This window comes from Prosopis cineraria, unplaced genomic scaffold, assembly GCF_029017545.1.
Source record: "Prosopis cineraria cultivar Desert tree isolate PC_DT_omini unplaced genomic scaffold, ASM2901754v1 PC4, whole genome shotgun sequence".
In the NCBI taxonomy this organism is placed as follows: Eukaryota; Viridiplantae; Streptophyta; class Magnoliopsida; order Fabales; family Fabaceae; genus Prosopis; species Prosopis cineraria.
In genome coordinates, this window is record NW_026555335.1 from 30106760 (window position 1) to 30178848 (window position 72089).

General features: G+C 31.7%; 1 protein-coding gene across 1 annotated transcript; it reads right to left on the reverse strand.

The window, feature by feature from the left end:
• Positions 1 to 20484: 20484 nt before the first annotated feature.
• On the reverse strand, positions 20485 to 29196 carry LOC129309276 (pyruvate dehydrogenase E1 component subunit beta-1, mitochondrial). The gene is made up of 16 exons (XM_054950780.1): positions 29040 to 29196; positions 28762 to 28844; positions 28624 to 28677; positions 28410 to 28490; positions 28306 to 28332; positions 28142 to 28204; positions 27486 to 27572; positions 22788 to 22913; positions 22512 to 22645; positions 22331 to 22403; positions 22146 to 22211; positions 21881 to 21919; positions 21668 to 21792; positions 21463 to 21577; positions 21043 to 21147; positions 20485 to 20882 (listed from the first exon to the last, which is right to left on the reverse strand). The coding sequence occupies exons 2-15, from the start codon at positions 28810 to 28812 to the stop codon at positions 21079 to 21081; spliced, it is 1110 nt and encodes a 369-aa protein (XP_054806755.1). The 5' UTR covers positions 28813 to 28844; positions 29040 to 29196; the 3' UTR covers positions 20485 to 20882; positions 21043 to 21078.
• Positions 29197 to 72089: the final 42893 nt, after the last annotated feature.

Consider the following 72089-nt stretch of genomic DNA (forward strand, 5'->3'; position numbering starts at 1 on the left):
ACACCATTAGCTTAAAAAGTCACCTATTTTAACCAAATTACCCTTCTTAAACACTTAAAGTCCTAAGTTGAAAACTTAATATGTTACATTAGACACTTAGGGCTATATGCATCCATATCCATAGATAACTATGCTAAGACTCCACATGCATTAATGATTCAATCATCAACCATAAGCCACATTCTTTCATGATTGGCTCCCATTATAAAATCATAGGAAAATCATATCAAGGATTTCCCAAATCAACATTAGGCTCATACAAATGCAATAGACTTTCTAACAAATACAACCCATAATATTGGTAATAATAAGTATTCAAATACATAAACTAAATAACTAGAAACTTTACTTAAGAAGCTATATGTCTCTAGTCTCTAGTGCTTCCTTCTTAGCCTTATACTTATTGTTTCCTAGAAAAGTATTAACAAATGGGAGTGAAATTATACAATCACAATAACCAAAGCATATAAATCACAATTTAAATTGTGGCATTGACAAATACATAGGGAAAAGATTCACATTTTACATATCAGTACTCAATATGCATCACAAAACTATTAATCAATAACATGGTATATAATTCAATGTATGACAATTGTGCATGATCATACGCAATCCATTCTTATTCCCCTCCTTATATCTTTTGACTGAATTCATGGGCTATCAAATCATATAGAACTAACTTGTGTGACCAGATTAGGTTTATTATTCAATTGTGAGGGATTACCTAACCAAGGCACTCACTCCTCACTCTCAGATCATGAATTCTCCTTTCTCGAATACCAAGGTGTTAAAGTTGCCATAACCTAACCATCTCCTATAGGAAACCAGTGATCCCACAAATTCATGCTCATATATGCTGTCCCGAGGGACAAAAGGGGCATAAATGCATTATAATCAATTATACCAACCACCATATGCATATCTCAATGGAGACTACACCACATGAAATTTTTATATCGCCCTTACTCATTTAAGTAAACTCTCATCCATCCATGATCATGCAATATACTTATATTATTCAATGATGTGTCATAATGCAAAATTGGTCAACTTAACTCATAATTAAGCATATGTCATCAAGTCAAGAATACAAAAATCAATATTTAATCGCATGCCAAAATTTTCTCTTAGATAATACTGAGAGAAATATTCTTTCAAAAAAGTCGAGAGAATTCAAGATAAATGTTTTTCTTAGAATAAGTCAAGAAAAAAATGTTTCTTGAAATACTTAGATTTTTCTTTTAGAACAATCTAATAGAAATTTTAAAAATTTTCTCAGATCTTTCTGAGAGAAACTTTTTCTCAAAATTTACTATGAGAAAATTTCAAATTTCTCATAGATTTTTCCAAGAGAAACTATAAAATACATGCATATATATATATATATATATATTATTACTTGTTCAATACTCATTATGTTATATTATTGAATGATATGGTCCGAAATGTGACAAAAGTGATTGTAAAACAAGAGGGGGTAAATATTAATAGGAGTTAGGTGTAGTGTCATAATGTGACAAACCAAAGTTTAAATCCTTGCTAAAAAAGTTGCTCCAATTTAGTCTTTGACCATGTGTCAAGCAAGATTATCTCCAATAGAAAGACACTTGTCTGCAATTAAAAAAATAAGAAGGAGTAGACATGAGAAGCATAAAATAATGTTAATAAACTAATAATTATTTATATAGAGAGGGGGACCTATGTTAGAGTATTAGATAATATATGATTGTCATGCATTTGTTGGCATCTATAGCATATAAGAAAGTTTGATAGAAAAATTATCTTGCATTATATTTCACTTTTTTAGTTGAGAAAAATTATTTATATAATTGAATATATATATATATATATATTATAACTTATTTAGTTTTAAAATATATAAAATCAAGCGACTCTAAAAAATAACATTAAGTCGTAATCTTATTAATTGCAAGAATAATGTACAAACATATTGCTTTTGTTCACATTTTTTATCGGCTTGCAAGACAATCTTTTTCCTTGTTTATGCAAAACATTTTGGCTACTTATTGAGTACAAAAGTTTTTGTCAAAATTTAACAAAGTTTTTGTCAAAATTTCTCTTTAATGATGATAAATTTGTCAAGCTCCAAATTTAGGCATGACCAACATAGAATATATGCACAAGAGCACATCCTTAATGCCTCAATTAAAGAAGATTCCAAATTAATTCATTAACATACTATTAGCATAATTAAATATATATTTTTAACTTTTCACATAAATCAAAATATTAAACTTTTTGTAGAAATTTCTATAACACCTACCCCATAAATAAGACCTCCTAAAATCTTTACAACAAGAATTTTTATAAAATATCAATTACAATATAAAGCTCTGCTCCTTAATAGCAAACAAATAATATAATAAAAGGTCAGGACCCTAGTTATAGTTAATGTAGAGCACTAAAACATATTCTCAAAATATAGAATAAAAAATTACATAATTGCATCAAAAAATAATCAACACAAAATAAGTCTCCTGATCAATATTGCAATAAGCCCCTCAAATATCAATAGGAGGTACAAAGTTAGCTACACTATTTGAGACTAAAATATTTATGATGAATAACATCCTAATAATAAAATTTACAAAATCAAAATGGGTAAACTGCAATAATTATGTATAATAAAGAGGAAACATTTTTTTATATAACAAAATCATTAAACTTGGAATTAAGAGTTCTATATGACTTCAAAATCAACAATTTTTAGATTTATAATGACAAAGAAATTATAATACTTGATCCTGAAAAGTCAAATAAATTAAATAAGTAAATAAATAAAAATAGAAACATTTTCTAATTAAAATCAATGAAATATATATTCCACAACTTCATTAAAAGTTAATAATATGAGGATTTTACAAAACAAATAACAAAGATTGACATATAATCCATAAGGGTAACCAAGAGCCACAAAACAGATGTAAGTATATGATTCACTAATAACAAACATGAGAATAAAGCTTATGAAAATTGAATTAGATAGTTATTAACCGTACCATTATGGGCTAACAAAAATTTTGTTAATAACCAGTGTTTTGTATATAATCCTCTTTTAAAAAAATCAACTTTCAAACATGTAAGGAAATTTTCATAACATTTTATGATTTCATTAACAAATTTCATTCATGACTTTATCAAATAAAAATTCATTTAAACTTGTGTAAATACTTTATTGACTTAACATCATATAATTTTACATAACAAATTGATCCATTAAATCAAAATTACCCAATAAAGGAAACATTCTTTGATAAATATGGTCTACTAACAATTAAAAAAATAAAAATGGCATTAAAAGTTTTTATTGGTAAATTAATTATGACACTATCCACTTACTTAAAGTGTTCCTAAAATTTAAGATTCTCCTCATATGACTTCAATTGAATTTATCTTCTCCCTAACAAATCTCTTTCTATCTCAACTTCTTTGACATCTCAAACCCAATAAGGAATGCCTCATATTTAGCCTGATTGTTCATGCAAGGGAAGTCCAGTTTTATTAATAGTATCATATGCAACCCTTTTAGGAAGATGATGATCATGCCTACCCCCACTGAGTCCTTAGTACTTGAGCCATTGAACTTGAGTACCCAGGATCATGGCTATTTAGGTTATATTATGAAAATGCATAAATCTAGCTTGACCACTTTCCAAGGATCTAATAAGGGTGATCTATAAGGAAGTCAACCAATGCTTTCCATTTAACTAATTCTTTTTTATGGTAAACTTGACAAGGGCAAGGTTCCACTTGACAATTCTCCCAAACATGATGGGTTTGATTAGCATATATTTTATGAGATCCATCTAAGATACTATGTAAATCATCTTTTTTAGCATATAATGGCATAATTTAACACAAGAAAAATAAAGAGCCAAACATAATTTTCCTATTGTCGAGTATTTAGTTTTAGTTATAGTCAAACATTAGCTAAGATAGTATATAGCCTACTCATGGCTTGAGGAGTTAGTTTGGGCTAACAAACTCCATATAGACTCATTTGCAGTGAAGATATACAAAAGTAACATCTCTTCCTCTCTCAACATAGCCAGCATTGAGGGCCAAAAAAGATATTCTTTAATCTTTTTTAAGGCAAGCTTATGGCGCTCCTCCCACTTGAAGTCTTGGCTTTGCTTGAGTTTTAACAAATTTGAGAACTCCTTGGTTTTCCCATCCAGATTGGAGATGAACCTCTTAAGGTAGTTTATTTATCTTAGGAAATGCTAAAGCTTCATTTTGTTAAAGGGAGCTTGTGCTTGTAGCATGACTCTTTCTTTGTTCTTGTCCACCTGAATTTCTCTTTAGTGTACCAAGAAACCTAATAAATTTCTAGCTTGTACCTCGAAGGACCATTTTAGTGGATTTAGTTTAAGTTCAAGGTCTTTGGCTCTCTATAAGCAAGCTTTAACGTGCTTGATATAGAGCTCTTTCTTTTTAGATTTCACCATAATGTCATTTATATCAAGCTCTATGAATTTGCCTATCATGTCATGAAAGATGGTGTTTATGGCTTTGTGGTAGGTAGCTCCAGTATTCTTTAAGCCAAAAAGGCATGACTACCCACTCAAAGTCAATAGAGCTCGAATACCTGAAGGTTGTTTTATAAACGTCCTCTTGTGTAATGAAGATTTGATTATAGCTAGAAAAATAGTCTAGGGAAGAGAAGATTTCATTACCTACCTAAAAGTCTTTAAAGAGATATGCTATTGGCATAGAGTGAATGTCTTTAAGAGTGGCTGTATTAAGATTTTTGAAATCCACGCATACTATATCTTCTTGTTCTTCTTTATAATAAGGACTATACTGGATAACCATGGGGAGTAATAGCATGGGTTGATGAAATCAACCTTTAAAAGGTTCTTGATTTTCTCATTTACCTAGAGCTTTATCTATATGGACATCCACCTAAATGTTTGCTAGAAAGGCTTGAAGTTAGTGTTAGTTGGTAGATGGTACTCCACCAATTTCCTATCTAAACTAGGCATCTACTTGTATTCCCAGGAAAGAAAATCTTTTTACTCTTGGAGTATCTTTGCTAGTTTGCTTTTCAATTTGGCTTCAAAGAGTTTCTTACATAAACTATTTAAGGCACTTTAGTTGTTCCCAAATCTATTTCTTCTAGGGGATCCTATTCTTCCAAATGGATATCTTCTATATGCTATAGGGTGGCTTACAGGTCTTCCCATTGTATGGGCTCTAGGTCTTCCTGTAAGTCTCCATAAACCAACTCGACCCCACATACTTGTAATTCCTCTTGTTAGGTCAACTTGTCTAGGGTTTACTGCACCTTATATTTTTGTATGGATATGGTAGCTACACTTAGAGCACTATGGGCACTATCACTCTACCAATTTAATAATAGTTTTCATAGGTGACACCCTCTTTACAACTATTACCTTACTTGTGATTTCTCTGTGTTTGTAAGGGTGATCCTATCTTAAAATTGCTGAGGTTGTTAAGTTATGATATCTTAGCCAAACCACTAAACTTAAATGGCCTCATATCTGAATCATAGTACTTAGAGTCTACCATAGCATGAAAAGGTCTATTGTCTGCCTATACTACCTCCACTTCATTTTTTGCTTCCATATAATTTAGTGCTAGTATAGTGATGAGGGGATACACTTACTGCTATGGATCTAATCTTGTCCTAAGAGGCTTTAATACTAAGTTGTGAAGTTAATCACAAAGAAGGCAACTCAGGCACTCTTAGTGCCTACAGTGATCTCAATAAAATGAGCTCCCACTACTTATGACTCATCTCAGTTGAAGGATGCCACCATCATGTTGATAAGAATCAAGTCATACTTGGTTTTCCCTACCTTCCACAATGACTTCATAGGTAACATGTTTATAGCAAAACCATTGTCCACTAGAATATGTGAGAAAATAAGTCCATCCAAGTGTGCCCTTTTGTTAAGAGGTTTCAAATGTTGCATCATATGAATGGTAGGTTTCTCTATCATAATCTTTTATGGTTCTCTCAACTAATGGATAATTAAAACATAGGAAGCATGTTCAGTCAGAGATACAATAAGATTTTTTTGGCTCTAAACCAGTTGCTATCTCTTTAGCAAAAGCTTCTACTTTCATATTAGCTAGTTCCAGATCTTCTTTCAGATCCATAGAGACCTTCTCCACAAGAGCACTCCAATCATCAGTCTCTTTATCACTCTCCCAATCCTCCACCATCACTTAATCCTCTATAACTTTCTCCTTCATAACAAGGTTCTTTGTTGTGTCAGATTGACAAGAAGTAGGAATAAATAAAGTAATAGTGGAACATAGAGGTAGGGAAAATTATTTATGTTGATGGTCAGTGATGCAAGATGATTATTTAGGAAGGCTCCTAGGTCATTGCTCCCTATAGATTGTGTGTGCCATATAATTTAGATAGTGGGTGACATTGGCTTATTGAGCTCCCTAAATGTAGAGTTTCACTTGGTTTTTGCAAAGCTGGTTAGCTATTGAACCTATATTCTTTTCAAAATGTATTGGGCCTTGGTAATTCCTCCTTTAAGCCTAGCGCGCCAAATCTGGTCCAAACAATTATACAAAAAATAGCTAAACATTTTCTACCGAACAAAAAAAGAAATAATTATTTTATCTTATAATATATCTGTGTGATATCACTTCAATAAACAAATAAGAAAATAATACTATATACATTTCTATAATTTTGTGTTAACAACACATTTTAATTTCGATTTCACAAATTGCAACATTTCAAGCATATGAAGACGTAAATGAGAGAGGGGCAAAACGACAAACGTTTTGTGGCCTACAAGACGTTCAACTAAATAGGTTGTAATTTCTCAAAAGGCGGTGCCTTTAAGCTATAATTTTCTTGGTAGTTTACAAAATATGTGCGACCGACTCCTTTTTCCTGAAATATTTGACCGTTTACTAAGGAAAATGGCGTGACATTTCAAAGAACCTGTGTCAACGGAAGACTGTGACTTTAATCTCAAATCTGGAATTTTACATTATTTATTATGTTTGGATTAAAGAGTGTTTGAATTCAGATTTAAGACAAATAAATTATTTAAATTCAAGAATATTATTATAATTCTTTAAAATTCTATGAAAAATTTAATCTGCTAGTCTTTATAATTTTTCTTGATTTTAAATTAGGTTCATATTATTAATTTTGTTTTAATCAAGAACTTCTAGTTTAATTGATTAAAATATACTAATCCTTGAATGTTAAAATACTTGAATTTTTTATTTTTAAAAATTATATTAAGTAATTTTATATTTTATTAAAAGGTTATATAACTTTAGAATTAATTAAAAAATTTCTACGACTCAAAATTTATATAATTAGGTTATGCCTTCAAGATAACTTTTATGCATGTAGAATTTTTTTATAAAAAAATGAATAAAAATGTAAAGATTGTACTCAATCATTTTTTATCTTTAATTTTTCCCAAAAATATTAAATCAAAGTTTCTATAAATTTGAAAAGTATGTTTGTTTTGTAAAAGTTAATGGTTCATTAATAATTTTAATTTTAAATAATTAACTAGTTAACCAACCGTGCATTGTAGCAGATATTATTTTTGCAAATTCTTCTAAGTGTTAAATAGCAACTATTAATATATATTAAGTATTTACATGAGTAAAATAATAAAATGATATAACTACTATATCAATGGTTAATATTTAAAACGAGATAAAAAGATATGGTGATAGCACTATAAATAAATTTTAAACATAGATAGAGGATGGATGCAACAATTTGTTTCTTTCATTAAATAAAGACACATAAAAGAAAATAATAAAATAACAGTATCTCATCAGATAGGTGGTTATATATTAGTTAAATTGTTTGAAAGTCTCCTTATACCCTACTTTTGCAGCGACATTTGTGGGCTTACTTTTATCGGAGACTTAATTAAAATAAAATAAATTATAAAGACTTAATTTAAAATTAATGAAAGCTATAAAAACATGAAAATTAATTTTCTCAAAATTCTAATAATCACTCTAATGTAATTATTTTCAAATGTAAACCCTACATTTTTTCCTTTCTTGTGCAGACCAAAATGCCCTCCCTCAGTCCCTTTGGCCTTTTTCTCTCGGTCACATGAATGCTCAACTTGCTTAGCAATTTGCATTGTCGCCTATCATTTGAATTAAATGTGATATATATACATATGTTAGCATCTGAAACTTTTTTATACTTACAAATAATTTGAATACATATATTTTAAATGCAAGATTGCCATGAATTTTTAAATTTAACATACAAATTTATCTATCCAAACCAATAATTTAAAAACCAGATTAAACTGGATAGTTGAACCGTCAATTGGAGTCAATAACGGCTCGATTTAGACTAAAAAATTGTTTTTATGATTGAGTTAGATTGAAGCAGAGTTGAGCCGCTATTGAGTTAGAAATCAAATTTGAACCAAGAACTGGATGGTTTTAAACCTATAATATTAAAAAAAGTTTAAAAAATTAAAAAAATTCAAAAATTCAAAAATTATATCTTATTAAAAGCCAACTTTATTTTTGAAAAATTTACATGTCTAAAATATAATTTGAGACTTTTTTTTTATAAGGATGTTGACAATTATAGATGCAAATACAAATACTTTTAAGTCTATTCATATCTAATTTAACAAACATCTACCTATATTTGATAAGTTATAAAATTATAATTTATAATATTATTTATTTAAAGTCATGTTATGTCATTTTATTAACATATTATATATTTTTTCTTGTATTTATTTTATATATATGTTTAACATTATTTTTATTTAATTATTATATCACCGGTTCAACTATTAGTCCAACCCAGTTAGACCATATGAACTGTGAACTGCTGGCCTTTTTTGGTTAATATCTAGTCCGATTTTGAAATCATTAATCCAAACACATTCTATAATTCATTTTAAATTTCAAATTGAACATGAGCTTATAGTTTAGATAGAAGAAATAAAACAACTACATGATTAAGCTAGATGGAATCCACCTGATCCTAGATGGGCTTGATTGGACGTTGATGACTTGGTCAACCTTAATGATGTCGCTACTTGTGAAAGGCTTATCAAATATGATAAGAGTAAATAGATCAAGGACTTCTCCAAAAATCTTGGTTATCTTTTTTTTTTGGACAGAAAAATCATGGTTATCAACTAAGTACAACAGCGGAGCTCGTAGGAATATTAGAAGGACTTAACCTCTGTTGGAATATTAAGATTTCTAGAGTTAACGTTTACTCTAATTCTATAAAGGCTCTTTTCCTCATTAACAACAAGTTCTCCAATTGCCACCCTTTCTCTGCAATTATCAGGAACATCAAGGATCTCACCATAAGAGACTAAAAAATTACCTTGAATCATGTTTATAGAAAAGCCAATCGATACACTGATCTTTTGGCCCACAAAGATTCAAGTGAAAATTTCAATATCACCTTTTTTGGCAGTTCGCCAATAGATTGTAAAAGTTTTATGGCTTTAGATATGACCTGATCTTGATCTCTTTATACGTGACCTATAGTCCAAAAATAAAAAAATAGCCACATAATTCTTCCCCCTTGGTTCAAAAAAATGCTACAATGAATGATTGAGAAAGGAGAGCGAAGCTTCCAATTTTGTAGGATTGAACCCATGACCATTCTAATACTTGGGGATTTCTTTGCTACTAGGGCAAACAATATGCCAAGTACACACATTTATTTGCTTCTCAAACACGTAATTAATGAAAAACCTCCACATTTCACTGAAGATTCTCAATGGTTGGTTCAGTTATGTGTTAGGGTTTTGCCTGTCTCAAAACACTCTTGATATGGTTGAAAACTTTAACCCCTCAATAATTTTGAAATATTTATTGAATACAAAGATCTAATAAAAGGCCGTGGAAGATTATGAAACAAGTTCACTTCTTCATGACAAGCTTGGGAAATGGTAATTCCTCTTTTTCATGCTCCTTATGTTGTGACCTTGGTAACCAAAACCTAATCTTAAGTCCATGTTATGAAAGATTAAAACAATTGCTCTTATTTATTTGTTTTTTTAGTAACCATGGTAAAAAAAATAGTTAAACTTAATTTCAACATTTACCATGGTTATAAAAAATTTTGCCTCATAAATAATTACTTAAAAACTAACCTTGATAGGAAGGGATCAAGCTAGTTAAAATACTACCAAAATTATAAACATTTAACCTTACTATTTAATTAAAACTATAAACAACACCCTACCATGACAAAAAAAAATCTACCATGATATATAGAAAAGAACCAATAAATAAATATTTAATTTTACAAAGTCTAGTCTTACTAAAGACTAAATACACACGTGTCAAATCTCATCACAAAGACCCAAATTTTTATTTTAATAAAAGTCTCAACACTAAAGTTCTATAATAAAATATTTACTCTAAATAAATCAATTATGCAATTCTTACGGCCTCAAGCCTCAATTAACCACTCTTAGTAGTCATCAATAAATAATACACAATTTAACTAAACATAAATGAGAAATGAGCCCAAAACTTAAACCCCATATAGGAGAAAATTTAGAGAACGAGAGCTCCTAAACGATGTCGATTGGTTTTATGGATGACTTATAGAGGAAGTCTTCTCATAAACTATGTGAGGAAGAGGAAAGGTATAACCTCAGATGATTATTACCTATTGTGTTATAGAGTACACATGAGGAAATTTTGCATGTGCTCCTGGATTGTGAAGATACAAAACAAATGTCAAAAAAGCTAGTCCCACCTGCACTTTGGCATAGCTTTAATAACACAGATTTGCAAGATTGGTTATTGAAGAATTTGTCAAGGAAGGCAAGCAACTCTATGATTGATTAGGGAGAATTATTCATGACAATTCATTGGGGCTTATGGTAATGTCAAAATTCACATATATTTGAACAAAAGTTTATAAGACAAGAGGAGGTTACTTCTCAAGCAATTGTTATGGTTGATTCTTCTTATGAAACGTAAAAGAAGCTGAATAAACATAATAATGTTTTTGCTTGTCGTTAGGGAGAGCAGGAGGTCGGTGTAACATCCTAAGTTTTCAACTTGAAACTTTGGGTGTTTAAGAAGGGTAAATTAATCAAACTATGTGATTTATAAACCAATGGTATTTTTGGGACACTAAGAAAGTTATTTGACCTTTGAATAGCCTTGAAAATAAGCTAAGATAGTGTACAGGTTAACCAAGCTTGAGAGGTTGGCCAAAAAGCATGTGGCAATTTCTATGTCATGTGCCGTGGTGCACGCATAACGCACTATGGCACACAGCCAATTTCAAACATAAATTAGACGTGAAATGTGTCTGATTTAGAAGAGGCAAAGTGAGAAACAAGGAAGAAATGGAAGAAGTTGAACTTAGGGCAGCTAGAGAAAATCCCTAACGTGATTTTAGAAGTGTTTGGAGCTTGATACACATTAGGTAAGCTTCTTTCACATCTCCCTCTTCATATATATGCAAAATTTCTGAATTTTGAGCAAAATGTCATGGATTTTGTGTTCTCCTTAGGTTTAGACTAAACCCATTGCCTTTATTAAGGTCTTGGAGAGTTAAATCAAGTTTCTCAATCTAAGTTTATGAGTTTTGTATTGATTTGAAATTTTTGGTTAGGGTTTGAACAAGTCCTATGTGAAATTTAGAGTTTTGGGAAAATGTGAGTAAATGGTTGTTGATATTAGTGTGTTTGGATACTAAATAAGATTAACAGAATGTATTGAAATAGTTAAGGTTGATAAGTAAAATCTTTAGGTATAGTGGGTACCTGAAATTTAGTGATTTAGGGGTGTAATTAAAGTGACAATTGACAATTATCTCTTAACCATGTAGATTAAGCATTTCTCATGTAATGACCCTCAATTTTAAATTAAAAAATTTATATCCTATTTAAATTATTTTTATGGCAAATGAAAAGTAGTGACTTGATGAAATTGATGTTGATAGTTTGCCTGAAGGTCTAAGGTTTGAATTTTTTTTTTTAGCAATGGATTAATTTTAGTTAGTTTACAATTATGAGAAAATTACTAAAAGTGCTTGTGTCTTTTATGTCATTGGAGGAAAAATGTTGTGTCCTCTCTCTCTCTCGTAATCTTTGCATTTCTCTAATGTTCAGATTTTTATCCTCACTCTCGATCAGAAGCACGCACTAGAAGAAAATAATTCTGGACCCTTCAACCCAATTCGCATTGTCGTGGTTGTCTCCCTTCATTCCTCTTCAATTTTTCCAGTGGTCTCTCGTTGTTGTGCCTTCGGTCAAGTCTTTCCTTTCTCTCTTCCTCCTTCTATCAATGTTCTCCATCACTAGTTCGGTCTTCTCTTCTTACTCTGTAATTTCTGTTGCTGTAGAGAGTGTGGCTGTGCGTCATGAGGGTTCGAGCTCAGGTAGGCATTGTGAGAGGTAGAAGGTCAGTATATGTGTACAGTCTTCATCTTCTCTCCCTTATCAATTACTGAATTTTGTATATGTGCATATGATCTGTGAGGAGAGAGAAGATCTGATTCAGACATTTCTCCATCTTTCCTCTATGCTTCATCTCTTCCCTCCCATTTCTGGTGATCACCAACGGAAGTGGAACCTCGTTGCAGCTGTGCAAAGCTCAGGTTCTCCATCGTGTTTCCCATCCCTGTTTGCCTTCTTTAGTTGCTGTTCTGTTCTTAATGTTCGTGTTCATGTCGCTAATGGGTGTGAGAAACGAAATCGCAAGAGCTGGCGGTGCTGTCACAAACTTGGACGTGTGCTGCTAATTTGGTTTCTTTCCTTTCTTGTGAGCTGTGTTTAGTTTTCTATTTCCTCTGTTCAGCTGTCGAATTTATCTCTTCCTTCCTTGCTTTCGCCATGGAGATCTAAGTTATGGTTTCACTTCCTTCTCTACTCCTAACTGCAATGAATAGAGGTAAGGGATTCGGGTCCCTTCTTTTTGATTATTTCTGTCCTCATAAATATGGTATACTATTGCTGTGTGTGAGAGTGTGGTTTGCTCTGTGTGCATGAAATTACAGAATTTGTGTGTGTTTTGTGCTACCGTGCTACTATAGGGAAGAGACAATTGAAATACGGAGTTGGAAAGCTTGATAATTATATATATATATATATATATATATGGTTGAGTTAAATTAATTTGTTTGGAATGGCTGGTGTTAAAGTAATTGTTAGAATGAAAGTCAAAGAGAAGAGCTTAAATGGAATAATTGAAAATTAGTGCTTATGAGATATTTGTTAAAATGCTTGTTAAAAAAAGTGAACTTGATTTTTGAAATTTTATTGATTCTTGTGGAAAGTAGAGTTAGGTTAGATGATATTAATCTATAAATTTAACTTAAAAGTTGCAAGGGATATTTGACTATAAAATTAATAATATGTGATTATTGTATTGGAGATCGAGAGTTTGTTGAGAAAATATTTAAATACTAGAGTTGATATAAGAGGATTGGAAAGGTTTTGTATTTGGTGCCTTGACAAAATGCTAATGAGGAATACTTTTTCTTAGTATAAAGTTTTGGTTTTAAAATTTTAAATTTATTATAATTGATTATTAGTGAGAACGTTAAAAAGAAATTATTGTAATAGCTGAGAGTTGAATAAAATTTTAGTATGATTTATAGGGTGTTTGAAAGAAGAGAAGTTTGATTAAAGTTGAGAGGTGAAATTGGAACCCTGAAAATTTCACGTAAGTGGATAATGTCCTAATTAATATTTCAATAAAATTTCTTTATTAAAATATTATATTTTTATGCAAATTCTTTTTACAAGAACAATGTGATTATTATATATTTTGTTGATTAAATTAGTTTATTTCGTGGAATTATTTTATTAGATTTGATAATTTTAATTAATCAATAAATACAAGTTTGGATTCTAATTATGAGATTTTACACTAGAAATTATTGAATTGCTACGGAAAACAATTCATGTGAGTTTGACATTGAAAATGAAAATTTTATTCTAATGGTGAATATTTCCTCACATGTTTGAAATTGTGTTTAAAAAAGGAAACTTTATACAGAATACTGATTGTTAATCACAATTTTATTAGCCCTTAGCACTTTGGGTAATGACTAGTTAGTTTATTTTCATGAGCTTGTTCTCACATTTGTTATTCATAAGTCTCGTACCTGCATTTTATTTTCTTGGCTTCAAGCTGCATTTGATTAGTATTACCTTTATGGATTATGTGTCCACATTTATATTAGTGGCATAAGCCGCGTTTAGTTATTTATCCTCGTGAGTTGTGTGTCCACATTTGTTACTTGTTCTGATAAGTCCTTATAATTATGATTTTTAATTATTTGATAGATCTATTTTTCATTGATTTTAATTAGTGACATATTTACAATTATTTAATGCAGTTATTTATTTTATTGAAATTAAATGATAGTGACATTTGATACGATACTTTAATGAATTATAATTTTATTTAAAGTTACATAAAGTCCTTATATTTTGAATTTTATGAAATATTTGTTGCAAAAATTATCATCTCTAGCACGCATTACTATTTTAAATTTGTTTTTTATACATATTTAATTATTTATTATTGGAATACTATTCACTAAAAATTTATTTTGATCTTAGATTCATTAGCTAACACTGATCCTACTGCTGATCTCTGAAGGGCATATAACTGGTCTAGGTGGAATTTTTCCTAACGTTATTATTTATTTATGTAAATATTTGAATTCATATTTTATTTTAAAAGTAAAGTTAGGTGCTCCACGTAGCTTATAACTATATTTTCATTTTGATATATGTTGTCTGCTAGCTGGAAGAATCTGAGTTCCTGAATGATACCATATTTTTGTGTAAAATATTATGTTGTTGAATTTTTGAAAGATCCTATTTATTGGGGAGGTTCTGTCAAAATTTTTACAAAAATATTGAAACTTTTATTATAATGATTTTTTTTAAGTATGTTACAATTTTTAGTACAAATTCAACTATGTTTTAAAATGGAAAGATTTCTCAATCTAGGACTTGAAGGATATGTGATATGGTTCACATCCCATGTTGATCAACCTCTGATTTCAAGGTGTGACAACTCGAGTATTATCATGCATGTAAAACGTGTAGAGCAAACGTTAAACTACAGTAACCCTTTTTGTGACAAAAAGGTTGAGATAACGGAATAATTTACTCTATTTGATTAAGTGTTTAACTGTTTGTGAGTAGATAAGCAAATTGTCTACATGTATTTTGGAAGCATTGCATATTACAAAAGAAGGATTTTTGTTCATTTGAAATGATTTTAAAACAATAAAATTTGTGAAAATTTCTTATGAGTTTAATTGTAGTTTTGATGCAAGTATGTCATGTATATGAGAAGTATGAGCATGATCATGATAGAGAGTAGGAGTTCACCCGTAAAAAGAAGTAGTGAAAGTCCATATGGCATGTATTTCCTTAATGACTAGTAAGGTACAATGTTGGAGATTATCTCCTTAGTATCCATGTGGGATATGGTGTTAGAGATTAACACTCCTTAACATTAGTGTGATGTGGTGTTAAAGTAATGACATCCCGATTCATGTGTAATAGGGAGAAACCAAAATCCAAAAGTGGGATAGGACACTTTTGGCTGAGTGATCCATTGTGTATGTGCACCTAGTTCGATAAAGCCTTTAATTTCAATCGGGGTGATATGGAGGCTTGGATAGTAAGATGATTATACTAGAATGGAAATGATATGTTTGAATACACTAAACAAGTGTTTTATATATAAGAGTTTTACTTGCTTATAGTTGTACATGTTAATTGATAGTAGTGAATTATTCTGTTACTGAGATGTTTATCTCACCTTGTGGTTATATTTTATAAGTGAGGTCTCTAGTAGGAGAAAAGGGAAGGAAGGGACTAACGAGGAGTAAAGAGCTTCATTTGTGTAGCTCTTTCCTTTCATGTTTTGATTTTGTAATGAATATGTCGTAAACTTTATGCCAACTTAAGATCATTCATTGTTTTATATTCACTTACATGAGAATTATGGTGTATGGATGTGTATTTCAACTCAGAATGATATATCTATATTGAAACTGGTGTGAAAGGTCGAGATATAATGTAAGTGATATGTTTGTGTTGGTTATATGTTGGATTGATCAAAATGACAATTATGATAAAATATAGACACCTCCTTCCTAATGTTGTGAAATGGGGGTTTGTGGTCATTTTATGTATCAACTATTGTTATTATGATATGATTGGCCTATTAGGTTGTGTGTGGTTCATCTGAGTTGGTCCAAGTGGTTTCATGACTATTAGCATAAGAATGTGAGATATGAGTATGTTGTAGGTTGAAAACGAATAATTTTAAGTTTAGGTGTCTAACTTTTTAATGGTTGAATGCTTGGGTGTGAAACCAGTGCCAATAGTTAGAGGGCTTGAAGAGCTATGTGTGGACACTTGAATTATTCAAATCGAACATTTGATGGTGAGACGACATTCTCCGAAAGTTAGTTCAGAGTGCTGTCATAACAGCAAGCTCATGTCGCGGCCTATGACAGTGGAACCTTAATGCAATGCACGAAGAGGGATATAGTGTAACAGCCTTCACCCCACCCTCCCGGGGGTCTTTTGGATTGGGCCCACCCACATCACTGCAGTAGAGGCCGGCTTTCCCAAGTACCACCTTAGGGACCCACCCACATCACTGCAGCAGAGGCCGGCTTTCCCCAAGTACCACCTTAGGGACCCACCCACATCACTGCAGCAGAGGCCGGCTTTCCCCAAGTTGGTACTTGGGGAAAGCCGGCCTCTACTGCAGTGATGTGGGTGGGCCCAGTCTAAAAGACCTCCGGGATGGTGGGGTAAGGGCTGTTACATATAGTCCCTCTATGCCATCTGCCGTGATGGGTAAGGCTTGCGCCGCCACGGATGGTGCCAATTTTGAAATTTTTCAAATTGTTGCAATTGTGTTTTTAAGAGCTGTTTTTAGTTTTCATGCTTTCATTATCTTGTATAATTTGTTTTAAACTATAATTTGAGCTCAAATAACTTTTTAAAAGGATTTTCTTAGGATCCTAATATTTTAAACTATTTACTTTTAAACCCTTAGATTGTGATGACTTGTCTTAGAAATTTTAATTAATCTTGATTATTATAACAGTGTATTAAAGTGTTATCCTGATAATGGTAAGTTGGACATTCCAGTTGGAGGTAAAATTATATGTCGATAGTCCTTTTTCAATAATGACAAATGTATCATCTTGTGGGGGATTTCTTCACAATGCACAAGGCAAGTTCATGCAAGGCTTTACTATGCATCTAGAGAGTGTGGATTGTTTGACCTTTAAATTATGAGCTTGCTTGGTCGGTCTTAAAATGTTTTGGGATGCTGGTTTGAGGACCATTGTGCTCGACATGGACTCTATAGATGCCTTGGACCTTCCACACATATAAGTTGTCAAAGAGATCCATAGCCTTCTGGGAAGAGAATGGGAGGTTATGATGTAACATATAAGTTTGTGAGAATAACGTGGTAGCTGACTATCTAGCGAAGCAAGGACTTACCGCTATGCCTAAGATATATCTACTTGTCTATCTATCTAAGGAGCTAAATAAGATTATTGCTTTAGATTGGCCTAATAAGGCTTGTAATAGGATTCCATAAGTAGTTTTGCTACCCACCTTATTTATTAAAAAAAAAAGAAATGAGCCCTAAACTAATAAATAATTATTTTGCAAACTAGAATGAGTCTTAAGGCTTAATCAAACTAAGCCTCAAGTTTCTAAATGCTTTCTCTTTACTTCGTTAGGCTTACCTAAAATGTTAAAGAGATGGGTAAGCACTAATGCCATAATAACTCAAGATTTTACTATACATGTACAACTAACAACTACAAAAGATAACATATTATATGCATACATGCAATTCCATTATCGACAATTTGACCCACATGTTGGATTGATCAGAGCATCTTCGAAGTTCAAGATATACCTGGCTAAAGGTACAAAGCCTAATCTCCAGACTATGGCTCCCCTTCTTAAAAAAAACAAGAAAAAGTAGAAGAAGGTCTGACTATCCCACATTCCCCTTTTGTAAACCTATCCAAAGTAAAGTATTAAGGAATAGGACCCTGCATAAAGCCAATCATTGTGCGCAAAGTGAAGGCAAACTATATGATCATTGAATCATATATATCAATATCAATAGCATCATCTCCTCATCACCAATGCATATCATGCATATGCAATGAACACAGCTTATGTGCAGGCTTTAAAAGAAACATAGTACCTCATTGAATCTCGGCTATAAGTCACAATCACACTAGGCAGGATTAAAGTAATTCATTAAATTCAATAATCACATTCTTTATAATGTCTCAACAATTTATATATATGTATATATATATATATATCTCTCTCTCTCACGTGCGCGCGCCTATAGACTATATAAAGGTATCATACTCAATTAGATAAAATTATACATGAGTAAAACTTATATAGATCACCATACTAAATATAGTTTGCACACACATGGAAAAATTTTGAGTTACCCCTTCTCCTTGAACTAACAAGCAGCCACATAACAAATTCAATCAATAAAAGCTATCAGTAATAGACTATATAAATTATACATGCATGAAAATATTAATATATAATTTAAAATTGCTAAAAGGCCATCCTAAAGCTTCTGTACGGTTACTGTAACGTTATTTTAGGATTTAAAGTTATATTAGAGAACCCCAAAATTATCTTTTAAATCCATATCCATTTGTATAAACTAGTTTATCTATAATTATAATTTTAATAAACCTTTTTTCCTATAGCACAAAAGTATTAATTTAAAATCTCTACTAGTCTCAAATCTTTACTCGAAGGCTCAAATCTTACTCTAAGAGTCCTCAAATATCATAAGAAATTTATATATAGAGATTAAAGGATTGTTTGGCAGCCTATTTTAAAAAGAGTTTTCTATTCTTCAGAAAAAAAATTTAAAAAAAATCTATTTGGTAATTTGTTTTTAAAAAGTATTTTGAAAAAACAAAAAAAATTTAAATATTGTTCTAGAGAATTAAAAAACAAAAACATCTTTTAGATGTTCTGAAAAATAAAAAAATGCAAAAAAACATGTTTTTATTATTCTCACAATACATTCTACAAAACATCAATTCTCATAACAATAAATAAAAAAAATTTCAAGTAAGCCCTAAATCTTCTGAAAAATCCAAGATAGATCTACAAATATTTTAAAATAATTCTCTATTAGCAAAAAAATTCAAAAATTCCAAATATGTAAACTCTAAATTTTTCTACCATTAAGAATCTAAATATTAAGAGAATAAACAGGAAGAATAAAAGAATACTTGGGTGGTCTTAAAAGATCACAAATCACAGCTGAAACATCTGCTTATAGTACCTAAACTCTAGGATCACTCACCCTCGCTTGCGACGCTCGCTCCTGTCTCGCTCTAGTCTCTCGTGTTCACACATAGGGCCGCTAATAAGGAATTGTGCAATTGGTGCGTGCAGCGTATTAATGGGATGAGTCTGGGCCTTTTTCTTTATTATTATACAACTCATTCAATATTTAAAAAAAAATTCTTTTAAAACATACTCTTTTTATTTAAAAATATAAAATATTTTTAATTTTAAGATATAATTATTATTATTTTAAAAAATATCCTATTGAGTAAATTATTTTATATTTATTTTAGAATGAAATATTTTATTAAATACTAATAAATATAAAAAAATAAGGTTAATTTAAAAACAAATAATTATTTTATTGAGAGTAAATTTGATTAAAAATATCTTACATTTTTAAATAAAAAAATTAGTATTTTATTTAATACTCAATAATTTCTTATGCCTTAAAATTCCATTATGCCTCAATTTCATATTATTTTTATTTAAAGAATTTTTCTAATACTCAAAAATTTCTTATACCCCAAAATTCCCTTTCTATGTCTTGAAATTGCCTCAAACTAATTTATTACTTCATATTGAAATCTAGGATATTACATGCCTTCAAACTCAAAAATTACTTATAAAAATACTTGTAGATTATTCACCAATAAAATTCTCATGTCAACAATACAATTTAAACCCACAACCTTATAAATTATAAATTAAGTCCATACCATTTGTTGGTATATATTGAAAAATGTTGAACACATATTGTCACTGCTTCTTTTTAGACAACAATAGGAGTTTGATTTTAAATTGAATCAGCAAATTTAAGAAAATAGAGAGCAACAAACTTCGCTCTAATTATCCATAGATTGCGGGGGAAAAAAATTGTAAAGAGAAAAAAGCACTTATTTTCAATTAAACGAAGAGATGAATTCTTCATAAATTATTAATTTTATAACAAACTCATCATTAATTTTATTAACACATTGAAATTCATTTATTTTGATTTGATTGAATAAAAATACATTAAGTATATAAAACTAAATACTCAAATCTTATCCGAAAAGGGAAAATTCTTATATTTCAGGACTAAATTGAACGGAAATAACATTTTAATGACTGAATCAAAAATCACACATTTTTACTCAACTACATTTCATTCACCATTTCCAATGTTTCGGAAATGTGGCAAGTGAGCGCTTCTTCATTTCTTTTCTCGCGCAACTGGGTATAAAACCCACATCAAATGAAAAATGAAAATTCTCTAGTTCACCAACTGAACTACAATACAATAAACAAGTGACCGAGGTCAACAGGGCAGGAGATCTTCCCAGGAAGTGTGCCCCATGGAAAGAAAGAGAAGCTCCGGCATTCAAAAAGTTTGCTTCTAAATTATTGACAAGGACAAATCAGCAAAGCTACCCAAAAAAAAAAACTCTCCTTGTGTCAATGTGTCCAAGTTATTAACGTTCTCCTCTCAGATGAGGAGATGGCAAAACAGTGTGTACGTTGTAATTCCTGAAAATTTAGCAGTTTATGGATGCATCAGAATACTTTAAACTAAAGCCTGTGTATATTTGATAAGCAAAACCAGCATCCTCCACATCTTTCCTTTTTTGTCTTATTGTGAGAAAGGGGCATAAATTTTAGTAACATCCAAGGTGATCAGAGAACTAACCAGGATTTCAAGAATTTCAGAACTGGAACAATAAAATCAAGCAGTGGCAGCCATTGGCACAGATCTGTAGCAAACTCTCTTAGCCGCTCGAACAATATCCTCAACCTGTAAACCCATAACAGTAAGCACCAAAGACAAATCCACTACTGTCAATCAACACTTGCAACCAATCAACAATTTATATTTCTCATTAGATATCAGAGCTCATTCTCAGGGCTACTAAACTATTTCTTTTCCTTTATTTTTTTGTTTTTTGTTTTTTTTTAAATTACACAACAACTAACACTCACTCGCACCACTGCCAGCTACTAGACTTACTTCTAAAAGAAGCACTTTCTAGGATCAATTTGCTGGCAGAGAATATACATAAATAATCAGGTACGGCATTCCAACTTGAACGAAATATTTAAACAGCATTACCTGAGGGACAGCCATTCTCTCCAAATTGGCTGCGTAAGGCATGGGAACATCAGCCCCAGCAACTCTCTCAACTGGTGCATCAAGATAACCAAAGCTCTCCTCAATAACAGAGGTGCTGCAGAATAATAGGAAAAATACATGCATAAAATTACAAAATGAACATTTAATTAGCAATAACTAAAACTGTCAATGCAAAGGGGCAAACCAGATTTCAGCACCAACACCATGCTGAGGAAATCCTTCTTCAACTGTTACGAGCCTGTTGGTTTTCCTGACAGAAGCATTAATTGTGGATCTATCGAGAGGTCGGATTGAACGCAAATTTATGACCTATGTTGTTGATAAATCATAACGTTATCCAAAGAAAAGAAAAAGGAATTGAAAACCCAAATTTTCTCAGAATTATGGCAAGGTTTACCTCAGCACTGATCCCTTCGTTCAACAACATCTCAGCAGCCTAAACAGTAAAAGAATGGGTTTAGATGTCCCATTCTTTGGAATGGCAAGGTCCGATTTTTCTTTGATACGAAAACCATGTTATATGGACGCATAACATTTCCCCCCTCTATCATTCAGATGCAAAATAAATCTATATCGTATTTCCATAACTCTCATATATGAATACAAAACCATAGCAGACAATACATCAATTCAATACCTAAGGATCAAAGGTAAAAACCAACCTTGAGAGCATATCCAACCATTTTTGAAAAAGCTGTTATAGTCACATCTTTTCCTTCTCTCTCAATCTGTTAAGGGCAAAATGCAGTAAGCAAATGGGAAGCGCACAACAACACTGTTAAATAAAGGTGACCCCTACAAAGGCTTTCTAAGGCATGACTCGTGTATCAAGTTATAAATCATTTACCTTGGCTTTCCCAATGGGAAGACAAAAACTTGAATCGATAACTTCATCTGAAACAGGGAATGACTCACCATATCTACAGAATGAAACTCATGTCCAATTAAACATTTTTAAAACATGAAGCAATGCTAAAAATTTCAAGAATTCACATTCATGGGATCCATCCAAGCATTTGATAACTTACAACAACTCATTTTCAAGGAAGACAACAGGATCAGGATCCCTTATGGCAGCTTTCAGCAAACCACGAGCATCTTCAGATGAATATGGTGACAAGACCTTCAATCCAGGACACGAGGCATACCAAGCTGCATAGCACTGCACATAAAAAAAAAAAAAAGTAAAAGTTGAATGAGATAACAAAACACCATAACCCAAAGAATTTGCAATGAGATTGCAAGGGGGGAAGCCACTGGCTACTGAAGGCATTTATATAAAGAAAAAGCCCAAAGAACCATACTTGAGAGTGCTGGGCACCAACTCCTGCAGCAGCACCATTGGGTCCTCTAAAGACAATAGGTACAGATATTTGCCCAGCAGACATGTAATTTGATTTTGCAGCAGAATTGATGATGTGATCTATCGCCTGCAAAGAGCCCACACAACTTATTACACAAGGAAGTTGCATCTTGGCAATGTAGAAATAAACGAAATCTAGTTTCAAGGTTATTCATGTCCATAGTAAAAAACTCAAAAGAAAATGTTGGAACAGGTCCATGGACCCCCAATATCATCCACGTTATGTCCGTTGAGAACTAGTGTGCAGATAAGAGAATTGACTTTCAGAGGAGTTTTCAAAATCCAAATGGGCCTGTCAAGAAGGAAAACTTACTAGGTAGAAGATACAACAAGGAAATGAAAGTAGGACTCACAATACGCATGGAAAATCACAGTAGCGAACTTGCTTACCCTTAAAGAAATCAGTGTCACGAAGAGGCATGAATCTAATTCATTTACATTTCTATATGCAAGATCCCTTGAACTGGTAAGGGATCTTACCTCACAAAGAGGATTTTTCTTTTTCTTTTTTCACTTTGTTTTAATCACCAGACACATGGTTCACTGGCAAGGGGGTTATACTAGCTTTCCTAGAAGCCTCAAATTCAAGCTCTAAAAATACAACCATATTGGTGGTAGAGCTTCCGCTTGCAAGGGTTCTAGCTCGATTTGGATTAGTCTATGCCTGTTAAAAGTCCCTCAGCTTGACATGGGGAAGATCTAAAATACTAGGTACTCCATGCCAAAAAAAGAAAAGAAAAGAAAATTTGAAGACTACATAAGCCCCTTACAACAAGTCTTATCCTACTAAATGGGATTGGATATGAATTACACGATGCTATTATACTTTATCATCCACCAAGTTTTAAGGAATATTGTCCACTAAAAGGCTTTGTTCAACTCTCATAAGTGTTTTCTTTAGTCTTCCTCTACCTCTCTTTACAAGGTTCAAAATTATCCATTCCACTCTTCTCATCGGCACCTCCCGCAGTCCTCTCTGAACATGTTCAAATCATCTTAAATGATTTTCTATCATTTTTCCTCAATAGATGCCACACATACTTTTTCTCATATATGCTCATTTCGAGTTCCATCTTTTCATGCATACCCACACATCCATCTTAACATTCTCATATCTCCTATTCCATCTTACTCCTTCTTAAGCAAAAACTCTGACTCCAAGGTCTTCCTCCACAACTCCAGTTTGCACCTAATCCCTTCTCGTCTCCATAATAAAAACTATATCACCCGTAAAAATGCATGCATTTGAAAATTTCCTCTTGAACATGCTCAGTTAAAATATCTAAAACTAAGTCAAACAACTAAGGACTCTAAGATAATCCTTAATGTAATCCAATCCTTATAGGAAAGTCTTTTGTTTCACGCGTTCTAATACTAATTGTTGACCCCTTATACACATCGTGTATAGCTCTAATATGCCCGCAACCTAGACTCCTTCTTTTCTAAGGCTTTCCAAAGCACTTCTCTCGAAATACGATCATAAGTTTTTTCCAAATCAATGAAAATTATATGTAAATTTTTAAATTTTTTTTAATACTTTTCCATTAATTCCCTTAGTAGAGAAAACCCTTTTATAACCGCCTTACCCGGCATGAAGCCAAATTGATTCTTAGAAATACTAGTTTGCAATATCACTCTTTCTCACAATTTCATTGTACAATTAATAATTCTTAACCCTTTGTAGTTTCTACAATTTTGAATATCCCCTTTATTTTTGTAAATAAGAACCAAGATGCTTCTTCTCCATTCATCAAGCATTTTCTTAAACTTGACATCTCATTAAATACCTTAGTTAGCCACCACACCCTCCTTCATCTAAACATTTTACGCTTCAATAGGAATACAATCAGGTCCATTGACTTTATCATTTGTCATTTTTTTAAGAGCTTAATTTACCTCACTATTGCGTATTCTTTGACAGAATCACAAATTTTGTTATCTTTCACAAATTACTAAATTCTCCAAGTTACTAAAAGAGGCCCCTCTATCATTAAAAAGTTCATAAAAGTTGGTCTCTGATCTGTCTTTAATAACACCATTTGTAAGAAAAAAAAAATCTTCCTTCTTCTTCTTTTATGTACCTTAGCTATTCCAAATCTCTTGATTTTCTTTTTCTACTCTTAGCAATCTTACAAATTTTCCATTTTTCATCACTTGTCCTAAAACCCTTGTAAAACTTTTCAAATGCTTTAGAACAACTTCATTCACAGCTTTCTTAATCTCCTTCTTAGCCGTACGATACCTTTCTCAGTTTTCAGCATTATTGCATGGCTTTAAAACACTCCTTCTCATGTTTGACTTTTTCCTATATAGTCTCATTCCATTACCAAAACTCCTTATCTCTCAAACCAAAACTTTTTGATTTTCTCAAATCTTCTTCAGCAATCTTCTTTACCTTCTTAACTATATTATCCCACAAGATGCTGGCACTTCTTTGAGACTCCCAAATTCCTTCGGCCAAAAAGTTCTACTTGAAAATTTCCCGCTTCTCACCTTTTAACTACCACCATCTAGTCCTCGGGTTCACCACTTGTTGATGCTTTTAATTTTTACTCTTAATACACACATCAAGGACAAAGACCCTATGTTGTGTTGTTACACCATCCCTAGAAATCACCTTACAATTTTTATAAAGTCTTCTATCTGTGTTCCCAAAAAAAAAATCAATCTGTGACCTTAAGGCTCCACTAACTGCATAAACCCGCTGATTAAAGAAAAGTATTCAAAAGATGCATTATGCTGAAATAAAAGATTACAAGGATTTGCAAAACATTTCCTATTTTTGAATGCTAGCTTCTTGTCCCCCCAAAAAATCCAATGTGACAATCATCACTAACCCTTAAACAAACCACAGGCCTAAGAAATTAATTTCCAAGGGAAAACATAATTAGCAATAGCTTCTGGATTAACTTATGATTCACTCATGCAAATCATACTAGTTGCAAGAACCTGATGAAGTGATGGTATAAAAAAAATAGTTAGGGTTCAAGGGCCCATTTATCTCTCTTGAACCTGCATAGCACGCATATTTGAGCCAAAAACCTCACCAACTTATTTCTCAACTGTCCAGCAAAGTTTTACTTTTAGAATAAGCTCTTTGCTATCCTCGAACAGAATTGGGTGTTTCCTAGTATTTTGCATTAGTTTCTCCAAATTCAATTTAAGGGATTTGATAACAAGGAAACAAGAACATTGGATAGTGTACAGTTCATGAGACACAATGGTTAGTCTAGATGAAGAGAATGCTAATGCTAAGTTTAATATGATAATTGTCAATAATTAAGTAGTAAGTTTAGTTATAGCCACCTCATATCTATGAAAGGCATGTGAGGGTCCTTATGTATCAAGCTCTTTGGAATAATGAGAATTTGAGTTCTGTTTGGTTCTTCTCCACTCTTTCTCTCATCTCTCCCACATCTCTATCTGTCTATTCTTTCCTTCTCTTCTATCATTCTCTCTCTTCTATTTCTTCCATCTAACTTCTTTCACAACAGAATCTTCAAGGGCATTTATTTGCTTTTAACTATATTATGAGATTGCGGGATATAGTTGGGTATATGGCTTCTCTTTAGTGCCCAAGCCATGTTTTTCTTTTAAAGGATGTCATCAGCTTTTATATGCAAAGAGATCAAATAGCTCTTCTACACTAATAACCTTTCAAGAGCTTTTGTTACCTCTCCCCACCCCATCCTCTCACCCCTTGGTACTTTCTGGTTTGAGGATTTCTTACCATCAACATATTGCACTTTCTTCTTTTTCTAATCCAATATTTTCTTTGTAAAAAAAAAAAACTAACAACAAAATAACTCCCCAAGGCATGTAGCCTTATCTCTCCCTCTCTCCCAATTAAAATGAAAACAAAGCATAAATGTTTCAAACCCCCTTGGCAAACCCAATGGAATCAAGAGGAGAGAGAACAGAGTGCAATAGTAGAGAGTCAAGATTGAACTGAGGAAAGCATGTCCAACATTAAGTGGACACACTTGTTAGCAGGTAGCAACAAGAGATTATACAACCTTCAAAAATGATTTGATGTTAATTTCCCTAGGAGAACGCATAAGTAATAGGAACTAAGCAAATAAATTCCACCAAAATACTGCCAAACTTTGTAGGCATCTATTAACAACCAGCAACATGCCCAAAGAAAATGCATTTTGTTCATAGAGTCATTTGATTATCACCCAAGCAAGGTAAGGGACCCTCCAAATTTTGCTATTGATGTGAGAGAACCAACTCATATAGATATCTATTACTCAATGAGAACTGAGGCAACTCATGCTACATTGGTCACCATCATCAACAATGAAATGATTTGCGCTGGTAAAATTAAATAAACAATCTATCACTATTCTTTGACCAAAGTTTATGAAAGATGTCATGTTAAATGCTTAATAACAAAATCTGCATCTCTACATCTTTAAAGATAAAGGGGAAGTGCATTATTCGTCCCCACAGCATCAATCATAGCATTCTTTGGAACAGTAATGGTCTTACTTTGCAGAACTGGTAAGATTGAATATTCTATATTAGAAAAATTTTGACAAACTTTACAGTCAAAACTCAAGAGGTGATGTGACCAATCCAAGGACACACTTGATTTATTATGAAAACGATACAATCAAGCTAGAGAAACTCTAACCTGCATGGAGAAGTTAAATGTCATGAACTCCACAACAGGCCTTAGGCCATAGTAAGCAGCACCCACTCCAATCCCAGTAAACCCAGCCTGCATTTTATTGACAATTGACAAATAAAATGTAAAACAACAATTACTACCAGCCAAATAAAATTACATTCTTTCCCTAGAAACACTCTGTTTACTTTGGTTCTAGGGAATTTGCATTCTTGTAACTTTCAAGATGGGAAATTCATCACCATAATGAAATTATCCAGAAAGATGGGATCTTTAAGATTTAGATTTAGATTTAGAGCCATGAAAAGTCAATGTATTCAAAACAATTCATTAGGAAACTAAAACTAAAACCCTTACTATCTGAAAGACTAAAACTAAAGCATTTTGTTGGTACAAGTTTTTAACCAATATCAGAAAATTCAGGATTCTTGTTATCTGATAAATTAGATTATCTAAAAGTGGAGAAAGAACAGGACCATGAGCATTAAAGAATTTCTCTTAATTGCTGGGAGTTTGTGAGGATAAAACCCAATGCATTGAAACCATAAATTTTGAATGAATAAATGCGATGGGAGAGAATGTAATTAAGAACTCGCAATAGTGGCTGCAGAATAATAAATGAGGGAGGAACTAGCAAGAGCCAGTCGAGTAACAGAAAAAACCTCAGTAATTGGAGTATCAAGAACCCTCTCTGGACCATACTTCTCCAGAAGCCCCTTGGATATCTATAAAGGAAAAGTGGATAAATATGACTATGTATCAACTTGGTTCATAAATCAACAGGCTCCATAGGAATATCATCAAAAGCAGTAAGGCCATTTATAACCTTGTATGCACCCTGATATTCTCCAACCTGCACATGTATATCGAAAGTCAGCATATGAATGGGGTAAAGACAAACGGAGAAAATGAGTGGGTCACTTTCATTACCTCTTCACCCATCAAGAAGACTCGATGATCAGCTGACATTTCCTCATCAAGCGCCGAGTTCAGGGCCTCTCTGACCGTCATCTACATAATTAATCCCTTTAAAGCTTAACATGAGGTAGAAAAAAGATGGTATTCATCTCGCGATATATGTATCTAAAGAAAATTGCCCAGGAATAAGCACGCAAATAGAAGACAGTAGATCACAGGGCATTACCTGTTTAGCTGACGAAGAGTAATTCCTGAATGCGGCAACAGCAGGGCGAATACACTGCAGGATACTCCCAGTATTATAATTTCTTTTTAAAAAAGGAAGATTATGAATAACCAAAAGATGAATAGGGAATAGCGTTACCGTCCCAGGAAGCCCTCCAGCACTAACTTTCTGCCTAAGAACACCCCACATCCTATAGTTCTGTTCGGTTTAATCTTTCAATCCTAAAACGAAATATGGACAAGAGGATTAAAGGACAAGCATCAATGGACATGAAACTATAACGGATGACTAGATTCCAAAAGAAAAAAAAACAAGAAGAAGAAATCAATTCATCAATTCAGTGCACGAAGGGGAAAAGAGGAATTCAAAAGGCAAGGATAAAGGGAAAGCAAGATCTCGGACAAAAATTAACAGACCTCTATCGATACACGAGTGTCGGTTTACCGGCGGGATCCAGTCCGCGCTGATCAAACCAGAAGATGGGAAACCCTCAACTCAGTTGAGTCTGCTGCTCATTGTTTATTCTGGCTAAATAAATATTGTCATTTCAATCATCCTGTCTTCTAGCCTTGTTTTTTCATTTTTATTTTTATGTATTTTCGGCCTGACAATTGGAATGGAGGCTGCGTTTGGTGCGAAGAATTTTCAAAATCAGTAGTCGCAATAAAAATCAACGATACCAAAGAGGTAAAGATCCGTTGAGAAACCAAATCACAATTTTACTTATTTTATTTTTTTTATCTCATTCCTTGATTCAACAGTTCAAATGATTGTAAAGAAATTATTAAAATACGTACCTATATAATTGTCTTCTTAACACGTCAATGAAATCCCATAATTGCAACCTCACAAATAAGAGGATTTAGAATCATCACAGAATTCACCTTCGGCTTACAATCAAAACTCCCCTTTCTTTCAAATAAATTTGAGAAAATTAATCCTTTTAATTATTTAACTTTTAACTCATTTATAATTCAGTTACTTAATTATAACTTACTGTGACTTAATTTTTTAATTGTTAATTTATTTATAAATAAGTCCTTATTTTTTAATTTTTTTTTAAAATTATCATTATCAAATAAAAAATAAAAGAAATGCTCATATCATGCTCTAAATATTTTTCTCTTGCTTTTTAATATGGGATTTAAGCTAATGTGAAAAAAGATACTCCCTCCATTTCTATATATAAGAGAAAAAATTATATCACACAGTTTAAAAAAATTAGTTAACCATATTAATTATGTTTGAAAATAAAAAAATTAGATTAAAATGCCCTATGTTAATCAATATAAGAATACATTAATTATTTCTCATTAATGTAAATTATGAGAGGTGATTTAAAAAATATATAATAAATATTTATTGAAATATGTGATTTTACTTATATTAAAAAAAAGCAAAAAGTGAAGAACTAAATCACATATAAGTCAAAAGTTAAGGAATTAAATTGTCACAAGTCATAATTAAAAAACTGAATTATATATGAGTTAAAAATTGAAGGATTAAAAAAAATTAATTTTTTTTCAAAAAAAACTCATCTTCCTTTATTTTTTATGCAGTTTATTAAAATATGTGATTTATATTTTAATATAATATAAATTCGACAGATAAATATAAATTAATTGGAAAAATTAAATTATTTATAAGTCATAAATTATTGATGTAACTTGCTTCAAATTTTCAATTTTGATGAGGAAAAATGTGCAGTTCCCTCTGAAAATATAAGTATATAATAATTCATATTATCATTTTTTTATACTTTTATCCCATTAGAAAAATAAAAAATCACAGTAACGGACAATTTGATTTCCCCCATAGAGACGAAATACCCATTTTATATATATATATATATATATATATATATAATCCTATTAGTATCAGCTATCGGCCTATCGCTTTCAAAGCAGCTATTATTATTATTATTATTATTATTATTATTAAAATGCAGGCTATAGTATTTTTAAACTCCAAAAAAAAAATAAAGAAAAGCATAACCTTAGATCTCTTTGTTTTACTCACATTTTACTATTGATCCCTATAAAAAAATCTATAATATCAAAAAAAATAAAAATATAGAAATTTAAAATACCAAAAAAAAGCAGAAAAACTTATAATAAGATTTGAGTAAAGTATAAAAATTTAAAATTATATTTTTAAAAAAATTAAATTACGTCATAGGACAATATAGGAGCTTTATAAAATATTATTTACTTTAACAGCAGTGAACTTTTAATCTTTTAATTTTATATGAAATTTTATTTTGCTCTCTTAATTTTATAAAATGTGTTTTTAATCATTTAATCATAACAATGTTAATTTTATTAGCAAATTTTTTTTACATGAAACATTTAATATTGAAAAAAAAATTTTAAACATTGGCATATTAAGTTTAATTTTTTAAAATGACAATAACTAGCAAAACATAACTATTATTTTAAATTAATAATGTTAGGATTAAAGTATTAAAAAATATTTTATAAAATTAAGGAATTAAATTGAAATTTTATATAAAATTAAAAAAAATTGAATGTATGTCTTAGCCGTTTGTTTTTCATTAAAACATTTCCCAGTTATTTGAAATAACTGCGTGGCTTGTCCAGGCACAGTTCGATAAAATTTGGCAATCATGATTTTATAAAAGAGAATAAATTAACTCTATCAATGGAGAGCGTGAATTATAAGTCTATCCGCAGCATCAATGCTTTTTCTTCTATTTTATTTTAGCAATTTTCCAAGATTCTAATTATTAACTCATCCATGGAGAGCGTGAATAACGAGTCTATCGGCAGCATCACTGCTTTTTCTTCTACTCTATTTTAACAATTTTCCAAGATGCTAATTAATAAATTCAGAGGTGTTTGTTAAACTAATTAAGAAAGTTAAATCAATTTATTTTAAAATAGTGAGTACAAGTCTGGAAATATGTAATTGTATTAAATAAATATAATTCTATTAAATAAATATATTCCTCAAAGCATCCATATTAGATTAGTTTGAGCAGAAAATGATAACATCTCAAGTTTCCCAAAATAGCAGATATGAAATTAAAAAAAAATGTTAGTTAATGAATTACAGAGTACATAATGATCTTTTTAAGTTTAATTGTAACTGTGATTGGTAAGTTAGTGAGTGAGTGGTCAAATAAATGAACTAATTTATGATAAAACATGAGAGGACCAAAAATTTACATTATCCGTATTAGTTTAGTTTTATCACATTCCATAAAAATAATTCTGCATAAAGTTTAGCAATACAACAATATATGAAAATAGATTATAGCATACATAGAAAAAAAAAATAAGTTAAAAAAAAAAAGAGACCTGGCTTCCGACCACCATCACGACAAGAATAAAATTATTTAAAATAAATTTGAATAGTTTGGAATTAAAATTTTTTATTTTTATTTTATATTTATTAAAATAAAAATTTATAAAATTAAAAAAATTTAATAATTCTAATTCATCACTAATCTAGACATTATAGATTTAATCTTTCCGTTCTAATTTAATATTAAAATATTTATGATTTTTATAAATTAGTTATCCAAATATGCTCTAAACAATATAGGTTTAATATTAAATTTGGACATTTACATTAAGTTTAAACTATTAAGATTGATGATCCAGTAAATTTATTAAAAAACTATAATTTTTGTAAAATTTTATTTTAATAAATGTAAAATAAAAATAAAAAATTTTTAAATCTAGCATGATGCAAAGAAATGGCAGTGAGAGGGCTACTCAAAGAAGAGAAGGTAGCCTAAAAAAATGTGGGAGTCCTTTTCTTCCTCTTGTTTTATTTTGTAATTTTGCTTTTGTTTTTGTTTTGTTTCGTTTCATTTTTTTTATTTTATTTTATTTTATTTTTTTGGGTTGAGAGGGCGGAGATCAATAAGGGAGTGTTTTTTATTAGCACATAAATGAAATGAAATGACATAAGAGAGTTAGTTAGAAGTTTCATGGCAGGCTAACAGTCAACGTCTAACCGTAGCCCAACAACCACGCTCCTACCTCCTTTTTTTAATATTATTTTTAAGAAATAATTGAATTTGAAATCCTCCGTCCCTTATTTCTATCTATCCATATATTGTGTTTACTAAAAGACATTAGCCATTTTTACAATTAAAAATTCCAAATTAATGTACTAGTTAACGTAACAGTTCAAAAAATTTTGAATGGAAAAAAATACAAATATGGAATTGGAATATCGACAATAACTAAACATTAAAACTTCTTAATTACCTAAGCATTAAAACCTCTTAATTAAATAAGAAACTAAGTAAAGAAAGATAGAATCAAGTATAGCTACTTGCATTTTTACAATTACTTTTGAGTAAATGAGATGCTAGAATAATTTCAAATTTGAAAACTATAGGTCAATATCCTTGGAAACATTTCAAATTAAAGTAAGCAAGATCATGAAAACATGAAAAATAGTGTGAGCATTAAAAACAAGTCAAAGAGAGAGTAAAAGAGTCATTTTGCTAAAACAGAGCAATGCATCATTGCCAAACTTGCAATCTATTGTGGCTTGTGATATAAAGACAACTCATCATGACCAATAAGTACTTTCATTATTACCAATAGGTTGTAATAGTGCAAAATGATGTCAATTAAAATCTAACTTTTTGAAGTACCTAAATTTTTGGTTAAACCTCTTATTAAAGTGATCCAAGGATCCACATACAGACAATTAAATATTTCAATTAATGGCTCTGGTTTCACCTCAATTTAATACCAAATGAAGATTTTGAAACACTTGAGGCTATATCATATTTGTCACGCTTGCAACATATCAATTAAGTGTTTTCCCTCCGTATTTAACAGTTAGCAAAACAAGACTTACCATATATCAATAATTATTCATATATTTTATACATTTTTACCTCCATATCCGTAGCTTTTTAGCACTTATTTTAGTATATTTGGGAATAAATTGGCCATATTTGTGATTAGAAGGCAAATGAATGTTTTTAGGAAATCACTAGGATTCATTGCAAATACTGTAGGATTTTACTGAATATTATTTTTAATTCCTAAAAATACATTTTTCCATTGAATTCTTTCATTCCATGGTGTAGGTGGCTACTTGGAAAAGAGAAGAAACAAGAGGAATAAATTGGGAAATTTTCTTTCTCCTATTTTCTTTTCTTAGTTAATTTTTATTATTTTCTCCTCCATTTGTTTTTCACCATTTTCCCATAACTTCCAGATCTGAAAATAAATTTCTTCCTCCAAAATATTAAACATTCACTTGTACAATCATCTTGATTTTATCTTCTTTTCTTTTTTCAATAATCACACACTCCCCTTTCTAAAATACTATTAGTTTATTTTATTGAAATCATTCTTTCATTTTTCAACCCATTTCTTCTACAAATTATTCACCGCCACTTCATTTTCTTTCCTTTTCAATCACATGCCTTCTACTTGCCATTTTGAATTCTCATGATTAGATTTAGTTGATTCTCTTTCAAGAATTTAGCAGCGTCTTCTCCTGTCCAATTCCAAAATAAAACAGAGAATCAGAAGTACTACACATCGGATCTCATTCCCAATGAGATTCATTCACTTCCAATCCACTACTCCTCCATCTTCTATTCACGCATGACTTCATTGAGATTTTTGTAAAGCCTAATCACCAAATTTGCAATTCCTTTTTCATGATCAACACAACTCTAGGTAGGAGTTGCAATTGCTCGCTCCACCATCTTTGTCTTTCTTCATCTCTCTCCTCTAGTTCTCATCCATTTTCCACTCAAACATACTTTAGATTGTATCATTCTACTCCTCTCTTCATGCATAGCAAAACTCCTATCAGTTCTTCATTTCTTTCCATTCTTGAGGTGCAAGGGCAGAGAGTCTTCTCTTCCATGGCTATAGTACTTTGCTTCGTTGATGGTGCATTAATGATTCAAGATATGTATGGCTGATCTTTCAAGTTTCCTAAAACGATGAATGTAACATTTTAAACTTTTAATCTAGGAAACCAATTGCTAATAAAGGATAAATTAGTAATTAGTAGATTAATAATGATTTTAGATAGTGAATTGATGTTTATGTTATTGGGTTGATGTGTGAATAAGATTGGGTGGTGGAACGGCGGTTCGAAGTAGAGCGTGCGAGCAACAGTAAGATTTTACTTAATGTGCCACATGCCACAACATGTGATGCATGTGTTGCGATGCATGACACAATTTAGATAAAGCCTACATGGTGGCTCATGAAATAAAGGAGAGAAGGAGGAAAAGAGAACAAAGGAAAGGAGAAATAAGGTGGACTCTGCTAAGGCATAGGTTTTCAAAAGATTGAAAATTAGTTCTAAATAGTGACTTGCTAAGCTTTATACTACCCTATGCTTCATTTTTATCTTAATTTCTCTTAGTTGGAGATATAGAGAAATTGAATGGGGGAATTTTGAGGGGTTAAATTTTGGGTAAATAATTGAAAAGGGGCTTTTAGGTGCAAAGCTAAAGTTTTAAGACTAGTTTGAATTGGCCTAAATTAAAAGGTTAGAAAGAGTAAAAATGCTTGTTAATTGTGTGAAAAGGGTTTTTTAGTCATTCTATTGACTTAAGCGTGTATGATAGTGGTAAATGAATTAAGTAAACCCTTAAAGTATAAATGGTATAAGTGTAAGTGCTAAGTAATGTGACTTAGCCAGAGTTAATATTTTAGATTGAGTTTAGGACATAACTGAAGGCACTTATTATGTAGATTTAGTCATTTGTGATTGCTTGTGGAAATTTACAAATTACACGGTGCTACAGTACAAACAACATCCCTTGGTAAAAAAAGGTATAAGATAACTAGACAAATTCTTCTATTAATTACGTTGTAAATAATTTTATAAGTTATTTATGTAATTTATTTATATTATGATTTCTAAGTTGTGAAAAGTGGTCCATGTAATGCATGTGACAAATAGTGCATAAGTGAGCGTGTGTTACTGATGCTTATGGTGCCGTGAAACGTGTAGGACAGTAATGCTTGAGTGTATGTGTTATGTTGCATATGTGTATGCATAAGAAGTGACACCTTGGTCTAAAGTAAATGCTTGTGGCCTTGCTTTTTGTAAGGTTAGGAAGTTTTGATTGCCCAGAGCATTGATTGTGATCTACTAGTGGGACTTAGGAGTGCATGAGTATTTATATGTGTTAGAATTAAGAGTTCACCTTGTGAAGTTGTGTTGACCATAATCCTAGCGTATGTGACACCTATACCACGTGTACCATAGTCAACAGGCATGGAAGGCAACTCCTTGTCACTTTGTGAGTTATTGGTAGGGGGAGGATTAGATACCATGCTGATTAGTTAGGGGGAATCTATAGTCCAGAGGTGGTAAAGAGGTGTTAGCCTTACTTCTTCTACTAATGGTGAGCTTGGATTAACTAAAGAGGTTTTGTAAATAGCCTATAAATTTAGTCAAGAGTTATAGAGGTTTAGTGGATATTAATAAAACATATTCATTTTATTTGTGCATTGCATATAACTTATATTAGTGTTATTGTGAAAATGCTACTACTTTATCCTTTGTCTTTAATTTTACTTGTTAATCATTCTGAGTTTATTCAAATTAATGGGGTGTATGTCTTATTCCGTTACTTCATACTTTAGGTGCTGAGAGTATTAAGAGGCTGAGAAAGGAGATGCATGAAAAGTAATTGCATTACTGAAATTGTAATGCTACTCTTTATCAATGAATGTATATTTGAATATTAAGTGTGAGGTTCCCAACTAGGATGCATACATGTGTATTTTGCTTTGGTGACTTACTTGTACTATTTTGTGTGCATCTCCACCATTTATGTAAATATGATTATGTGGGCAGCTTCGATGCTAATACAAGCAAAGGTGTACATGTATGATTTTGTGAAATTCTGTCTCATAACTTGTGATAAGTGATAATTTCCTAGCTTGTGATGCCTAAAATGTAGGTATAGCATCCTAAATTTTTAATTTGGGAATTTTCAATGTTTATAAGGGTATTTTAGTCAAATTAAGTGGATTTTTAGTTAATAGAGTCTTAAGAAGACTAATTCAGCTAATGGATCCTTGGATAGCCTTAAAAGAAGGCTAGATCAAAGTAAGAGCGGGCCATGGCACGGAGAAAGATTCAAAATAAGTGTAAATTTCTCTGTGTCATGCACAGCGGTACATGTACAAATTTCTGCTTTTATCAGATTACGAAATCAAATGGAAAATGAGAAGTAGGAAAGAGAGATCGCAAGGTGGCGATAGTAGATGATCGATCAGTGTTAGGGCTTAACCTTGGGAATACTTTGGAAGTATTTGGAGCAAGATTTAGCTTTGGGTAAGCTTCCTTCACTTCTCCCTCACCTTTTATGAGAATTTTCTAATAATTTAGGTTTTTTTGGGCTATGATTTCATGTTTTCTTGGGTAATGGCTAAACCCATTGCCTTAGTTAAGGTCTTGGAGAGTTAAATCAAGCCTCTAAAACTATATTTATGGACTTCATAAAGATTTGGAGTTGTTCGTTAGGGTTTGGATAAACCCTATATAGAAATTGGATGATTAAGAGTAATATGGGTAATATAATGGTGTTATTTATGTGTTGGGATAATGCAGTGTGTTGGAAGGATTGTTGGGGCTAAATTGAGGTTTTGAGCACAATAAGTACTCCTAGTTGTACTATAAATAGGGTGATTTGTGAGAAGATTTGACAATTAAGTGTTTAATTGTGTAGATTAACCTTTGATTGAGCATTATGGTATTAGTGGATGCGTGTGAAGCCGTTAGTTGACCACGGTAACCCTTTTAGTGACAAAAATGTTGACATAACTGAATTGTCTAATCTCTCTTTTTGTGTGTTTGGATGGCAGTGTGTAAATTTTAAACTTAATGTTTTGGTTTGGTATTAACATAGTAATAATATGAAATTATGATTGTGAAGTTATGTGAAATAGAATGAAAACCTATTTTAATGCTTTTGTATTTGAAAAGCTAAATTCTATTTTTATGTATAATTACTTGTGAAATTTTATGGTTTATGTGAAAATAAGAAATTATGCTGAATGACATTTTATGGATATGTGTTGGATGTTTTAAGCGTATTTGGCATGATTATTGTGAGAGGGTGAAAGTTTACCTTAGTGTGTTGTCGAGACATTATTTGAAAATCTATATGATACACTAGCATTGTGAAGGCCTAATGCTTAGTATTATATTGCTTGGAAATCCTAGTATTACAAGTGGTAGGTTGGGCATTGTCATCCCTAGTAATTGTGGACTAGGGGATTTGTGGTCTCTAGTGGGCAAAGGTGCTCTTGGCCGAGGCTACCTCCTACTAATGGTGAGCTTAGACTAGTCCAATCACAGGGACTTAGTTCTATTGAATTATCAGCCCATAGATTTATTCGAAAGATATAAGGAGGATATAAGGTGGTGTGTTGACCATGCATATCATTCCATAACCATATGTGTGAATTTATGAGACATATTATATGAATTATTATGCTACTTCACATATGCACAAACTATTCTCACACATGAGTAGTTGATTAGACTATTTAGTTACTGAGTCCTCAACTCACCTCATGGTTACATTTTTATAGCTGAAGGCTTCAATAAGAGCAAGGAAAAGGAAGGTGCAACCAAGCATCGAGGGGACTAACTCTCAATTGTATAGTCCTTTCACTTATTTTGGGTTTGTAATGAATATTATATGCATATGCCAATTTTAGACATATTTATATAATTTTGGAACGTACTTACATGATTTCTATTGTCACTATGGGTATCTCGGCCTGGGTTTGGTGTGTCTGTGTTGTAATGGCTGTGAGAGGTTGAAATACTAGTGCAAGCATTAGTTTTGTATTGATTTATATGTTAGATTGGCCAGTAGATTATTTATGAGGAATTGTTACCCCTTGCGGAATTTATGTTGAAAATGGGGTTTTGGTGGCCAATTTTTATTTGAACTGTTATGGTTGTGATTTAAATGTTTAAATAAGTTATTTGTAGTTTATTTGAATTAGGTCAAGTGGTTTCATAGCTATTGGCATTTGGTTTGGGAGTTTGGGGTACCATGGTAGTATTTTTGAAAGAAAATGAGCCATTTTGGGTTCATATCCAAATCTCATTTGACTCAGTGTTTAGATATGGGATGTAACATCCTTGATTTTAAATTAAATTAATTAAGCTCAAATAGACTAATTAAGTGTATTAATGAGGTGTGTGGCTAGAGAGGCCTAATGGGCATGTTTGGTCTCAATTTCATATCTAAGCGTGGGTTCGAAAGAGAATCAGGTCACTTAGGAATGGAAGAGAAAGAATTTTTGAAGAAGTGATTATGTGCCACACTCCACGGCTTGTGGATAAGCCGCCGCGATGCATGTGTGACAACACTCCTGGTAGAGGCTCTCTGTGACATGCACCGCAGCGTATTACGTATATTAAGTCACAAAACTAGAGTAAAAGAGAAGAGAAAAACAAAGGAAATTAAGAGAGAGATGAATGAGCTAAGCTAGGGCTTGAAGAAACTGACTTGTCGGAGTAATTTGAAGCTCATAAACACTAAAGGTAAGCTTCTTTACTTAAATCTTTCTCTCTTCTTCCATTTTCTTAATGGTAGAAGTTACGGTTTGATTGATAATGGTGATTTTCAATCCATAGAGGCTATGGGTCCGAACCCATTTACTTAAATAAAGTTAATAGGAGTAGATTGAGTTAAATAAATTTAGTATTTATGATTTTATGATGATTGGTAGTTGGAGGACATTAAATATCCAAAATTCTCATAAATATGGTGATTGGAAACAATGTGGTTCCATTAATGACCATTTAAGAACCCAATGTTATTAATGAAGGTTAAAGGAAGCCAAGAAATTTTATGGATACTTTTACATGAGTCAAGAATAAATCTTGAGTGTTAAGAAATATTGAAGTGTTAGTGAAAAATAGCTAAAATATGGATATTGATGTTTTTCATAGTGAATGCTTTTAGAGTAACTACCTTTGACACCATTTAAGCTTATTGGACGCTTTGCGAGTAAGTAATTAAGGGGTGAAACCTTTGACCTCTGAAAAGTTTGAGGTAGCCAAGAGAATTCTATCTTGTACTTTTGTGTGTTTATTAGTTTATGGATTTATAATTGATAATTGAAATGTGTAAATTGAAATGAAATGCAAGTATGGCTTAATTTGTTAGAAAATTTACTAGATTAATTTTGTGAGTTTTATGCCTTATGATGTGAAATTTTTTGAAAACAATATTGGTGGGTTTTCATATTATGTTTATTGAGAGTTCAATGACTTTGTGATTTGAGAGGTAATATGAATCTTTGTTTATGAGAGATTTAATGATGTTTAAAATGCTGGAGTTCAATGATTTTGAAAGTATGAGGTACAATAATTAAGAAATTGGAGTTCAATGATTTATTTGGGTTGAAGTTCAATGAAAATGTGTTTAAAAAGTCCAATGATTTGTGTAATGATGAAGTTCAATGAAATTGATTATGTGAAGTTCTATGAATTGTATAAAGTGTGAATTCTTGCATGAATATGCATTGCATGATCTTAAGGGGCAGGAGTTTACTTAGGAAGAGGTGTAAGTGATAAAATCTATGTGGTAAGGCCCTATCTATATGATGGTTCACCGAATTAATTATATCTATATTGTCTCACTTGTTCAATAAGGGACTGTCCCACTAGTTCAATGAGCTACTCGAACTTAGATAGCTCTCCACTGGTTTAATGAGAAAGCTAATCTAGGGTGTATGATACCCCATAGTATAAGAAATGGGGGAAATCGTATTTCATAAATGAGTTGGGTGCACCTTGGCTGGGTAATTCTCTCACAAGTGTTTAGGCTAGGGAAGTCATGGAATATAGACTATCTTATTGTGTTATAGCCCATGGTTTCATGTCAAAGAAATAAGAAGGATATAAAGGAGGTGTGATCATGCACGTAATGAGTAAGGGCACATGGTTGTCTATATTATGACCTTGATTATGGTAATCGTGAGTTGAGTCTTAATTACTTCCAATTACCTGTCAATGACTTGTATGACCAACTCTCTTGATATAGAAAATTGCTATAAGTACTATTTTCCCAATTTTCTATTATGCTTAAAATTGTGGATGTATATTCTTAAATGTTTTAATTACCTGGTTTTAAGAATTATTTATATGCCACTTGCGTTATATACTAATTGACATGCATTAGCATGGGTTAGTCAGACCTTGGTTACTAAGTGTTGTATTTACCTCACTATCTTTAATATTACAGGGCATAGCTTAAGAGGTATGGATAGAGGAAAGCATTTAAAGGCTTAGGATCGTGATCCTATTGTAGTAGGCCTCTTTATTGAGTATTAATATGTATATGACAATTTCAATTGTCAATTAGGAATCCTCATTTGATCCTTACTTGCATTATGTGAATTGTAAATTGTAAGTGTATTTTAGACCTTAGGGGGTGAGTTGATGATATATATTAATTGTGATAGGGCCAAAATACTAATGCAAGTAAGGTTAGAGCATATTATGAGATGATTATGGAGTACTTGATGAAAATTGTGGTAAACTCCCCCTGGTATGTTTTTGAGATTAAGGGGTTGAGTAGTAAAAATTTGATCTATGAGTGTTTCATGTGATATGGTGCATTGCACTAGTTAGTCATAATATTTTACATGTGGTCTAATTGGTGTTAGTGGCTATTGGCATTTTGATAAATGGTTTGGACACTTGGTTTTGTGAAAATTGTTGAAAAAGTGTAAGTTTTGAAAAGTGTGTCTAATGTTTGGTTTAGAAAGAATTTGAATCTAAAACCAATGCTATTAGTTAGAGCTCGAAAAGAGCTTTTGTAGACATCTAGTTCACATCAATCAAACGCGGATGGAGATTTGGGATGTATCGGAAGTTGCCCCTAATGTTGTCAAAGTGATAGCAGAACTAACTATCAAAATTCGTGCAATTACACCGCGACGCATGGTACCACGAGTTGTGGCGCGTGTCACAAAGGTGAACATGGCATAGTGCATGTTTAATGAGTCGCAGTGCACACCTCAAAATTTTTCAGAAATTTTCTTGTTTCAAATTCTTAAACAAATGCACTTACTTCTATAATGATCCCATGCTTCTGCATATTTATGAAACTCTGATTTATCTAATTGTATGACTTTGAAAATGATTTTAATTTTGTAAACTTGGGATCCCCATTTTGCTAACTATTGAAAGTTGGTATTATGTTAATCACTATAATCTCATTTCCTATTTACTTAAGAGTTGGAGTAATTATGGTTTTAGAAGTAGAAGGATATTACAAGGGACAAGTGCTAATAGCTAGGTGGCTTTAAGAGCTACTTGTGGACACTTGAATCAGATGTCGGACGGCAAAATGAGATGCTCTGAAAGTTAGCCTGGAGAGTTATCATGACAGCAATTTACTATTATGATAGGGCACACATGCCATGGTGTACTGTCTATCGAGTCACGATGCAAGGTACAGAGAGGGGGAATTCCCTTTATGTAGTCCACCGTGGCAGATGATATATTGCACCGCGACACAATATACCTGTATGGATAAATATATATTGTTGCTTATTTTATGGCAAGATTGATTTCTTATGCTTCCGTTGTCTTATTTACTTGGTTTTAAACCATAGTTTGAGCTTAAATGATTTTAAAAAGGGCTTTTCTCGGGATCCCATTTTCTCAAACATTCTTTAACCCTTGTGTTATGATGACTATTTGTCTTAAGATTAGACTAATCTCGGTTATCATAACAGTGTTTTGTGTTTGGTGTTCTGTGAGTTTGATAATGTCAGGGATAACATTATAGTAGGTACCTACGTAAAGCTAGAGGTGTTTATTAATGAGCAATGTTTGCAAATGCTAGGTGTTCAACTTGTTCCGCTAACGTACATATATGTATATGTGGTGATATATGTATGTATATGAACCTTGACTATAAGATAAAACTTAGCCCCATGTGTACAAGTTAGACATATGTGAGTGGAATAAGTATATAAGTATACAGGTGCTAATATGTGCAATTGTGCATTATGTTTTCTTATATAAGCTCACATGTGAAAAGTAGAGGTCAAATCATATATATGATGTGTGATATATGATATTATGTGCCAATCAGGTCTGTTTAGTTCTTTTAGACTTAGTTTAAGGCCTAAAGTGGTCTAATGAGGCCAACTGTTGAATTGGAACACTTAGGCTCTATTTGGTTGGGGAAAAAGGAAGGGGAGGGGAGGGGCTCTCTTTCCCTCATTTGGTTAAAAAAATTTAGAGGGGAGGGGAGCCAAAATTTCCCCTCCCTTCCCCTCCCCCTCCCCTCCTATTATTTTAACTCCTTCCAAATGGGGGTTTGTTAGAAGGGAGCTAAATTTATTGACTAATTTACCCTCATAGTTTTTATTATATTCTCCTATTACCTTAGAACAAAATAAGCTCATAGACACAACGCATTTTTACATCCTCAGTTTTTCCAGAGTAAAGAGGGACTGGAGTATTCTCGTCCCGCAGATCCTCATCTTCTTTGATTCTCGTGATCTCTTGCTATGTGTCTTGTCTAGAGTGTTTGGAGCTCTCGTCGTGCGTCGTCCCATCGGATTCTTTGAAGCTCCTGTTGTGCGTCGTCCCATTGAACTGTGAGTTATACCCTACTCTGTCACCCTTTTTTGAACTTTGCTTAGTTATGGATCTTCTATTTCTCAGTGCATTTTGATTGATTTGTTTTGAGATTCATTCTAAGTACACGATCTTTGCTTTCGATCTGTCGCTTCATCCTGTTTTGATTCACAACTACTTGCCAATCAGATTCACAGCTTCTCAAGTTCTCGAGGCATTCTGAAGCTTTTGCTGCTTTTACTTCCCAAGCATTTTGCAACCATCCTCTTCTTACACATTTTGCTCCACTAAGGTTTGGCTTCTTCCATTCTTGCTTCTTTCATTCCTACTCTCTTTACTTGATCAATTGGCATGGGTTGATTCAGCATTTTGATAAATAAAAAATTTTTGTTCATCAATAAATTGAATTATGCCCTTAACTAACTAATTTGATATCAAATTTTAGGCCTTCCATTCATAGTGTTGTGAATATGTGATTATTATAATACCTGATATTGTTTTAAAGAAATCAATTCAATTGAGTTAAAATAGAGTGTCTTATTTTCTTTGATCACTTGTCTCTTAGTTTTACTTTGAGGATAAAGTGTAGAAATACTTTCAATATGATAAACCAAGGTCTGATTTCCCAAGCATGTCTTTAAAACTAGGTTCTGATTTGCATTGAGATTGTATGTATATATGTATATTTGGATGAGTGTGTAATAAAGTTCACTTACATTTGCATTTTTTGCTAATGAAACTGAATCTTCTACCCTTATTTATGATAATTATTGCTTGTTTATTGATTTGTATTATGCTTTTTTGTTACTTTGTTAGATGAGCAAGGAACCTACATATTTTTCACTGGTGCAACATTGGTTTGAATTGTGTCGAAGAGCACTAGCTCTTGTTGCTTGTGTCCTTGTAAAAGTATATGTAAGTGAGATGTGTTCAAAGAAAATAAATTACAGTTTGAGTAGTAAGAGAGAAATGGTGCGTGATGAAATAATGAGTCAAATTAGTGATTGTCTATCTAGTCGAAATATCATTAGAATGACTCCTAGAACTTTCTTAGAATTGTGTGGTACATTAGAAAGAAAGGTTAGCCTACAATCCATGCGATGGTCAAGTGTAGAAGAAATGGTTGCAAAAACTCTGTATATATTGACACACAATGTAAAAAATCGTGAAGTGAATTTTTGGTTTAGGCATTTTGGTGAGACAATTAGTCACCATTTTCATTATTGACTTAGAAAAAAAAATTTCTTGCTCAACCTAATGGCTTAACTATCCCTCCTGAAATTGAAAAAGATAAGAAATTCTTCCCATATTTTAAGGATTGTGTTGGTGCTATTGATGGAACATATATACGAGTCAAGGTACCTTCTTTAGATACTCCTATATACCATGGTAGGAAGGAATTCTTGACACAAAATGTGTTAGCAGCATGTACATTTAATCTAAAGTTTACTTATGTGCTCCCTAGATGGGAAGGTACTACATCTGACTCAAGAATCATTAAAAATGCATTAACACAAGAAGATAGACTTATAATTCTTGAAGGTAAATATTTTATCAATTTTGATAAAGTTTACATTTGTGATTGTAAAATTATTATAGTAATTATTTTCTTTTATGATAGGTAAATATTACCTTGTTGATACTAGATTCATGTTAATTAGAGAACTTATAACACCTCATTGGGAAGTCCACTGTCATTTGAAAGAATATTCAAAATGGAATCCACCCTTAAATTATAGAGTTATTTAACTTTCAACATACAAAGGTATGTTATGCCACTGAACGTGCTTTTGGTGTTTTGAAAAAAGGATTTGCCATGCTATCCAATGCAACTGAACCTACATATGGAATCAAGGCTCAAAAAATGATAATATATGTATGTTGCATTCTTTATAACTTCTTTGTGAGTATAGACCCTATTGAAGATCTTTTAAAGGAAGTTAATACTACCCTTGCAAGAGAAAACCATTCAAATGATAATAACCATGCTTAAAGAGGTGATGTAATGTCTACCTTGACATTATCAAAATTCACCATGCAATCACAACAAACAATCATAATTAGGAGCAAGGATTTGGTCCTAATATCACATTATATATATAAGGGTTAAAACTAATAATCTTTTAAAAATAATTGAGAAATATTTGGGATCCCATAAAAACCCTTTAAATTGATAGTTTGAGCTCAAACTTAATGATTTATAAAGGTATTGGAAGCATGGAAAAGTTTTGGGAAGCAAATCACTTTAAAATAGGGATAAAAATGTTATTTTTGAGTGTTTTGGTTCATGCGTCATAGCTCGTGGTCCGTGCGCCATGGCATGTGGCACAGAATGCCAAATTTTCTCACTGTACCGTGCGCCGTGGCTTGCGCAAAATGCGTCGTGGCACACGTGTCCATGACAGCTTTTCTAGACGAACTTTGAATGCACGCTATTTTCACATCCAATGTCCGATTAGAGTGATTCAAGCGCTCAAGCTAAGATTATTCAATAAGCTAACTAATGGTACAAGTTTCATTTCGATCCAACACTATATGAGAATTTTAGATACTCGGATGCAAAAGTCAATTTTTTAAAGAAATTTTCAACCATCCAAGTACCCAAAACTCATAACTTATATTATTAACCCATTGTAAGGCTTGAACCAAGTCCAATGGACCAAAATATACTTGAGTGACCAATCAAATACACAAAAACATACCAAACACTAAATTTGGCCACTCAATGGCCATTTCACGCAATATGGCCAAAATACTAAATCAACATCATATATGCTATTTGGCCTCTATTGCCACATAATACACTACAAATACATTGTCACCACATAGATAAAATATTTCTTGCACTTTTATTAGCATTTTAGCCCATCACCACAAAAATTACCACATATTCACCTCATATACAATATTAGGCTAAAATACACAACAACATAGTATGAAACAAGTGCAACCAATTAAAGTGATATGCATTCCTAGTTGGTAATATATAATATCATATAACAAGTTTATGTACACCACTCAAACCAAAATCGGGCATTACTATTCAATGTAGCAAATCTACTAGTCCTTGCCCAATTCCTTTTCCTGCCCAGTCTTAGAGGTAGAACCTGTAAAATGATAATCCACGGGGTGAGATAAAAATCTCAGTAACTAAGATAATCTACATTATTGATTAACAAGCCAAGTTATAAACAAGCATTAAAATAAGTAACATGATCACATCATATAAGATCACCACAAATTTGCATGCATGATCCTTAACCATCTGGTCCTCCAATACTCCCGACTGAACCAGTAGGTTATTTCACAGAACCAAACCACATGTATGGTCCCCAAGCTCACCATCCATGGTAGGACTACCCGGCCAAAGTGTCCTAAACACTTCTGGACTATTGTTTTCCCCTATTACAAGTAATTAGGGTGTCGTTACTCCAACACCGCATCCTACGGATGCTAAGGAGTTTAGTCTCCAACTCTGTACCCTTTTGGGTACTAAGGAGAGTAAGTCTCCAACACCACACCCATTTTCAGGCACTAAAGAGAGTAAATGCTACACCTGGCGTCCCGAGGTGCTAGCAATGCCATATGGACTTAATCTTCACTATCTTCACTAAGGTGACCTCCCACCCTCTAATATGTCACATTTCACTACATATCTCCACTTGACCATGCATAAACAACTTTTCAAGCCAATATAATAAATCTTACCATTACTTTAAAATTGTAGAATTTCACAAACCAATACTCTACTCATTTTCTAAAATAGTTAACCTTCAAAGAATTTATACATATATACTCAACAAATCATAAAAAAGCACTTGAGAATAACTTATACAATGTAATAAATAATGCAAATTATCTAGTTACCTCAACCCTTTTGTTACTAAAAGGGTTACCCGTGGTACTAAATTTCTTCTTATGTCAAGGTAAGTCTTCCCACACCATAATTTACATCAACAAGTACTATATATTAATTTTAAATTAACACAAGCACTATTAGCTAATAATAACCTCCCAATTCTCCCACTTCTCACTCAAATTCTCAACAAATAGACTTGTCAACATTAGAACTTGTTCACATCATCCCTTCAAGTCTCTTTCTAACTCTATCACAACATAAAACTCAATATCTCAACTTATCACAAGCACTATTAGCTAATACTCTTCCAAATCCCATGAAAAATGAGATGAAAAGGTAGAAGAGAAGGGTAGGAAACTTACCCAAGAGTTTGGAGACTCAAATGATCTTCAAAATCCTTCTAAATTGATGCCTTAGTAGTATCTAAAGTTGCCCCATTCGTGCTCTAGGTTTTCCACCCTAAAATTTGTCAATTTTTGATGATTCCTAAAAATTTAAGTTGCCTGCTTGCCATGTGTCGCTAAGTACACCACGCAAGCCGTGGCTCACGACGCAACGAGCAAAAACTTGATTTCGCTCCCCTCATTGCCTCCCGACTTGATCCGACTTTCATCCTATCTCAATTTAGAGCCAAATATGATCCAAAAATCCAATTAGCCACCCAAAAACATAATTAAATAAATTAATCATATTTTTAATTAATTTATCCCTTAATTAATCAATTTTTCTAGATTTGAAGTTTTAGGATGTTATAAGTGACAATAATGAGGCTACTTGAGGTGAACTTATTAGAGAAAATATAACCAATCAGATAAGGAAAGATTATCAGGAACATTTGGATGCTCTTGAGGATGAACTTGATGATTGAAATTTTATTTTCTCAATAAGTTAGAATCTGCTATATTATTATAGACATTGGAATATGTTGCATTATTACATTAACTTATATTGAGTTTAATTAAGGCTTGATCAGACATTGAAATTTCTTGTTTCATTAACTTTTATTTGCTTTGTATTATTTGTTTAGTTTGACATTGAAATTTGATTAGCTTTTCATATTGGGATGGGTATGACGTGATTATGTTGTTATGTGATAGGAAGGCACCAAACAATAATAAAGAGACATTGAACTAGACAAGATTAATGGATGATGCCCTCGTTGATGCTTTTATAAGTGAATATAATGAGGGCCACAAAGTTAATGGCACTTTTACTACTATAGCTTATGATAATATATGTAAATATTTGAGTTCTTTAGTCAATAAACAATTGACAAGGAAAAGGTGAAAAATTGATGGAAGACTTTAAAGAAAAACTTTTTAGATGTCTATGACATTTTTAAAAGTTTGAGTAGGTTCACTTGGAATTGAACAACTCAAGTATGGGATGCTGAGCCTGCAGTTTAGGATGCACTAATTGAGGTAAATTTCCTACATATGCATTGATTATATTATGCTTTTGTAATTTCCTACATATTCATGGCTATACTTGTTTAATGGTCTTTGAAAATGGAAAAGTGTACATTTGCAATGGAATTGCTTTTTACCAAATCAATTCAACATCTATTTCACTTGTTTTCAGGCTAAACCTAAAGCAATGTTGTGGAGAACTACTCCTTTTCTAAACTATGAAAAAATGATGATATTATATGGAGTAGATAGAACTAATAGAGACAAGAGGTAGAGAGCACGTGAGTGAAGAAAGAGACGTTGTTCTTGAGAAGAAGTCACTGAAACTATCAATGATATTAACAACCTTGTCTCACAAAATAGAGCCATAATTAATATTGAAATTGATGGACAAGAAAACTCACTTGACTAAGAGCACTTACCTACTATTAATAGTGCATGTAGCAAGAAGACAAAGAGGGTGTCTAAGGAGAAGGAGGCTAGTCTAAATGAGTTGACAAGAGCAGTGTTAGCTATGGCTGAGGCAATTCAACAAGGAAATATGATTATAGGACAAAGTTTCAAAAAGGTGCCACAATTATCAGGTGAAAAAATTTGGAAAACACTTGAAGAGTATTGGATTGATGCTATAAGATTACCTGATAGATATTAGTTTCTCATGGTTAATAATGATAGGCTTAGAGCAGCAACTCAATGTCTAGCATCAGTACGGAAGGAAGTGATAATGAGGGTGTTTTATAGTTCTAATTAGATGATGACTTTTATTGATAACTTTTGTATATTTTGTTAGCTAAATACTCAAAATATGGTTCTTGACCATTATCAATTATTTTTGAATATTTTGTTAGATGCTCAATATGATGCTCTTACTCAATTTATTTTGTTATTAATGATGACAATTATTGCTCAATCGTTATTAAGGACTAGCATTGTTTTGTGCAATTATTAGAGGTATAAATATAAGAGGAAGAGCTACCCATTATCTTGTACATTTATTAAAAATTTCTTCTTTTTACCGGTCCCAAGCCAGGGTAAAGGAGGAGGGTTGTGTTAAGCTATCAACAACTAATGTAAAACTTTATTGAATCTATCATGAACATGGACAATAGATGTTACAATGTTAATGCTAGGTCGTTGCTTGTAAGTAACGTGCTGCATGGCTCGAGTACAGTGATAAGTGAGTTAGAGCTGTTGCATCGACGCCCGGATGTAGTATTTAATGAGCAAGGGCTACCGCATCATTCTGGACATGTGCAACTAAAGAGGTTAGTCCATGAGAGCAAAATTAAATTTAGTACTTGGAATGGTGGGATATTAAATTGTAAATCTGTAGAGGTTGTACGGGTTATGATTCAAAGGAAAATCAATATCCTTTGCCTGCAAGAAATAAAATGGCATGGAGAAGAAGCTAAGGATATTCAAGGTTTTAAACTTTGGTATACAGGAAAAGTAAGTGCACGGAATGGAGTAGGCATCATTATGGATAAGGAATGGAAGAAGAACGTTGTAGAAGTTAGCAGAATTGAAGATAGAATTATTTCCTTAAAAATGATAATTGGACGTGAGACTGTTAATATTGTTAGTGCTTATACACCTCAAGTCGGGACAGAAGCTAGTCTTAAGGAATTATGTTGGGAGGATATGGAGGAGTTGATTTAACACATACCATAAAGTGAAATGATTTTTATTAGAGGAGACTTTAATGGGCATGTCGGGAGGGAGGCTGGTCAGTATGCGAGGGTGCATGGTGGTTTTGGTTTTGGAGAGTTAAACAATGAAGGACAAACTCTTCTTAATTTCTTATTGGCATATGATTTTAAAATTGCCAATACTTGTTTTAAGAAGAAAGATGACTATCTCATTACTTACAAAAGTGGAGTCTCAAGGTCATAGATTGATTTTCTTTTGGCTAGGAACACAGATAGAAGATTTTGTAAAAATTGCAAGGTGATTCTTGGGGATGCTGTAACGATACAACATAAGATCCTAGTCCTTGATGTGTGTATTATGAGTAAAATTCAAAAAAGTCGACAAGTAGTAACACCAAGGATTAGGTGGTTGCAATTAAAAGGTGAGAAGCCAGATATTTTCAAGCAAAATCTTTTGGATAAAGGAATTTGAGAATCTCAGGGAAGTGCTAACACCATGTGGGAGGATATGGCTAAAAAGATACGGGAGGTTGTAAAAGTAGTTTTGGGAGAATCAAAAGGTTCTGGTTTGAGAGATAAGAAGTTTTGGTGGTGGAATAATAGTGTACAAGACAAAATCAAGTATAAGAAGAACTGTTTTAAAGCCATACATTTGTGTAACAATGAGGAAAATTGGGAGAGGTACCATATGGCTAAGAAGGAAACTAAGAGAGCTGTAGGTGAAACTCATTCTAAAGCTTTTAAAAAATTTTATAAGAGCCTTGAGATGAAGGAAGGAGAATGAAACATTTATAAGATTGCTAAGAGTAAGGAAAGAAAATCAAAAGATCTAGAACAGGTAAGGTGTATTAAGGATGAAGAGGGAAGAATTTTAGTTACAGATAATGAAATTAAAAATAGATAGGAGACTTACTTTTCCAAACTTTTCAATGATAGAGAGGGTTCATCTAGTAACTTGGAGGATTTAGTAACCGGTGAAGGAGAACAAAATTTGTCATTCTATCGAATAATACGTGATAAGGAGGTAAAAGAAGCTCTTAAGAAAATGACAAATGATAGAGCCAACGGACCTGATTGTATATCTATTAAAGTGTGGAAATGTTTTGGTGAAGAAGGGGTGAGATAGTTAACTAAGTTATTTAATGTGATTTTATGGTCCAAGAAAATGCATGATGATTAGAGGAGAAGTAAATTAATTCCTATTCATAAAAATAAAGGAGATATTCAGAATTATACTAACTATAGAGGGATTAAACTCATGAGCCACATAATGAAAAGTATCGTTGTAAAGATAAAGATTTACACATAATTTTTATTGATTTGGAAAAAGCTTATGACTGTATACCAAGACAAGTCTTTGGAAAACCTTGGAAAAAAAGAGAGTACGGATTGCTTATATTAAAGTCATACAAGATATGTATGAGGGGGTAAAAACTAGTATAAGAATGCCTAGTGGTCAAATAAAGGATTTTTCTATAAAGATTAGACTACATCAGGGATCATTTGAGTCTTTATCTATTTAACTTGATCCTAAATATTTTGATGAAAAATATTCAAGGGGAAATTCTTAAGTGTATACTTTTTGTGGATGATATAGTTCTTATAGTAGAGACAAGAGAAGAGGTTAATTGCAAACTTGAGTTATGAGGAGGACATTGGAGTTGAAAGGTTTTCGTCTGAGTAAGAGTAAGATGAAATATTTATATTGTAAATTTGGTAAGAGACTAGTTGACAGTAATTTGAAAGTCAAATTAGGAGATCAAATTATACTTCAAGTGGAAAAGTTTATATATTTGGGAGCCATTATTCAAAATGATGGCGAAGTCAGTGGGGATATTTCACATAGGATTCAAGCTGGGTGGTTTAATTAGAGAAAAGCTAAAGGAGTTATTTGCAACCATAAGGTGCCTAATAAACTTAAAGAAAATTTTTACCGTACTGCTATCAAACCGGCCATGTTATATAGTAGTGAATGCTGGGCTCTAACAGAACAGTAAAAGCATAAAGTTGGAGTAGCATAGATAAGAATGTTATGATGGATGTGCGGACATACATATAAAGATAAAATTCGAAATGAGCACGTATGCGAAAAAGTGAGGGTAGCACCTATTGAGGAAAAAATGGTAGAAAATCAGTTGAGATGGTTTAGGCATGTACAAAGAAGACCACAGGAGGTACCAGTGAGAAGAGTGGAACATATAACTTTAAGCCCGATTAAAAGGGGTAGAGGAAGGCCTAAGAGAACACTCTTGGAAGTTGTTGAACGTGATCTCTTTATTAATAATATTCCTAAAAGCTTGATAAATGATAGAGCACAATGGTGTCTTGCAATCTATATAGTCGACCCTACCCAAAGTGGGATAAAGGCTTGTTGTTGTTGTTACTTGCGTTATGCTAGCATCATTACCTCCCCTAGTTAAGTTATATCTAATCCTCAATGTGTGCATTTTTACATACATAAATACAACTATACTCTTAGCTAGAGAGTCATTGAATGAAATCATTAGTTTCATTGATTTTTTTTCACAAAGTATTGTTTAATATCTAGATTAATTTACTGATAAAATTATTTAATAGTATTATTTAATTTACTTATTTGGGCAAAAGAAGTTAAAAAAATTAATAAGATTAGGGTAATTTTTAAGAAAAATTATACAATTTGAGTTTATATGTAAAATTGATTTGTGCGATAAAAGGTTAAAAATAAAAATATTTTTGTACAAGGGTATAATGGCAATTTAATTATTACCTCACCTCCCCTCCCGTCCTAAACCAAACAAAGGATCATTAAAACTTCTTCCCTCCCCTCCCCTCCCCTCTAATAAAGCCAAACAATATAACTTAAAAACCCTCCCTTCCAACTAAACACAGCCGTAGGGTATTTGATTGTCAAAGAAAAATAACTTTTTTCAACTAGATGTTCAAATTGAGATCAAACAGTTGAATTGTATCTAAACTTATCTCATTAGTTAACTTGTTTTACTAGCATTTGTATGGGTGGTTGAATCACTCTGATTGAACACCATATGTGAAAATGACACGCGATTAAAGCTTGTGTTAGAATGTTGTTGTGATAGCAAAATCTAATATGTGCAGCACAGTGCATAGTGGCATGCCACGGCTCTATATCACATGCCACAGCACATGGTGCCTTATTGTGAAAAATAAATGTGTTAAGTTTTCGGTTTTAAGTCGGGATCTTGCATTTTCAAATAAATGTTTTGTGTTTGTGATTGTCTAATGAGGTAAATGTAAGTAAAATTCATATTATTTTGGTAGGACTTTAAAATGAAGCACTTCTAGGAGCTTTTGCATTGTTAGGGAGTTTCTTTTACCTTGCCCTATTTTGTTTAATTCATGGATGTTCAGGCTTTAATGAACAATTGATTTCAATTGTAATTTATATTTATGGATTATGTACCAAATGTGGTAAATGGAGAGGTATTTGAACATTGTCTCATTGACTATTGTGCTGGAATTTATTTTAATGGACTCAACTCCTTGTTATGTCTCTAGTTGCTTGTCTATTATGTAACGTGAGACGTGTTTGTGCATTACTATGTGATGGATAAGTGCTTTAATCTTGATTGAGTTAGGTTAGTTATGATCAAGGCAAGGGCAGGGGTTAATGATTCAACTACTTGAAAAATAGATTAGTTCTTAAGTGTTAGGTTGATTGTATCTAACTAAGGGCTCTAGTTAGTGTGCTTTTGGCTTAGTACTAGTTTAGGATATCTAAGCTAACTTGAATCCATTATTAAGGTGGGAAACTCAATCTTTTAGGGGTTGTGATCGGAAGCATTCATTTCTCTTAAGGAACATTCATTAATAAGAGCACTTACACTCTATTTCTTTGCTTGTTAGTTTGCATTCTTTCCACTAATCAAGAAATACCTCATAAATACTAGTTTAGTTCATTTCATAGAATTTCATTTAGATATACTTACTTTCAATCTTTGCTGTGATTATTAGGAATTCAAGTTAATTGAATCAAATTAGAGGCTCCTTGGATGACCTAGGTTATAACTAGCACTATACTAAGATATCTAGTTATAGATTTCTATTTTGAATGTTAAGCAACAATAACTTTAATCACCACAACCATTATCAATCATGCTCAAAATTCTCATCATGTGATTTAAGTTAAATATTAATCAAAATCCACACATTTGCATGCTAGGCCTCATTCACATAAATTATGTGAGGCCATCATCAAAATTTTACCTAACTCTATGCTTGGCTTATGTAAATGGATATAATTCAACATACACAACCCTTAATGTTGACAATTACAATATTCATTACACATAATCAAACTAGAAACATTATTATGGAAACTAAGCGTCTTTAGTAGTCTAGGCCTCAACCTTTCCCTTAAGTGTCTCCTAGAAAAGTATTAACAAATAGAAGTGGAATTATACAATTTTAATGGTAACTAAACAAGTTAATTAAAGCATATTAAAGTGTGGCAATCGAAAGCAAGTAAGCATAATCTCACATATGGCATTTCACATGTTAACAACAATGCATTATTATGAGATAATTTGCATGACCAAATGCAACTACCTTATTCATCTCTTTATATCTTTTAACTAAATTCATGTATTACTAACTCATATAAGAGTAACCCATGTATCTAGGCTAGCTCTACTCTTCAATTATAAGGGGTCACTTTTCTAGCTCTCTTAGTGTTTGATGGTTTAAACACTCAACATGTGGGAGGATCATTATCCTCAACACCAACATGGCAGTCAACCATTAAGGGGTCACTTGGCTAAAGGTTTTCATACTTATTCTCATATCATAGATTCCCCTTTCTCAAATTATAGGTTGTCATAATTGCTTGACCTACATTGTTTCCTAAAGGAACCAGTAATACTAAGCATTGTGTCTAACCGTGCCATACCTGTAGTTTAATGACAATACTATACATATGTAATCAATAATAATATCAGCCAATATGTACAAACTTAGTGGAGACTACATATGAAACATATCATATATTTTGACTCCTTTAAACAATAAGTACTCATAAGAATCAATTTTAAACATGATGATCATCAAATACCAAAGATCAAAAAGTGAAAACTGCTAATTTAATTTTAAACATGGATGCGTTTTCAAAATCTTTCATCAACTTACAAAATTTATAACTAATTCTACAAAAATTATAATGAGGTGCGTTAAGTCCCTAAATCAAGCTTAGGAAGTCATCTTCAAGGGAAAAATAATTCACAACTTCACATTACAATCAATATTAATTGAGGAATTTTCATTCCTCACTGCTTCAATTATCTCTAGAATGTTTTTTTTAGATTTCTAATCTTATTTCGTAAAAATCTTATCTCATATATACAACTCCTAATTTAGTGATTTAGGACTTCATTTGAAGGTTGAATTGTCCTCTAAGAGACCAAAAATTCAAGGTAATAATCACCATAAAGCTACTACAATACCTTTAGTAATCTTGTTACCTTGGATAAATATTTTATCCTAGTAACTTTTACCATATATAAAAATATTTACATATCAAGATATAATCTATCCATGATATAATTGAACTATAAACATATTTGTAATCTATTTTTACAATTACAACTCAAAATATAATCATGGAATTATGTATACACACACACACATTACAATTCCAAAATATATCAAAATATAATTGAGAAGTAAGGTAAAAAAGATAAATTCTTCATTTCTCTCCCCCCTTGCCATGGTTCTTGAATGAATCTGCACTTATTATTTGTAACATAAAAAAGGGTGAAATTCATAAAAATTTCAGTAGTATTAATCTATTTCAAGCTTCAAGTAATAATGATCCACTTATTAAAAAATAAGCATAGACCATGAATGATAAAACTCAACAGATATAGACATACATTAGCCAAAGTGTCATACTGGCAATAAAACATCTCATTAAATCATAAATTTCCTCTAATTTATGGTAATAAAATTCTATAACATTAAATTAACCAATAGTGCTTTAACAAGAATTAGAAAAATACTAACTTGAATTTAAATACTTCCTTATCCCAACTTCTCTTAGAAATGAACTTCTTTAGGCTTCTCACAAATATCAAAGCCTAGAAGAATTATCCAATCATCACTATATTATTTCCACAATCTAAAATAAATTCATAGTTTCATGTATACAAAATAAATTCTCCAAGAATTGTTTTATTATCTTGCATGGTCAAAGAATTCCACCCATTAGTATTTGCTTCTCCTCTCTATTAATTAGAAACTCTCACTCTAATAATTAGGATTTGCTTAAACGTGCTTCCGCCATTAGCAAAATTATGTATACTAACATCTATATATCATGGAAAACTAAAATCCAAATCCTCCTATTACTCACGGTCAAAACCACCCATTCTTCCTTGTGTGTGTGTGTTTTGGGGGGGTGTGTGCATGTATGTGTGTGTGTGTGTGTGTATCAACTACATAATTGCACTTTCCAAAACATGCTTCCTCCCTTCGCAAAATAAAACACAATAACAGGGACGCTTCCAAATTTGTTAAAATTTTCCCCCACTTTATATTAATAAAATCATGGCTTGAGTGGGTATAATGAACCAAAAACTACAATACCCTGATCATCAATAACAATTTCTGAATAAAACAGAGTATAAGGAAAAAAATCTTTAACTTTATTTTTTGGTTTCTATCTTGAGTAAGTATTATCTTAGTATCTTCCAATCATTATTTCTACTTCAAAAATACATTCCTGAGCTTGGGAGAAAATCTAAACAATTTTTTTCAATCCCATATTTTATCTTCTAATACTCAAATTCATCCAAAAACTCATTAATTTATGCTCATCTCACTTCAAGCATTTACAATCTTGAGTTTCTCAACATTATCTCCTTAAGCTCCTTCTAAAAAATAAGAATCTCATGAAACCACCAAGTTTAGTTAAAGAGCTTGAGTTGGGCAAGTCTGAAATATGTATTTGCATGTAGGATTTGAGCAAGAATGGAGGGTGTTTAGTTGGGTTAATGTTTCTCTCTCTCTAAACTTTCTCAAACTCTATGGAAGCAGAGCACATTCTCTCTCTCTCTCACACATCACTCACTCCATGCATCCAAGAATGAGGAAAGAAGAAGGAAGTGATGTCGATTAACCTTTATTTGCAACTCCCAAGTGCTCAACAAATTTAGCTCCACGTGACCCACAAACAAATAACCAAAATGAAAAAATAAAATAAACCCAACCTATTACATCCACCCGCTCTTAATTAGCAAGTCTTGCATCTGGTGGGCTCAATTTAAACTTATTCATCTTAATGTTATAAAGTCTTATAGGAAGAAAGATGATATTTCTACAAGTTCCTAATATTCCAAATCTTATGATTAATTCTTTTAGATATTTTCTAATAACTACTATTAATATAATTCCTTCAAATATTTCTTTCCATCACATTCTAATTTTTCTTCATACCTTAAAAATAATCCTTATTTATTATTTAGTCACTTAGGAATATCTTTGTTCAAATGATTAATTCCAATATCTCCTAAAAATCATTTCTCATATTTCTACATATTTGACTAATATTATTATTGAGATATTATTCCTAAATTCTCCATTAATAAGCATGCAAAAATTTCAAACATGACAACATGTAATGTCCATCTTAACATTACCAGAATAATCACAATCCATAATAAGTAATTATGAGTCATTAAACTTCTAAGTCTATCTTCAACATGAAGGGTTAAAGAAAATTAATTATAAAACTTTAAAAACAATTGGATCCCAAAAATCATTTAAAATGATAGTTTGAGCTCAAACTAATATGTTTTTAAAACATTGAAAGTAAGGGAGAACATAAAATGACATCACGTAAGAAACTAGGGGTAAAAATGTCATGTCTCAAAAATTAGACATGATTGACACGGGATATATGTACAAATATATATCCCTTAAGTCGTGGTTAAGGAAACTTTAATCTAATATTTAATATTTATTTTTAAAATATAATTAGATTTATATTAAAATTTTTAACACCTTTAATAATTTTTTTATAATAAAAGTTTTAGTAAATTTGTAAAAATTTTGACAAAACCTCTCTAATAAATAGAAACTCTTGAAAATTCTACAATACGAAGTTTTAACTGAAAATATCAAATTAATTAGGAGCAAAGCTCCTTCCAGCTAGCAGAGAAAATATATATCAACATAAATAACCTAGCTACAAATTATGTGGAGCACCGAAAAATAAGTTTACAAAATAAAATTTCATAATTAAAACTTTATATAAAAATAAAGCTTAATCCTTAGCTCGTCCCTTTCTAGTCAATGATAGACTCCTCAATATTCATTAGGTAGTTCAATGTCAGCTACACTATCTGATACCAAAATTATTTCTACTGAATAACATCCCAATAATAAATAATTAAACATGAATAAAAAAAGTTAAAAACAATTATGTAAATTAAACATACAATGATTTTCGTAAAAATTCAAATAAATTCAGAATAAAAGGACTTTATATAACTTTAAATAAAATCTTGAACCATTAAATTATCATATCAAATACTGTTATCACCTAATTTCAAGGAAGCAAATAAACTAAATAAATAATTATAAATAGATTACTAATTAAAAACAACGGGACATAAAATCATTAAATAATCAAATTCAAATTCACACAGTCCTTGAGGGCAAATAACTAAACGTAGCTTATACCACAAAGATAAATGTGGATACACAGTTCATGAGGGTAAGTAACTAAATGCGACCAAAGCCATAAAACAGATGTGGACATGCAATCAATGAGGATAACTAACCAAACATAGTTGAAGTCATGAAACAGATGCATGTATGAGACCCATGAATAATAGATATGAGAACAGAGCTCACAAAAGTCAAATTAATTAATAATTAATCATGGCACGCCAAGGGCTAACAAGACTATCGTTAGCAACCAGTGTTCTATATAAAGTCCCTTTAAAAAAATTAATTTTCAAACACGCGAGAAAGATAATCATTATCAAATTAAAATTTTATCTTCTCCATATTAAACTCACATAAATTATGTAAACACCCATTCTTTTTAATATAAAAACTTATAAACTCTTCTACAAATTTTTATGATTGTCTTTGTCAAATAAAGAATTACTAGAACTTGTAAAAATAATTTTATCAATGTTATAAGCACATGACATGATTTCAAGAAATAGAGTTATTCAATCAATAAAAGTAATCAATGCCAGAAAAATATATACATATACACACATATATAAATAGATATAATTGTGAAGTGTTGAGAATAATATCTTGATAAAAAGAAACTTTGCTAATAAATTATTTGAGACGTTAACCACTTACATGATAAATTTTGAAATAAATAACTTACTCCTAACTGATCCTCTTGTAACATTGTTTGCTCTGTAATCCTAATGCCCAAATAATAACATTGTTATTTTATTTTAAATATTTGTTTTTGTACCTTTTCAATCCAAATTAATTCAGAAAATAACACAGACAATTCTTAACTTCAATATCTATATATATATACATTGTCATAAGACTAAATGATTTTCCTCCTCTCAGTTTTCCAAATTCCATTGTTCAATAGATAAAATCAATCTTTACTCAAGAAAATTAAATCCTCGTCATCCACATTCCTCATGGCAGCAAAAAAAGAAGGAAAAATTTCACAATTTCAACCCAAAACTTCTTAACTCAATAATTTTGAAGAATTCAACTAGTTACATATTATTTTTATAATCAAAATTTTTATACAATGTCAATTTCAATTCACAAGATAACAACATCTAAACCATTTATGTTTCTCAAGGAAATTTCATGAAATTTCATGAAATTTTTAGGAAATACACGATCAAATAATTCCTTCTAACAAATATTTTAACAACTATCTTGTAGTCAACAATCTATAAGTTTCATATCTAAGTTCTTCTATCCCAATCTCATCCTAATCAATTCACTAATCATTAACCAATCCAAATAAAAAAAATTAATTTAACTAAAAAATTCTATTACATATACATCATTAACAAACTGTAATATAAATTTTTTAGCTTAAATTTCAATTTCCTTTTCCCTACATGGCATGGGCAGTAGAAGAATTCTAGAAAAATTTGCAATTTCAACCATTTATTATGCATACATATAGGTTCAGCACAATTTCATGCACTAACACACCCACACCCACGTAGGATCTTCAAAGAGAAGGAAAAGAGCTTCGAGTTTCTCATCACACAGCAACAACAAAGTAGAGAAATAAGAGGAGAGAAATATACAACTCCCATGCTCAATAATAACAATTCATAAAGCAAAGAAGAATGAGACAAAACTCATGGCTAAATAAGGACGAGAAGAACCCATAATTTGTACCATAATACAGTGGTATACAATAAGCACAGAACAGGGAAGAACAGAGAGATCTCGGTGATATCAAAGTAGTGGCAAGCAGAGCTCTTATTCCCATCGACGGCATGTTGAACAGCGAAGGTTTGAGGTGACTGGATCAAGGATTCAGAACTTTTGAGCAGAAATTTTTCTCTCTCCTCATAGTCCTTATGCAAGCTAAGACAAGGGAGGAAAAAGTAGCCCCAACCTAGGAGAACATTAGAGAATTTAGTGAAACACAACATCAACGTCGATAACATTGAAAAAAGGAAGAAGATGGATGAGAAGAGTTTTTGAATGTTGAATCCTAAAACTTCTAGTCCTCTATTTAGTCGAATGAGAGAGAAGGAAAAGAAGAAAAATATCACATGAAGAGGGCCATAATGGTAATTTTCAAAAGCAGAGCAGCAAAATAAAATCTCACTTTATCCCCTAAGATTCAAACTTGAGACCTTGGAATTTAAGAGCCATAACAATTACCACTGAGCTAATAGTTCAATGTTGATAAGTTTACTGTAGAAATATAAAAATGACAATAAATTACCTTGTCAGAAATTTTTAAATTCAAGTTTGTAACATCCTCCTCCTTCTAATCTCATAATTAAAACCAAATCCCAAGTAAGTAGGAAATGGGATTATAGTAATTATCAAAATACAAAGTTTTTAATGGTTAGTAAATTGGGAACCTTAAGTTTACAAAACTAAATTCATTTTCAAATCTTGCAATTAGATAAATCAGCATTCACAAATATGTGGAAGCATGGGATCATTGCATAAGTGTATTTGTTTAGAAATTTGAAATAAGGGATTTTTTAAAAAATTTTGAGGCGTGCGCCACGACTTAATGAACATGCGCCATGGCATGTTCACCTCTGTGACACATGCTACGGCTCATGGCACCATGTGCCATAGCACAATTGCACGAATGTTGATAGTAAATTTTATTGTTAATTTAACAGCATTAAGGCTAACTTCCGACGCACCCTAAATCTCTGTCCAACATTTGAATAATGCGAACTAGGTGTCTACAAAAAGCTCTTTCTAAGTTCTAACTAATGGCATTGGTCTTAGAATCAAATTCTTTTTAAAATGAAATATGGACACCCTTTTCAAAACTTACACTTTTACAATAACTTTTACAATTTCAAGTGTCCAAACCAAATAACATTAAGACTAACTTGTGTAATGCATCATATCACATGAAATATTCTTAGATCAAATCTTCACTACTCAACCCCTTAAACTCAAAAACATAGAAAGGGAAAGTTTACCAAAATTTTCATCAAGTTTTCCCAAATCATCACATAATTGAGTCTACTCTTACTTATATTAGTATTTTGGCCCTACCATGATAACACATACTCATCAACTCATTCCCTAGGGCCCAAAATACACTTATAATTTACAATTCACATAATGCAAGTAAAGAACAAATAAGAATTTCTAATTGACAATTGAAATTGTCATATACATAAGTTTACTCAAAATAAGGAGGCCTACTACAAAAGGATCGTGATCCTAAGCCTCTGAGTGTTTTCCTCTGTCCACATCTCTTAAGCTATTTCCTATAATATTAAAAATAATGAGGTGAGTACAACTACTCAGTGACTAAGGTCTAACTAACTCATACTAATGCATGTCAATTAGTTTAAATGCAAGTGGCAGTTAATGTCAATAATTTAACTCATGTAAAACTTTTGAAAATAGATATTCACAATTCCACTCATATAATAGCATTTACTTGAGAAACGATACTTTTTAACACTTTTCATATAAAGAGAGTTGGTCACACAAATTATTGACAAATACATTGAAAGAAATTAAAACAACTCATGATATTATCATTAGGGACACAATATAGATAATAGGTACACTTACTCACTATATGCTTAATCACAACTCCCTTATATCCTCCTTATTTCTCTGATATGAAACCATAGGCTATAACTATTGGAAATTGTGCCCTAGAGCCAATCATTGTACTATGGACATTGTTATTTAATGAATTTCTCTTTTATTATCATAACAATTGCATGTTTAATATGATAACTGTATCCCAGGACAAACTATAGTGATTGTCCTAAATGTCCTTGGTCGGTCATCTTTGAGGGATCATAGATAAAATAAGACTAGTATGACTTTAATTAATTATAGAGATACAGATTAAAGTCATATGCACTTGAAAAAGTACAAGATGCTGAACTGACTCGCTATGAGAAAGCTGCATAATACAAGTCATAAGCTTATCTTATATGTAACTATATCACTAAGCCCTTTGACCTGAGATCATCATGAATTTCTACTTGATGACCACTGAACTTTGATCTAATCAAAAGTTACCTTTAACTGGGTGATCATAAAGGCTATGATTGAGTTCAGTGATATTCATGCAAAGGAATATGAGTGGTCAAGATGGAATTTATCCTTCACATTAAGTGAGAGATATTACTGGGCCCCTCAATAAATAAGACTGAGAAAACGTATGGTCATACTATAATGAAAAGTGTTTTACCATTGCTACTGTCAGTCTACTCAGAGATCAAGAAAGTAATGGTCAGGTAAAGGAGAATGACAATTTCATGTCTCATACTTGACCAAAATATCGCGTGATAAAAGAGATGTGATATGGTTGCATGATAGGTTACATTGGATCATCGATCCCTATGTGAATTGGGTAGTTGCAATGTCTTGTTAGAGGCCACTTTGTGACTTGTGGGCTAATAGTATAATTAGCCTACTGTCAATTTCATATAGGCCTATAGGATCGCACACAAGAATAGCTTAACTTGAGCTATAATGTCTAAGTTCATTGAATCTGGAATATGTCTAGATTCAATAAATGTAATATAGGGTGAATGAATTTTATATATATACATATATTTGAATATTTATTTAATAAATATTTATATATATATATTTATATGAAATATAAAATTCAAAATATAATTATATATATATATATATGTATATATATATTTTTGAAATATATATATATATATATATATCTGTGTGTGTGTGTGTGCGTGCGCGTGTATCAGATATATATATATATATATGAGATATATGTATATGATATATAAAATTAAATATACATAATATAATATATATTTTTTGGAAATATATATGTATTTATATATTCGTGTATATATATATAATATAATATGTATATGTAGTATATATTATATTATATTATGTTATTTTTTAATTTAATTTTATATGATAGATTAAATTTAATAACTAACATGATAAGAGAGAATATCATGTCAATTATATAATTTGAATTTATAAGATAAATTTGAATTAGATATGATATTATAGATTAAATTTATGAGATAAATTTAATTAAATTTTTCGTGGGCTTTTAAGTAGAAAATGAAAACTCTTATCTATATGCTATATATAGATAGGGATGTCCTTTGTGAAGGATGTGAAAGTTAGAAAAGGTTCTGACGGCAAAATACTCTAAGAGCCACAAAAAACCCTATAAAAAGAAAAATTAACGTTCAAAAAAGAATAGACACTGAGAGCGCTAACACGTTGTTCAAATTAGAGAGCTGTTCGTGTGGATATTGGTAGAGGGAGCAGATCTATGTTGTCAGCTCCTGAGATCCAAACGTGAACCAACTTCAAGGAATTAAAAGGTAACTTTTCTATCCACCTTAACTTAAACGAGTTTGTTTGGTCCATATTAAGATAGGGACTTTAAAATTTTAATCTTCTATTGCGCCTCCCTATCCAACAATAACTTAATAGAATAGTCTATATTCCATGACTTTCCTAGCTTAAACATTTGTGAGGAGATTACTTGGCCAAGGCGCACCTATCTCACTTATGGGACATAGTTTCCCCTATTTTTTCCACTTTGGGTGTCATCCACCCTAGATTAGCCTCCTCATTGAACCAGTAGATAACTAGTTAGGTTTGAGTCTCTTATTGAACTAGTAGAACAGTCCCTCATTGAACAAGTGGGACAATATGGATATAATCAATCCAGGAAAACCATTGCACAAATGGGGCCTTACCACATGGATTTTATCATCTACTCCTCTTTTTAGGCGAACTCCCGCCTCTCAAGATCATGCAATGCACATTTTTGCCATAATTCACATATATACAATTCATATAACTTTACATTAACCATTTTCATTGAACTTCATTATTACACAAATCATGGAACTTCTTAAACACGTTTTCATGGAACTTCAAACCAAGTAAATCATTAAACTCTAACTTCACAATCATTGTACCTCACACTTTCAAAATCATTGAACTCCACTATTTTAAACATCATTGAACTTCTTATTAATAAAGATTCATATTACTTCTCAAATCACAAAGTCATTAAACTCTCAATAAACATAATACTAAAATCCACTGATAATGACCTCAAAGAAATTTTTCATCACAAGGCATAAAATTCACAAATTTGATCTAGTAAATTTTCTAACAAATCAAGCCACGCTTGAATATCTTTTTTTAATTTACACATTTCAATGATAAATTATAAATCTAAAAACTAATAAACATACAAAAGCATAAGATAGAATTCCCTTGATTATCTCAAACCTTTTAGAGAGGTCAAAGGTTTCATCCTTCAATTACTCACTCCTAAAGCTTCCTAAAAACTTGAATCGTGCCAATGGTAATTACTCTACAAGCAGTTACCATACAAAATATCAATATCCATTTGAGCTATTTTTTGCTAACACTTTATGATTTCTTAATGCTCAAAATTTATTCTTGACTCATGTAAAAGTACTTATAAGGCTTCTTAGCTTCCTTTAACTCTCATTAGTAATCATTGAGCTCTTAAATGGTCATTAATGAAATCACATTGTCCCCAACCACTAAATTTATGGGAATTTCGGACATGTAATATCCTCCAACCACCAGTCATTATAAAATCATTAATACCAAGTTTACTTAGCTCAATCTACTCCCATTAACTCTATTTAAGTTAATGGGTTTAGACCCATAGCTTCTATGGATCAAAAATCACCATAAACAATCAAATTCTAACATCTACCATCAAGAAAATTTAAGGAAGCTTACTTTTAGTATTTATGAGCTTTAAAATACTCCCAATAATCAAATTTCCCAAGCCCTAGCACTGCTCCTTCATTCTCTTCATTTTTCTCTTCCTCTTCTTTGTTTATTTTGCTCAGATATGAAGCTAATATATCAAAATTTTGGCAATGCGCTGCGGCGAAGGGCGCACGTTGCCCTTCGCCGCGGCATATGGCATAGATGAGCTCATTGTATTTGAAAACTATCTCTATGCACCACGGAAGATTGACCATGTGCCGTGGCATATGGCACAGAGAGCATTGCTACACTTTTTCTCCCTCTTTCCTTACCCGGGTGCCCGCTATCAATCCGGACCCACTTTTAGGGCTAAATTCATAACAATTACACCAAGTTAAGCCTATCTGGTCACATACCTCACTAATACATTTATTTGGTCTATTTGAGTCTAATAAATCTTGATTTAAAATTGAGGATGTTACAACTTAAATTCTAGGTTATTACAAGAAAGATCATTTTCACCCATTTTGGTACATATGCTACAACTTGGGTGCCATATGCTACGAGCTAACATTTCTCTTTATGCCTTACGCCATAGCATGTTTCCCATATGCTGCAGTGCACATAACTGTCATGACAACATTTTGTTTCATGACAATTTGTTAGGGCAAACTTTTGGTGTGCATCATTTCCACATTTAATGTTTAAATAGAGTGATTTAAGCACCTATATAAAGCACATTCAATAAACTAGCTAATAACATTGGTTTCATTTTGAAACAACATTTCATTTAAAAATTAGATACTCGAATGCAAAATAGTCACTTGTCAAAAATCAATGCAACCAGGTATCCCACAACCTAACCATTTACGATTAGCCACTATCGAGGCTAAAATTATATTCAATGGACCAATAAGAATCTAATTGAACATATATACATGCAACAATATATTTAAACAAGATTTCACCTTCCAAAGCCCCCAATCATTCAAAAATGGGGTCAAATACATTACATACTATACAAATTGGTCATTTCATAACTTAGCCAAGTCAAATATCATTCCCTATGTACTTGTACTAGCATTTTCAGCCCCATAGCATAACTATACCTCAAAATTACATTCCAAGCCAAAATGCAATCTTCATCAATCGCATCATGCAAGTACATTAAAAAATGTATGCAACGCCTAGTTGGCAATGTATATATATGTACACATTCATTCACATATTTCACATAATTAGGGTATGACAAAAAGCAGTAATGATCTATTCCTTGCCCAGTTCTTCCATCTTGCTCCTACTGGACTGTTACCTATAAAATAGTAACCATAAGGTAAGAAAAAGGTCTAATATAATAACACATGCATGATTATACTATCCATTTGAACATCCACAACTACCTTTAATTGAATGTATAGGCTAATAATACATTGGACTAAGTTTATATGACTAAACTGGCCCGAGCTTACTTAATATATAAGGCAATCTGACTAAAGGCGCCAGTATCACTTTTGAATTTTGGATTCCCCATTTTTGAATACTTGAGATGTTGTAATGCCCCGGCCTACACCTTTATAGGTGATAATGGAATTGCTAGTAATAACTGAATACTAGGGCCACCTAAGGTGTCAATGATATCATATGGATTTTCATATACTTCTCTTAGGGTGAACTCCCACCCTCTCACATTGATCATGCAAATCATGCAATAATGCATCATCATATATAAATGGCTAGTCATTTCTTAATCAAGATCATATAATAGTTTATAAACTCATATCATAAAATAGATATAACACACACACATTCTTTTATATAACATTATTTCTAAAGCTCTTTTCCCACTTCACATATTTTCAAAACTAGGTATTTATATACACTTATAACTAACAATGTCACAAAGACTTATAAACAATTCAACATGTAAATAAATAGGTTAAATTATCTAGTAACCTCAATCCTTTTATTACCGAAAAGGTTACGCATGAAAATTATTGCTCTTCACACTTCTAATTGTTCAATACATAGATGAGCTACATTAATTTACAAAATTAAGTATTATATGTCAATTTCCCAACTTAACATATTTACTTAATAGCACAATAAAGCTACTTCTCTCGTTAGACAATTCTAAGCTCTAATCACTTCCACAAGCTTCTTACAACCTTTACTAAACTAAACAACACTCATATAGGATTCTTACAACTTCCAACCTTCCACTTGAGGCTGAATTCAGCCCAAACCCTAAAACTTACACTACAAATACCAATCTTAACTATAAAGACTCAATTTAACTTCCACCAACCTTATAATAGTCATTAGGCTAGATAAAAACCCTCTATTAACTCAAAATTCATTTTCCTCACATGTCAAACTAAGAAAAATAAGGTAGACTAGGAGATAAAGGAGATATGAAGCTTACTAAGAAGATAATAAGTCAGAACCAACTCTTAGTTACCCAAATTTTCTTACTGTAGTAGAGGAACTCCCTAAATCACATTTTTTGTCATTCCTCCCCTTTTTCCTCTTTGTCTCTCATCTAATTTGATATCTTATTTAGCTAACTTTGGTGCCATTTATTGTGGTGCAGATGTATCTATTGCGATGAATGGTACATAGTCACTTTACTTGACTTTAGGCATCCACTTAAGCCTAGTTGGCCCAAATTAACACCTTAAGTCTATTCCAAAGCTAACTAAATATTCAAATATCCATTAACAAATCTAAAAATATAATTAACTTAAAATAATTCACTAATTATCCTCTATTAGTTCATAATTTTTGGAATAGAAATTTGGAATGTTACATTACACCACATAGATTTCAAATAACAGCTTGGCACTATCTCTCTAGTGAACTCCCACCCATCTATGATTATGCAAGCTCAATTTATATATGCAATGACATATCCATATCTAATTAACCCAGTGAAATCAGGAACTTTAATAATTCAATTCATCACATACTTAGACTCACACTCATCAATCATGATCCTACTATTAAGAGCACAATAGTAACACCAATAATAATTTTAGCAAAACACATTTAAGATTCCTAACTCAAGATGTTAACTCATTTAGGAAATTGATCATGCTTATAATATTGTCACGTATTTCATGGCATAACATACAAACTCATAATTTACAACACAATCATATACTCGAATTAAACTCCTAGTTACCTTTACTCTTGGGCTACCACCCTAAGAGAGAATTTAGATTTTCGAGGGAGCTTCCCACACATGTAAGCTTTAAGAACAATCAGTCTACATTAAGGATTAACAAACAACGCTAATGACTAATTGTCATTAATTAACCTTAATCATAATTAAGGCCTCGATTCCTCATTAAGTGTGATTAAGTAAAACTAACCTTAAAACCTACTTCTATTAGCTTATTTAACTTTCATTAAGCTTAATAAAAACTATTAGCTAACCTCATTAACTTAATTACTTAATACTGGGGTTAATTTTAAACCCTTTATTAATGATATCAAATGCTATCAACAATAAAAACCCATAATGAGAAACTTGAATAACCTCAATTAGACTCCATTAAAGTCATTAAAAAGATGGAACAAGGTTGCCATAACTGGACAACAATGCCACATCCTAAAGACTTAGAAGAAAACTCATAAAAGAGGGAGGAGAAGACATATGCAAAGGATTTTGAGCTATGAAAGGTCCCTAAACACCTCCTACAATGAACCTTAGTAGATCTTCCATGCCTCCCTCTCAATTTCATCTTAAAAACTCATTTTTGCCTTTACTTGAATGCATTTCTACAAATTTAAAATTCATTGCATCAATTGCAATGGATTGCCTAAAATGACAAACCTTATTAAAGCCCACTAATTTGGGTCTAAAGTGGCCCAATAACTCCAAAAGCCTCATTTTAAGCCCCATATAGGGTAGAGTCGAGAATAATGGTCAAGCCTAGAGGGCTTGTTTCAATAAGGTATGAGTTTGAAAAATGAAGAAGTTTTAGGGTAGCTGGGCTTTTAGGTATGGACTTGATAAGCCCTAAAAAAAAGGGCTTAAGCTTGAGTAGTCGTCCAAGTCTTGTTCTATTTTTTCTCTTTTACCTTAGAATGCACCATTTGGCAAATAGGAAAAAACCCTAAGCATTCAACTATTCCAAGTTCTCTAGCTCTCTTCGTCTCTCAACTCAACCTCTCCCTCATGCCTTCTCCTTTCCTCTAGCTGTCTCACCTCTCCCTCTTGCCACTTTGCTCACCCTTTAGATCTCTCTTTCTCTCACCTCGCCTCTCCTTTTTATCTCTTAACTCAGTGTCTCTTGACTCAGTCTCTTCCTCTCAGTGTTCTATTGCTTTGGCTTTTTAGCTCTCTTATTTTCAAGTAATTCCTCTATCGACATAGGCCTTTTTCTAGGCCATGGATTTCAAGATTTCAATTTGATGCTCACTTTTAAAATTTTAATTTGATTTAAAAATTTTGATCCCTTATCTTATTCTACAAGAATTATATCGATATACCTTATATATTTTATTTTTGAAACTTTGTTATGAATTTTGATAGCGTCAATTAACATATATTTAGACTGTTAAATCTTTTATTTATTTTCTAAATGATGTAAGATCTTAATTTATTTTATGTTAAATTTTATAGTTGATTATAATGTTAAATGTTATGATGTTGAATTAAATTATTTTCTATAAAAATAACATTAAATTATAATATTAATATTAATTTTTTTATTCTTTTCAAAATCGGGCTTCTGACCTCGGCCCTGAACCCTTTCAACAAAGGCCTGGTCTTAAGATTTGGTCAAAATTTGAGAAACTAAGCTTTTGGATGAGGCCCACCCATTTTCCCATCTCTAATATAGAGTCCAGTAGAACCAAATGGTCATCTAACTCTATTAATCAACCCAACAAGGGCTAGATTAATTAACTAAGCCTTCTAACTAAATTTAATTAAGTATATCTTAAAATTTGAAATGTTACAAAAAGTACTTGAGAAAGAGTTGAGACAAAAAAAAAAGACTTAATAACCACTTAAATGGTTACAAAATATATACGGCCAGTCAATAACCCTATCCAATGAGTTTTCACAAATAGTCAAGTCTAGTCAAAATAATCAATCAAAAGTAACAATCCATAACTAAACAATTCAATACATGACCAATCTTTTTACATCCAAAGATTTAATCAACGTATAACTAACGGTCTATTTTCTAGAATAGTCAATTATAAATTTACAACCAATAGCATGTTAGCAAGGAAGTTCACGTAGCATACACTTTTGGTTTATTATTATCTAGTTTTGATCAACCTCATCTCATATTTATTTCTCTGGTTGAGATTGTGTTGAATATTATAAATATTTTTTAGTATTTCAAAAGAAACTATTATAAATTAATAATATTAATTATTATTTAAGTCTATTTATTATTTTATAACATATAATTTAAACAACATTATTATTTAAAATCATTTTTTAAATTGTAATTAAGGTGGTTTTATTGCTTAGCATTATAAGATCTGCCTATAAAAGGCAATGCTTGCCACAGGTTTAAGAGAGCCTTTGGTACTCTCGGCCTTTCTCTCTTCTTCTATCGGATTAGTTCATTGTGTAGTTGCCTGAGTATATTCTGTAAATTTCAATTGTTCTATGTCCCTACTTTTAGTAGGAAGAGTCTGTTTAATCCTGGGGAGCTGTCACGTAATCAACCCGATGTGGCATAATAGCTCTTAAGGATAGTGTCCTTGGACACGATTCAAATTAGATTTCACCAGCGATTGCCAACAATCTTAAGAGCTGCTTTTCAGCAACAATGAAAATGAGGGAATAGTACAAATGCTCAACCCACAAGTACCTAGTTCATATAGGTCTTGGTGTGAGTGGATACAATGATGGTATTGGGGGTATAATCCGACTAATAAGACATCTAACACACGACCAAGATCTATTGTTTCAATAACAAAATTACACCAACTTTTTTGTGTGTTAAGTTTTATTGGTCTAGGTTTGGTTCAAGTCGAAAGACACCGAATTCGAAGTGATTATCTTCCGTGAAAATAACTCAGATGATAATGGTCCTTTTGATACATGTGGGAGATTGTTACAATTGTATTAAAAAGGAAAGTCCCATGTTGCTCAAATGAATGAAGGCCTTAGTTTATGTATACTAAGGTATGAGCTTGGGCAAGTAAATGGGCTTAAAGGAAAAGTGAGTTAAATGTGGTATCAAACAGACTGGGTATTTTTCTAAAATTTTGAAAACTATAACGTGGAGTTATAAATTATTTGTATAAAATTAGTTTTCAAGAAAATTTTTCTTCCTTTTGAAATATGTGGGAGATTGTTGAATATTATAAATATTTTTCAGTATTTCAAAAGGAATTATTATAAATTAATAATATTAATTATTATTTAAGTCTATTTATTATTTTATAACATATAATTTAAACAATATTATTATTTGAAATCATTTTTTAAATTGTATTAAGGTGGTTTTATTGCCCAGTATTATGAGATCTGCCTATAAAAGGCAATACTTGCCATAGGTTCAGAGAGAG

Coding starts and splice junctions, on each gene's coding strand:
- LOC129309276 (XM_054950780.1), bottom strand. CDS start 28,812: ATGTGGGGTGTTCTTAGGCAGAAAGTTAGTGCTGGAGGGCTTCCTGGG. Junction 22,914..27,485: donor CATTTAACTTCTCCATGCAG/GTTAGAGTTTCT, acceptor GGCTCTTTGCAG/GCGATAGATCACATCATCAA. Junction 21,920..22,145: donor TGGTTGGATATGCTCTCAAG/GTTGGTTTTTAC, acceptor TTTACTGTTTAG/GCTGCTGAGATGTTGTTGAA.